We start from the raw sequence: 72,089 nt of genomic DNA on the forward strand, positions 1-72,089 counted from the left end.
GTGCCAACTTCATCATAAACGTACGTACAATTGGAAGAACCTGTGTTTGGCTATACGTTTCATAGGAAGATTTTATTGTTGAATTTAGAATAAAATCCAATAAAGACCAAGATCTCTTATCAAATTCATGTAAAAATATAATAAAGAGAGTATACATGTAGCCATTGTTGGATTTTCTACATCCAATATTCACTCTCTGGTAAAAAGATGGGATGCGTAGAGTAGAATGTGAATCTAGAGTGGGGACCATGCATGACCTTATATGACACCTGAATTTTAGTTTTGCCCATCATAAAACAATGGAATTACATAGGTTCTTAATAAGTCTCTACATATAAATTGGGCCCATACCACTAAATGTTCATGATCTGACCAAAATTATGGGCTTCTAGAGCTGTGTTGGCCTGGTTATGTCATTTTATTGATCACAATTATTGAGCTTTACAAACATTATCCAAACTTTATATTAGGCAATTATACAATATGAAATTTATAATCTATGTAGGTCCATTAATTTAAATAATGCCAACATTTATTACTAAGCCTAGCTAGCTAAAAACTAATGAGAGGTGACGAACTCGAGAATTGAAGCATGCTACATGCATTTTATAATAAAATACAGCTTTAAGATTTTGTACTTTTGGGACTCGATAATTAGTTTAAACAAGTGGTGAAACGAAATGTTGATATATTTGAAGTGAGATATATACATCTTTGGATTCTTTACCAGAAGATTTTGACATGAACTTATGCACTTCCAAGATCAGCATGTTAATTAAAGAGAAGCACAATTAATTAATGGGGCGTACTCCAAATCGTGAACGCATTAGGGGTGGGCAGCTGGGCCCCGGAACCCGTTGCCTCGCCCCATTCGCCCCGCCCCCGCATAGGGCGGGGCGGGGCGGGGCATCCGCACCGTTAGGGCGTGGGGCGGGGCCCCCCGGCCCGTATGGTGGATCCCAGCGGAGGCAGGGGACGGAAACGGCCTCCCCCCGGTCCCTTTTTCCCCTGCCCCGCCCCGGTTATTATATATATAATATATAATATATATTATATTATATATATATATATATTAATAAGTATGCTTATATGAAACGGCGCCGTTTTGTAGTTGACAAAACAGCGACGTTTCATCTTAGGGGGGTTTATTATTAACCCACTAAATGAAACGACACCGTTTTGTCCACCACAAAACAACGCCGTTTCATTTAGTGGGTTAACCCTAAGTCCCCATCCCCCCCCCCCCCCCCGGTCCCCTCCCCTCCCGAGTCCCTTCGCAGTTCGCACATCCGAAACCTAGAAACCCACTCCAGTCGCCCCCGTGTTCCCTCCTCCCTCTCGCAACCAGTCGGTCCGCCGCACGCCGTGTTCCCTCCTCCCTCTCTCTCGCACGACTCACGACGCCGGATGCACGCCGCACGGTACACGGTAAGTTAGCGTGTTCTCCTCCTCTTTTGATTTTCTCCGTTGATTTTTATTTTTTTATTTTTTTTGAGTTTTGATCAGAGATTGGAGGAAGGATGGGGTTGAATTGGAGATGGAGGATGGGATTTGTGAATTGTGTGCTGTGGATTCGTGACTTGTGTGATTGTTTCGGATTTCAATTTTTTTGGATTCATTGGATTGTTTTTTTTTTTTTTTCTTTTTGTAAATTTCATTGAAACCCTAACCCCTAAATTGATTTAGGGGTTTCATGATTTGAAACCCCTAAATCAATTTAGGGGTTAGGGTTTCGGATTGGGACCCTAAATTAAATTAGGGTTCCAATCTGAAACCCTAATTTTTTTTAGGGGAATTGGGGTTCCAATCCGAAACCCTAAATTGATTTAGGGGTTTCATTGATTGAAACCCCCAAATTGAATTAGGGGTTTCGAATTGGAACCCCAATTTGGGGTTCCAATCCGAAACCCTAATGATTTGTTAATTTAGGGGTTTCAATCAATGAAACCCCTAATTTGATTTAGGGTTTCGAATTGGAATTTGGGGTTCCAATCCAAAACCCAATTATTTTTTTGATGTATGCAGTTTCGTATGCAATTTTTGTTGATTGTGTTGGATTGCACTTTGATTGTTTTTTTTTTTTTTGTTGGAGAATCAGGAATGTCTTCTGATTTCAGTGATAGCTCGCATTCCCCAGCCAACACCCCTACCCCAGAAACTAACCCTACTCCTACCCCTATAACGAGTACACCTTGCCCTGCTCCGAAGCCCACACAGGGCAAGAAACCTGTATCTATAGTTTGGCAACACTTTACCAAACTAAAAGGTGGTGCCCCCAACAACCCACAAGCTAAATGTAATCACTGTGGGAAAATGTATGGATGTCACTATAGGAAACATGGTACATCCTAGGGGAAGGTCCATCTAGAGGAACAATGCAAGAAGAGTCCAATTTTAAAATCCTTAATTAAGAAGGGTCAATTTAGACTAGATTTTAAAATGGCGGATGGGAGTAGTGGGGCCGGGGGGCAACATTGAAGGGGTATACGAAGTATAACCCCGATGAGTGTAGAAGGAAGTTAGCTCGTATGATTGTCATAGACGAGCTGCCTTTTCAGTTTGTGGAGGGTAAAGGGTTCCAAGAATTTGTCCAAGAGTTGGAACCGAGATTTGTACTTCCTTCTCGTCACACTGTGGCAAAGGATATTAAGAAGATGTACCTCCGTGATAAAGATGTTTTGAGGGGCCAATTGGCGGGTTTGGTAGTTTGCCTCACTACCGATACTTAGACTTCTATCCAAAATATGAATTACATGTCGTTGACTGTGCATTTTGTTGATGCTGATTGGGTTCTGCACAAAAAGATTATTAAATTTTGTCAAATAACTGATCATAAGGGTGAGACGATTGGAAAGGCCTTGGAGGCCGCAATAAAGGAGTGGGGGTTGGAAAAGGTTTTGTCTGTGTCAGTTGATAATGCGTCGTCTAATGATGTCGCATTGGGATATATAAATAATTATCTTAAAGATGCAAATAAGACATTCTTGGGTGGTGAATACTTGCATGTTAGATGTGCTGCACATATTTTGAATTTAATTGTGACTGAGGGGTTGAAAGATGTTGATGACTCGGTTGCACGAGTTAGAATGGCTGTGAAATGGGTGAGGTCTTCTCCTTCTAGATTGGAGAAATTCAAAGTTGCTGCAAAGGCTGCGGGCATAACATCGAAGAAAGGTCTTTGTACTGATGTTCCTACCAGATGGAACTCAACCTTCTTGATGTTGGAGGTGGCCCAAGAATATAAGGCAGCCTTTCAATTATTGGGTGATGAAGACATCCAATATGTCAAATACTTTGATGAGCACGGGGGATCACGAAAGCCTAATGATGATGATTGGGTGGTAGTTTCTACTTTCGTTGATTTTCTTGGATTATTTTATGATGTCACATTGAATATATCTGGTTCTTTGTACCCTACATCCCATGGGTTTTGTCAACAAATATGTAGGGTAAAAGAAGAATTAGAAGATATGCGTAGGGGTTCCAATGAAAGGATGAGGGGGATGGCAGTGACCATGATGCTAAAATATGACAAGTATTGGGAAGATTTGACTAGAATGAATATTTTCTTATATGTGGCTGTTATTCTTGATCCCCGTCTAAAAGTTTCAGGCTTGTTATATGGGTTGAGACTTGTTCACGATCAGGTATGGACTGAACTTATTGGTGAATTGGCCCGAGATACCCTGAAAAAATTGTATGATGAGTTTAATGCAATTAAGGGTGGTACTACATCGAAGACATATACACCAACCCCAATGCCTTCTACAGACACCGTGACCGGGCCTCCTACAAAGAAGTGCAGAATGTCGTGGACTAAGACCCTCGCACAGAATCCCACACTAGTCCATCAATCTATGAAGGTCGTTTATGAGTTAGACAACTATTTGTCAGCGGATATGGTCCAAGATGATGACGATCATTTCGATATATTAGGATGGTGGAAGAATGCCTCAAAGAAATATCCCATCATTTCTGAGATTGCCCGCTGTATTTTGGCCATCCCTATTAGCACCGTTGCCTCAGAGTCAGCCTTTAATACCGGAGGTCGTATATTGGATCCTTTCCGTAGTTCATTGTCTCCTACAACTGTAGAGTCATTGATATGCACACAGAGTTGGACGATAGGAAATGATATTCATGTTCCGGATATTTTAGATTTTAAGGAGACCGATGAGGGTGGTGATCAGTCTGGATTTGGACCACCTGGTAATTGTTTTTTATTTTATTATTTTAATTTATTTACATTTATTTCCATTTCACCGTTATTAATTTTAATATTAATTTTTGTAGTAACACATGAGACGTCTAGCACCTCTGCAACATAAAAATGTGCTCAAGCCTGGGCCGCCCCAACTGTCACACCCCTTGACTCAAAGACAAGCCACAGCTGACAAGTCTCTTTAGAATATTCAATTTTTAATTATTTGTTCAAATTTTGTATTCAATGATTTGTAATGTTGATACAATATCCCTTGGATACTTATATGTTTGTAATTTTGTAATTATTTAGCCTTTCAATTTTGTAATAGCTTAGTTATTATTATTAGTTTATTACGTAATAGACTCTTAGACTAGTAACTTTTATTAGCCATAAAATCAATTACCATTCATAACACTCTTTTTTTTTTTTAATCTGGTTTTTTAAATTTTTTTTTCCTTTTTACTTATAATTTTATGGGCTGAAAAATGAAAATGGTCTACAAGCTTTTTTTGAGCCAAAAATACAACCTTGTGGTCCATTTTTAACCAATTACTGAGGTTTCTGGGCCCAAAATGGCCCAGAAATTGCTTCTGGGCCATAAGGGGGGTGCGGGGGGGCGGATGGATTGCCCCCCCCACACAGTACCCCGTCATGCGGGACGAGGTACCCCGCCCCCGCACACCGGGGGCGGGGGACGGGGAAACATTTCCCCATCCGCCCCATCCGCCCCATGCGGGCCGGGGGGGGGCGGGTAGCACCCCTAGAACGCATGCACTTCTGGGCCGAACCATCAGGGCTCAGTTAATCCTGATGATCATGATCATAAATCTAATAATCACGTCTTCCATTTAAAAAGTATATATATTTAAAGTTTTTGATATACGATAGATGTCAAAGTCAGCTCCATCATCTGATATAAAAATATATTTGTTTTTTTAATTATTTTTTATGATTGTTTTTGAGTTATAAGAAGTAGGGCTGTATTGGCCGCCAGAGTTCGGAATCAACCAAAACCGACTAGCAATCCAAAACATATAAAAAAAACGATGTCAGTCAATTCGGTCCCGCTCTAGACTGCCTGGTAAACGGCAAAGCGGCCAATAATATTTATATATATATATATATTATTTTTGTCTGAAACGACGCAGTTTAACTTAAACGAGTTAATTGTGTTGTTTTATAATTGAGATTTACCAAATAAAAAAAAAAAGTTGCGACCTCGTTTGGTTTCATGTAATAATGAAGTTGTTGAAAAAAAATAATAAGGAGATATTTAGAAATAATTTTCATTTCATCCCATTTCATTTCATTTCATCTCATCTTATTTTATCTCATTCTCTTCCCAAATATCACTCAAACACAAATACTTTTAAATTAATCATTACAATTTTTTAAAATTTTCAAAGAAAACACAAAAATCAGTTCCACTTTTTCAAATATCAAAATAAAAATAATATTACAAAATTATATCTTAACATTATTTTAATTTTATAATATTTTGTTGTCGAGCCCAATATTTCAAGCTTTGTGTAATTATATATCTACACATGGATTTTGATGATAACAAATGAATTCTTAGAATAAATGAGTCTCAAGCTCAAGTTGTCTACACAATGGAGTCAAGCACATCAAGGAAACAAACATGAGCAAGAAGGGAACAAGTTCACATTAAAGTTATAGAGTAATGTTATAAATCTCTTAAAAATTCGAAATTAGAATTAAGGCTCAAAATTAATATTTTATCATAAAACATTAAAATACATTTTCCACATGTGCATGAATATTTTGAAAATTAAATTTGAAAATTTTGAAAGATGATTGATTGTCATCTTTCACATGTGCATGCCTTGATTAAATGGTTGAATTTTGAAAATATTAAAGATGATTGCTTGTCATCTTTCACATGTGCATGTTTTATTTGAATATTTTCAAAAGTGATTGATGTTTTTTTTGACTTATGCAAAAGGTAGATGATTTTGTTTGAAAATTTTGAAAAGTAAAGTGTGCTCCTTTTGTTATATGCAAAAAGTAAAAGATTAGGTTTGAATTTTTTGAAAAGTAAAGTGTACTCCTTTTGTCATATGCCAAAAGTAAAAGATTAGGTTTGAAGTTTTTGAAAAATGAATGATGTTGTCTTTGACAATTGAAAAAGAAGAACCTTTTATTTGAATTTTTTGAAAAAAGTGAATGATATTATCTTTGACATGTGAATCTCTTTAACTTTGAATATGAAGTCTCATATGCCTATAAATAGATAATTTGAGAGTTTCACATTTACAACATCCAGAGCATACAACATTCATTCAAAGCTTTCATTCTCTCTTCTCTAAGCATTGAGTCTTAATCCTTGTTCATTTTGAGAGAAATATAGTTTGCGCTGTATTGTTCTTATTTCACTCATTGAGGAGTGTTTTCTGATAACCTACCTACTATCAGCTATTGTATCAGTAAAAGGGTGTGTATAACCCTTGTGAGTGTAGAAAGTATTCTACACAGGGAATAGTTGAATCACCACGTGTAAGGTGATTGCAAGTGTAGAGGGTGTTCTACATGGATCCTTTGTAGCGATGTTGTTCAAAGGTGTAATAGGTTTCTATCTCCACCTGAAAGAGGTTGAATAGTGAATTTGGGGATGCTCAAGGCGTAGCTTGAAGCGAGGACGTAGGCAGTAGGGCCGAACCTCGTTAACATACTGAGTTTGCTTCTCTCTTACCCTTACTCTTTATATTTATTACTGTTTCGTATTTTGTTTATATTTTATATTGTATATTTGATTTATAATTGTTATTTTTTTTAATACAACTCAATTCACCCCCCTCTTGTGTTAGTCATCTGGGCAACATTTGTATTCAACTTTTTCTCTCTCATTTCCTAAAATCTAATAAATACTTAACTTAAGGAAGTGGCTAGGGGCCAGACAGGTGAATTAGGGACTTTTACACCATCTAATAGAATTTTGACACATAAGATTTTCAAGTGAAAAATTAATAGAACTTCAAATAGGTAAGTAAATCCTACTTTTCATCTCCTCCCTATCTTTTTGTTGCTCTCTCTCTTCCCTCTCTCTCCTTGGTAGTTTTCTCTCTCTCCTTACTCTGCCAGAATCGAGTTTCTTTTTTTTTTCCTGTGACTAGAACACAACAATGCAATTTTGTTTTTTCTCTTCTTGCTTGGAGTAGAACATAGCAATGCGAGTTCTTGTTTTTTTTTTTTTTCCTTTCTCTTCTTGCTGGGAGTAGAACACAGCAGTACAAATCCTTAATTTTTTTTTTCCTCTTGTTGCTGGGTGTAGCAAATAATAGTGCGAATTCGTAATTTTTTTTTGTTCTCTTCTAGCTTGGAGTATAACACAGCAGCTTTATACATAGCTTCTTCGAGGAAGAAGAAGAAGATGGTTCAAGAGTTTGGGCTTTTGTTGGTGTTTATTGTCTGTCCATAAACATTTGGAAATTCATAAAGAAAAGCACAAGAATTTTGATGCATATGCCAAAAATCAATTGGCATGGGTAAAAACATAGAAAGAAAGAGAAGAAAGGTGGAGAAAGCGAGAGAGTGAAGGGGGAAGGGGAGAGGTGAGAGAGAAAGTGAAATTTGCTGTATGTGGTTCTATTGTTCTTCTTTTAAGATGCTTATGTGTAAAAACTTGATTGGAGGGTGTAAAACTCTCTTATTCACCTAGTCCTGTTTGAAGTTAATCTCTTAACTTAAACTATCTCACTATTATTTACAAATCATTTTACAACTTATTTACAAAATTCTCATCTCATCTCATTCTTCAAGCATTCCTAAAAAGAAATGATGTTGTTTGGTGTATTAAACCAAATGACGTCATATTGATTAAGATTTTTATCAGTCTTCCCCTCCCCTCTTCTTCATTTTGACATCGTCTCTCTCTCTCTCTCTCCTCTCTTTTCATATAGAGCCACCTATCTCTCATCACAACACGCTATCCTTCTCTTTCTCTCATCGTGACTTCTAACAGACCATAACTGACCGAAAACTGGCTGAAGCCAAGCTTGATGGTTTTCTCCCCCTTAATCGGCCAGTTTTTAACAGGTAAGGAAACAGTCATTTCAGTTTCGAGTTTGGACCAAAATCGAACTGACTATGTCAGTTTTCACCCCTAATAACAAGGGGTGTATTTATATATACCGACTTGTAGATAACAAAACTCCTGGTTTAATACATACATAAACAAACTCTAGGTTTTCCACCTTCATCTTCTTCACTCCCTGCATTTTTAATTTTATCAATCTGCTCATAGGATCATAACTTTTATGTAATGAAGATTTGGGTGACATGAAAAGAAAAATAAAAAATAAAAAAGGGAATACAATATGAAAGAATTTAAAATTCTAAAAAATAAAATAGAGTTTTTCAAAAACAAAAAGAACACAAAGATTGTTGAGATTTTATTTTTTCTAAAAAAAAAGAGAAGAAAATACATGAGTGGCTGCCATGCATGCAGTTAGGGTGCCCGTGTTGCACATAGGGGTGGGCTCCGACCAAAGTCAAAGGCCAAGTTGAGCTCCGACTTTGAATTGGAGTGGATTCCGACTCCGATCGGAGCTACTGAGTTTTTTTTTTTGTCCAATTTTCTTACCTTTTTCCTAGCATCCAAACAACATCCAAATATTTCAAACAACACAAAGCATACAAAAATAAATAAATAAATAAACAAATAAAAATATAACCAACATCAAGAGACGGATCGAAAAATAAATAACATCTCAAAACTACTAATTTTTTTTCATATTAAAGATGAGATCAAGGCGTGGATTGAAAATTCTTTCCTAGTATCCGAACAAAATCAAGGGACGGATCGAAAAGAAAGCTTTGTAGCAAAGACAAGATCAAGACTGGGCAGAGATAAAAAAAGGAAGCTTCGTGGAAGAGAGAAAATGAAGTTGCAGTCGAAATGAAAAAAATAAATTCATTTCTCTTGATCAAGGCTTTCCCTTGATCTTGTCTCTTGAAAGGCATTGTTGAAACAAATTTTTTATTGAGGGTGTCCTTGAAGACAGAAAAGGTTAGACTTAAACGATTGGTAGAAGAAGAAGAAAGAAGAAAAAGAGACAAAGTTACTATGAGTAGAACGAAACGAGGGGTTAGGATTAGTGAAAAGAAAAGGATTGATGAATATATATATGAAGAGAAAAACATTATCGTTTTAAAGACTTTCTTAGAAAACTGAAGAAGAGAATTTGGTCTTGTGGGTTTTGGTCGTGAGGGCTCACTCGCGTATATGGGGTTTAAAAATTTATACCCTAACTGTTACTCAGCCATCTATCACATATATTAGAATATACAATAGAAAAATTCTAGTCATCATCCTTACAACATACACCACACATGATTATTTTATTTTATTTATTAATTTTTTCCCTTACTAAATGTGTGGTGTATGGATGATGAATATAAGAATTTATTTAGTTTAGTAAGAATAAAAAAAAATAAAAAAATCAAGTGTAGAGTGTGGTACTATAGAGACAATGAGTAAAAGAGCTCTATAAAATATATTAACTATATTAATTAATTGGAGTCAGAAGTCAGTACTACGAAGTCTTGTCCAACTCTAAACTACGACTCCGACAAATAATTCCAAATTTTCTGACTCTGTCAAATTCAGAGTGGGTGTCGGCTGGAGTCAAAGTCACTGGAATTTTTGCTCACTCCTAGTTGCACAGCCTAGATGCCTAAGTTCAGATAACCCTAAATATTTTTCTTCCTTTTCTTTAAAAAAAAAAATCTTAATGGGAGCTCTTTAGTTTTTATAAAAAAAATCTTGGTTTTTAATTTTATTTTTTATAAAATTAACTTATTTTAGATAAATAATATTTGTAATTCTAGGATGTAAAAGCCCCACGAACCTCTTTAAAAAAAAAATAGATAAATTTAGACCCATATAATTTTTTTTTTTAATAATAGACCTTTTTTTTTTTTTAAAGGAGTACGCATGTCTTGTATATTTTATGACTGTATCTAACATTAATCTTTATTTTAGGGTTTTTTATGTTTGTGATTAATTTTTAATCTCGTAGCATACAGCCATTGTTAAGACGTTCATCACAATTTGACTTGGAATTAAAGGATATAAAAATTGAGATTCAAACTAGTAAGTTACAATATTGAGGAGCGAAAGAGTTTTGTTATATACAAGTAAAGTCGCGTATTAATTTGTGTATCAATACTGATTTCTTCATATTCAAAATTTTAATTAGCAGTACTGTTTTTAATAAAATCTACTTTTTAACTAATCATATTAGATTAGTATATATATTAATACACAATTATATTTATAACTAAATTTTTTCGGAGCGAAATGATAAACGGGCAAAGTTCAAAGACTATTTTAGCTTCATTTAACTTTTGCTTTGGATACATTTGCGTGTAACAAAAGAAAAGGCTTCGCTGAAGAGTAAAGTGCCTAATGCCCTTTTTTTAAAGAGTACTTAACGCTTTTAATGGGTAAGGTATTGTCACAAGATCGCATAATCTTTGAACATAAAGTATTCGGGATTATTGGTTTTATGTGGAGTCCACGATATACCAAAGCTTTAAAGCAAAATTTATATTATATATATATATATATATACATGATTTTTGAAATAGGGTCCTTCCACTTAGCCGCCCAGCTCTTACAGATGGTCGTGCCTAGTGTGCAATCCTGCTTTTTTCTAAAAATTATTTTAAAAAAATTATATAAATTTACTAATAATTATTTTTTTAAATATTAAAAAAATTAAAATACATTAACAGTAAAATTCTAAGAGCAAACTCAGGAACAAACTAGTATTTTTCTTAAAATAGTTTGACAGACCACGTCAATCCATAATAGACATATATACAATTTGAATATCTTATTTTCTCTATAAGGCAACATCTTTATTTTATTTTATTTTTTATGGCTAGAAATCAACAAAATATTACTATATTTGGAAATTAAATCCATTGAGATTTCAGATTGGAATTTTTATTTTTATGTCCTTTTGTTCATATTTCTGAAACCAAAGTAATGACTGGAGATTGTTTGGAAGAATTGAAATTTGTATGATCGATCGGTATTTTTAGATTTAGGATATGTTTGGATAATGAGATAAGAAGAGAATTCTATTAATAGTAGTGAAATAGTTTATGAATAGTAATAATTACATATTTTGAATTAAGATGTTTAATTATATCTTGGGAAATGAAAGAGAAAAACTTAAATAAAAATATTATAAAATTAAAAAATTTTGTTTGAATATAATTTTTGTTTTGAAATTTGAAAAAGTTATATTATTTTTTTGTTTTATTCGAAAATTTTATAATAATTTAGGCTCCGTTTGGATACACAGTTCAGATGAGATGACATGAGATATTTTGAATAATAATGAGATGAAATGAGTTAAGATAAGATAAGATAGTTTGTAAAAAAATTTATGTTTGAATAGTGAGATGAGATGAGATAATTTTGACTTTTTGAGATTTGATAAAGTGGTGGGTCCCTCCAATGATTTGAGATAATTTAATAGTTATTGATTATATAATAATGAATATATTAATGAAAAATTAATATTGATGAGTAATTAAAAGATTTACCATAAATAAATTTAAATCTTAAAATATAATTTTTTGTTATTGGCCGAAATTACTTATATTCCTAAAAGTTAAAATTTCTTTGTTAAAAAATTATTGTTGACCTATTTATTTTTCTATATAAAGGAAATTCGAAATTTTTTATTTTAATTAAAAATTAAAATAATTTTATTATTATAATAGATATTATATTTATTAAAAATGTGATAGATATTTTTGAGAAATGGGAAGGAAAAAATAAATAAAGAAAAGAGAATTAGAAATGACAAGTGGTTCACTGGCGTGTACTGGAAGGCAAAAAAAAAATATATATGTATTAAAATGATTTTGGGAAATGGCAAGTACCAGCACCGCAGCACGTTTCCCTCCCCAAAATATAGGACTACTGTGTGTGTTATTGAATTTTGAGTTTTGTTATATATAAGTAAAGTCACGTATTAATTTGTGTATTAATATTGATTTTTTTATATTTAAAATTTAAATTAGCACTGTTTTAAATAAAATTTAGTTTTTAACTAATCACAATAGATTGGTGCACATATTAGTACACAATTATACTTGCAACTAGATTTTTCAAACAAAATTGTATCTTATTTTACCGGTTTTAAATAAATACAATTACTGACAATATACAATAAAATTCAGGAGTTTTGCTACGTACAAGTAAAGTTGCGTACTAATATGCGTACCAATACTGATTTCTTTATATTTAAAATTTAAATTAGCACCGTTTTTAATAAAATTTACTTTTTAACCAATCACATTAGATTGATGTACATATTAATTCATAATTATACTTGCAATTAGATTTTTTCTTTTCCAAATATGGCCTTAATTACTATTTTTGCAAGTGCATTGAACAGTAAGGAAGAATTGCCATATCCCCGCCCGTGGGTTAAATCCCGTATTTAGTCTGGTAGATCCCACTAAATCTTTTACAACAAAAATAATTGTTTCGGTGGTGGAGTGTTCTATGAAAATTTAACTATTATTTATTATTTTATTATTATTTTGTATTATTATTTATTATTATTTAATATTTTATGATTACTTTTTTATTACTATTCAGATAATATTTGAGATCGCTTTACTATCAAACACAACTGTGCTTGTTTTCTCCCTATGATGTACAAATAGAAAAATCTACGTAACAGCGTGAAAAACGTGGGATCGATTGATACACACGCCAAGCATATATGTATGGAACACATATTCTTGGCTTGATCGATCAGCTACTCCCGAGTCTTATATATGGCAGGAGTTAATAATTAGTAATCCCACAAGCTATCACTTTGACAAACACACACAAGCTGCTAACCATTAATATTTCTTTCTATTGTACGTGCATGCTTCTTCTTCAATCGGAACGTACGTAGTAGCTGGGAGGATCTCATCAGAATATAAATGGCTGACAAAGTAGACCAAATGAGTCCGAGATCAACATCCATGGAGATGAAGAAGAGAGATTTGTTGAAAAATGCGATGAAGGGCCAATGGAGTGAAGTTGTGGAGATATACAAAAAAGAGCCATGGATTCACACGGAAAAGATCACAAGGTCAGGAGAAACGGCATTACACATTGCTGTCTCCGATGGCCAAAAAAGGATTGTCATACAACTTATAACAGCAATAAAGTCTCAAATAGATCAGAATGCCAAGAAAGCTGTTCGTGTTAAAAACAAGCAAGGGAATACGGCTCTCCACTTTGCTGCATCAAAGGAGAAGGAACGTCCCATCATGTGCATGTCCATAGCAGACGTTGATCCATCATTGGTGGGTTGTCCTAATCGTGAAGGAGAGACTCCTTTTTTCTTGGCAGCGTTCCACGGTAAAAAGAGAGCATTTCTTTGTCTTCACCGAATCTGTGCTAAAACCAATCAGGATGGCTACGGTTATTCCACCAGGAAGGATGGTAACACCACTCTTCACTGTGCCATTAACGGACAACATTTTGGTGAGTATTATATATATATATATATATATATAATTATATGCTTGAAATTAATTAGCGATCAATTACTACTTTGAAAGCATATCATGTTTCATTAATGCTTATATAATTATGTAAGTGCATGCAGGCAGACTTATTTATAGTGGATCAGCAGTTAATATGAAAGCTGCATGAATGCTAAAACGTACTACATGTTTCATTTTGCACTTTTTGACAGATTTGGCATTTCAGATAATTCAATTGTATCCGAAACTAGCAAACAGTGTCAATAACAAAGGATTATACCCTCTCCACATACTTGCGGCCAAGCCTTCCGCTTTCAGAAGTGGCAAACCCCATGGATCAATATGGCGTAGAGCCATCTATAACCGTAAGTATCTGTAACGAGTAAATAATTGAATATATATATATATATATATATAGATAATAAGGCAACTATGGATTCTGCTACTGATATGGCTCTTGCACCGGACCAGCCCCCATAATTGCTGCTCAATATCTCTCTGCTATTACTTTCCTTGAATACACCATCTCTGTTATTACTTTCCTTGTATACATTTTAAGCTATAGCTGTATAGTCAACTCTTGTAATTCTATATATACATGAATACACTTACTCCACTTGAGATTGAGGGGAGATTACAACATTTGAAATACTGTCAATATTTTATTATGGAATCATAGAGCCAAAAAGACCAACGTCTAAGAAGATCCTACTCCCACGGCCTCCACTACCATTTCGGCTAGTCCCTCACTTGAAATTCTCCATTTTCTTCCCTTTCTTTCTTCCTAGACAATGTCTCTTTCTGCCCCACTTAGCCTACAAAACCTTAGAGCATAAAAGACCAACGTCTAAGAAGATCCTACTCCCACGGCCTCCACTACCATTTCGGCTAGTCCCTCATTTGAAATTCTCCATTTTCTTCCCTTTCTTTCTTCCTAGACAATGTCTCTTTCTGCCCCACTTAGCCTACAAAACCTTAGAGCCAAAAAGACCAACGTCTAAGAAGATCCTACTCCCACGGCCTCCACTACCATTTTGGCTAGTCCCTCACTTGAAATTCTCCATTTTCTTCCCTTTCTTTCTTCCTAGACAATGTCTCTTTCTGCCCCACTTAGCCTACGAAACCTTAGAGCCAAAAAGACCAACGTCTAAGAAGATCCTACTCCCACGGCCTCCACTACCATTTCGGCTAGTCCCTCACTTGAAATTCTCCATTTTCTTCCCTTTCTTTCTTCCTAGACAATGTCTCTTTCTGCCCCACTTAGCCTACAAAACCTTGTCACCATAAAACTCACTAAGGATAACTTTCTTCTATGGCGAGCACAGATTCTGCCATATCGCAGAGGCCAACAATTGATTAGCTATGTTGATGGAACACTCCCATGTCCTCCACCAACAATTCATCTTACTTCCAAAGATGATGACACAATCCAAACAATTCCCAATCTAGAATTTTCTAAATGGTAAATCTAGGATTAGTTAACCCTTGGTGCCCTCATGTCTTCTTTTTCGAAATCAATTATAACCCACACGGTGGGTCTTCCAACATCCAAGGATGTTTGGTGTGCTCTTGAGCGCATGTTCTCCAACCATGCACGAGCACGAGTGGTAGGCATACGCCTTGAATTATCCACTCTCAAGAAGGGCAATATGTCCATGTCCGAATATTACCAGCGAGCAAAGACCTCTGCTGATACATTGGCAGCTGTTGGTGAACCACTTCTTGATTCTGAATTCCTCACATATATCCTTGTTGGCCTTGACTCATCCTATAACTCCATTGTCACTTCTATTTCTACTAGAGTTGATCAATTTTCTCTTGAAGATGCATATGCTCATCAGTTAAGGTTTGAAATTAGACTTGAGCAACAAAATTCTGCTCTTGATATAGCCATAGGCTCAGCAAATGTAGCCACACAGAATGATTATTCACGTGGCCGTGGTGGAAGGGCCAACCGTGGCCGGGGTCACGGGACACAAGGCAATTTTTCTGGAGGAGGATCGTGCCTTGTTTGTCAATTGTGTGGAAAAAATGGCCATAATGCAATGCAGTGTCATCATCGGCTTGACTTATCTTATCAGGGTACCCCGCCACCTATGCAAGCTTTTGTGGCTTATCCACAAACATCCAATGATCCAAACTGGTACACCGACACTGGCACCACGTATCACCTAACCAATGTGAAAAAGCAGTGGTTCTACACAACACTACACCTAGAGGGGGGGTGAATAGGTGTAATCTAATTTTTATGGCCTTTTGAAAATTAATCAAACAAGCAGTTAATAAATAAATCAAATAACACAAATAATCAACACATGATTTTGTTCACGGAGTGGAAACTCATTTGAAGAACATCTTCAAAATCTAAAACCACTCCGGGTGTAAGACACCACCTCAAATCCACTATAGAAACTTTAGTTTGTTACAACCAATTTAGAGACACTCACAAAACCTTTGTAGTAGCTAAACTTGGCTTGCAACACCACGAGTGACCCACTCGATCTCTACACGCATGTAGTGTCGGAACTCCGACCTTCCTATAGCTTCCCACGAGAACCTCTCGATCTCTGCATCAACGGCAGCTCCGGACTCTTCCGGCCAACAAAAATGTCCACTTCAATGGACTCAAGTAAGAGTTGATTTTGTGTATGTTGTGGTGGAGACGTGTTTATCCAAGAGAGAATCAACCAAATGGGGGAGAGTTTGCTCTAAGAAGTTCTTGGAGGCCCTTAGGGTTTTTGCTCTGATTCTCCACACTAGAAAAGAAGCTAAGCTGTTCTATTTATAGTTCCCATCAAATGAGGCGCTTCAAAACCCTACATTGTAAGAAATCTGGAACATTGGATCGAGCGAAGTGTCGAGCGAAGGTCGAGCGCCACAATCTGCCAAAGTTTGCTTGAGCGACCTGTCGAGCGAGTCTTGAGCGGTCGACTCTGCTTGAGTTCACTCGAGCTCAGTGTCGAGCGAGGGTCGAGCGACACACTCTGCCTGGGTTCGCTCGAGCTCAGTGTCGAGCGAGGGTCGAGCGGTTGAATCTGCCTGAGTTCGCTCGAGTTGCATGTCGAGCGAGGGTCGAGCGGTGCACTCTGCACAAGTTCGCTCGAGCGAGGGTCGAGCGAAGTCGCCTTCTTTGACCAATCTTCAAGCCTTTCCGCAACAACACTTGTTACAACACTATTTTACACAGGTTTTCACAAGAATATGTCAATACGCTCATTTTTCCCTCAACAATCTCCCCCTTTGGCATTTTTGTGACAAAACCTCTATCCTATACATATGACTTAATCCTAGCACACCCAACTAGATCCATATTCTTGAACATGTTGAAATATTTCTGCACACGCTTAGCAAACGGTTAAACATACCCATTCACATATGCACAAAAAAACGTATTTGCAATTCTCAAATCACAATTCATGAACTGTCATGTCAAGTACAGGTTTTGGAAAAGAAATATTTCATTAAGCAACAAATCATAGATTGAGTTCAAGAAACATTAGTCAAACAATCAGCAGCTAACAAGAAATATAAATCAACAGAAATAACCAAAAGCTACTGTTCCCCCAAAACAAAGAAAAAGTGTTTGTACAAGTAACACTCCCCCTGAGTTAATACTATTGTACTACTCCCCCTTAATAATATCTCCCCCTTTTTGTCACAAGAGGCCAAGGGTCTCAATCATCACCATCGGCATCCTCATCATCTTCATTGAGCTGCCTCTCAATGTCATTGAAGCGTTGAGTCATAAGTTGTTGCAGGTTATCAACTTTCACATCAAGGTTGTCGAACCGGGCGTCAAGGCGAGCTAGATACTCAAGAACCTGCTGAAAACTAGGCTCCGACGAACCGGGGGCTGAAGAGGATGGCTAAGAGCTAGATGGGGCCGAGGTAGACGGCTAAGAACTGGATGGTCGGGAGCTCAAAGGCTGAGAGGAGGGAGCGGGAGGGTGCTCAATGATAACCCGACATAAAAGACTTCCTAGATCAATGGAGACACCATTGATCAAGGCATACAGCAGAAGGGCACGGTCAAGACCTACATCACTATTATGGCCTGTAGGATCTAAGTTCGTAAGAACAATCCTACTGAGAATGAGGTGATCAGGGGTAAAACGAGCAGTTGAAATAGGGGTTGTCCCTTCCCAACTACTAGGCCGACCACAAAGACAACTAGCAATGACTTGTGGACTGGGAGGAGATGTCCGTGAGTAAGGAAACTCGGGATAGGACACACGAGGGGCATTTAGCAGAGTCGCTATCATGCCCGGAGTGACTCGGAAAACAACGTTCCGAAGACTGACTTCAAACGAGTCATCAACAGACACGTCATGTATGTTGGAGTAAAACTCCCTAACCAACTCCACAGAAGGAGTGGGATGACCAGTGGTCAATGCCTGCCACTGACGAGACTCAAAGATGCGGGGAATGATAGTCTTGGTAAGCTCACCTAAGGTCACTTCAGGCTCGACTATGGGAGTACGATGCGAGAAGTTCTGATAATATAACTCCTGAGCTCGGGCACTATGGAAGTGAGCTTGAACGGGTGCAGGGGGGTTTTGGCGAGGACGAACACGTCGAGACATGGTTTTGGCTGTAGACAGAGTCAAAGACGTTAGACAAGGCTAAGGCAATGCAAAGACGTGATGAATGCATGCATGCTGACGCAACAATGCCAACCAACAATGCAAGACTCGGTGCATGCCCTATGTCACTCTTCATTTTTCAAAACAATGATAAATGCCTAGTTCAAAGTGTCCCATTGCCAATGTCAACTCATGTGAATGACCAACATGCATGCTAATGCCAACCCATGTGCATGACTCTTATGCAATGACCATGCCAAGCCATTTGCAAGCCAATGTCAACCTAAGTGCAAACCAATGCCAAGCCATTTGCAAGCCAATGCCACTTCTAAACTAAAACACCTTCAAACTAAATGCAATCTTAGTTTAGACGATGTCTCAAACCTAGGATAGACATGAAATAGGTATGGGAACAACGCTATGCCAATGCATGATGAAAAAGAAAATACAAACTTCATTTAGGCATTTTATCGAACACTTGGAGTGCATCCAAGTGGGAAACTCGGGCATAAGCCCATGGGAGTTCCAAAAACTACCTAAATACACTCAAAAACCAACAATGACTCCATACGAGCCTCAATAAACCAAAAGAAATGGAAAACAATTGAAGAAAACACTCAAAGACCGAATCCGAAACCCATATGCGCACAACACACGGAAAAACCCAAAATGAAAGCAACAAATCATGAAAATACAAAAGAGAAAGGTCTTTACCTTGATTTGGAGATGATTTTGGAAGGAAAACACTCGATTAAATGAAGAAATTTGAGAAAGGAGGAAGAAAATCGCACGGAATGGGAGAAAAACTGGAAAAAGGCCACTGTGCTCGAGCGGCTCGAGCGGCGCTCGAGTTTTATACCTGGCGTTCGCTCGAGCGAACTTAAAACCCTCGAGCGGCTGTCGAGCGGGTTTCACTCGAGCGGGGTCGAGCGAGACCACCAGAAAATCACATTTTGCCCAGTTTTGAAGCACACAACACTCACATGACTTGGACAAATACTAGGAATGTCAATTTTCACACCAAGAGTACATATCAAATGTAGAAGAGCATCATATTCCCATAAAACGCGCAGTTAAAAACAAAGTATCACAAGTAATATAGACGTGCGTGTTTAAAGCGGTCCTTGCTCAATCAAGAAATTTCAATCGTAAGGCGTGAGCGGGGTTGGGCTGAACATGAAACCATAAGTGCTTGGGAAGCTCATTCAAGACACAGAAAGTCAAACCCAATGCTGCTAGGACCTGAATCTTTCTGTTTAAATACTTGTCTCAGTATGTTCAAGAAAACAGAAAACTTATTCTGTTTTTCACCCTTTTTTTTTTTTTTTTTTATTTCAACTTCACTTTTTCTTTTCCTTTTGAGATACATATTTTTGCACAAACGAACCATGATGAGGTCATCTAGCCCGTGGTCAATTCTGTATGAAGATAGAGCTTCCTACCACTTTTGATTGCCTCCCCAATAAACTCACAAGTGGTGAAATGTCAATTGACCGAGTTTAGAGTGAAGGGTGTGATGCCAGTCACAGATTACACGAGATACTCATGTTCCAAACCTTTGTAAAACATAGGTATATGATACAAATCTCAAAAGATACAGACACCTAGATTTTAGAATTAACAACCCCACTATTATATAGTGCAATTATGGAGTGCATGTACGAGCAGCAAACAACGACAAAGAAACAAGACAACAACAAAAGAACAAACAACAACAAAATAAAACAAAAATGCATGTAATGTATGTAATGCATGTAATGCATACCTGTCAGTCTACAGCACCAAAACCATGTGGGGCTCGCGTCTTTCCCTTTTGGATGATCCACCTTGGTATCCATTTTCTTGAGAAGGGCTTTTCAATTTTCTTGGTGTGCCTCTTAAGCTCAAAACAGTTTGGTCGGATGTGACCAATCTTACCACAATGATGACACACGGGGCTTGCTTTGTGAGCTCTTTGTCTCAAGAAGGTTGAGACATTCTTGGAGTCATTCATGTAATTCTTACCCCTTCCAGAAGGATAAGCAATTCTACTGTTAACGAATGTAGGAGCATGCACAAAGTGACTCATTAATTTAAAACAGTTTGGTCTAATATGGCCTAGCTTCCCACAGTGATGACATATGGGGCTCATGTTGCGAGCGCCTTGTCTTTTGGGAGGAGGAACAGACTTTTGCACTTGCATAGGCTTCTTACCCTTTTCAGATGGATGAGCCTTCCTTTTCTCAGTTATTTCAAGAACAAACACTGCGGTTCTCACATTTTTACAAAAGGCTTTTGAGCTTGAAGGAGCATCAGGATTCTCTTCAAAATAGCCTAAACCACTTTTATCGCTAGAGGACTTTCCTAAACTTAGGAGTTTGTCAAGCTGGTTTGTCCCAATGGAGAATTTCTGCAACTTAGTATTTAACAAAGTTAGCTCATTTTCATGAGTTGTCACTTTATCTTCCAAAGTCACATTCCTCTTTTGCAACTCATCTGTTAGACCAATGGCTTCTCTTAGTTTGCCCTGAAGTCCTTCATTTTCTCTTTTGCATAAATCTATTTCCTCAATATGTGTTTTATTGAGTTTCCTCAATTTCACACATTCCTTATACAACTTCTCATAGATTTCCTGCAAGTCATCTTCATCCTCGGATTCATTTTCAGAAACACTCTCAATTTCAACCACAGATTCACTGCTATGACTTTTTCCTGCAACAGAGGAAGTGAAAGCCATGTAGTTGTGATTTTTCTTCCTGGGAGAACTCTCTTGTGAGTCACTTGACTCAGACTCACTATCAGTCAAGGAAGCAGCATTAGCTTTCTCTTTGGCCTTTTTGTAATTCGCACACTCAAGTCGAATGTGACCAAAACCATGACATTCATGGCACTGAATATTGTCATTGACAGCTCTAGTTTCTCGCTTATACCTCCCTTCTCGGTTTTCTGAACTAGAACCTCCATTGAAACCCTTGAACCTTCTCTTCTCCTGTCTTGGGTTTTTCTGGGCAAACATCTTCCTGAATTTTTTAGCATAAAATGCTATCTTCTTGTCACTCATGGCAAGTTCGTCAGAAGATTCACCAGACTCCTCTCTAATAGCATTGAGGGCTATGGACTTGTTTTTCTTATCCATAGGAAGAGTATGTTCATAGGTTGTAAGGAACCCACCAACTCTTCAATTCTCATGTTGTCCAAGTCTTTGCTTTCTTTTATAGCAGTGACTTTAGGACGAAACCTCTCAGGAAGAGATCTAAGAACTTTTCTCACAATTCTGTCCTCAGGAATTCTATCCCCTAAATTAAAACGAGAATTGACAATATCATTAAGTTTGCTATAGAAGCCATCAAAATTTTTATCATCCTTCATCCTAAGTTCTTCAAAGTTGGTGGTCAACATTTGAAGTTTAGAATTCTTTACAGCCTTAGTACCTTCATGGGTAACCTCAAGAATGTCCCATGCCTCTTTGCAATTTTCACACATGGAGATTCTCTTGAACTCCTCCTGGGACACGACCATGAATATCGCATTCAGGCCTCTGCTATTCCAACTACACTAGTTGACTTCATCCCTAGAGTAATTTTCCACACCCTTGGGGGTTTCGACTCCCTCAATGAATACAACCGGTTGTTTCCATCCCTTTGTTACGGAAGCCCACACTCGTTCATCCACAGATTTAAGGAAAGCTCTCATTCGAACCTTCCAATACGCATAGTTACTTCCATCAAAAAATGATGGAGATATGAGTGATTGAGACCTATCCATTTAAACCACTACAGCCGGATCACACTCAGGAACTAAATCCTAGCGGAGTGAACCCGCTCTGATACCAATTGAAAAAGCAGTGGTTCTACACAACACTACACCTAGAGGGGGGTGAATAGGTGTAATCTAATTTTTATGGCCTTTTGAAAATTAATCAAACAAGCAGTTAATAAATAAATCAAATAACACAAATAATCAACACATGATTTTGTTCACGGAGTGGAAACTCATTTGAAGAACATCTTCAAAATCTAAAACCACTCCGGGTGTAAGACACCACCTCAAATCCACTATAGAAACTTTAGTTTGTTACAACCAATTTAGAGACACTCACAAAACCTTTATAGTAGCTAAACTTGGCTTGCAACACCACGAGTGACCCACTCGATCTCTACACGCATGTAGTGTCGGAACTCCGACCTTCCTGCAGCTTCCCACGAGAACCTCTCGATCTCTGCATCAACGGCAGCTCCGGACTCTTCCGGCCAACAAAAATGTCCACTTCAATGGACTCAAGTAAGAGTTGATTTTGTGTATTTTGTGGTGGAGACGTGTTTATCCAAGAGAGAATCAACCAAATGGGGGAGAGTTTGCTCTAAGAAGTTCTTGGAGGCCCTTAGGGTTTTTGCTCTGATTCTCCACACTAGAACAGAAGCTAAGCTGTTCTATTTATAGTTCCCATCAAATGAGGCGCTTCAAAACCCTACATTGTAAGAAATCTGGAACATTGGCTCGAGCGAAGTGTCGAGCGCCACAATCTGCCAAAGTTCGCTCGAGCGACCTGTCGAGCGAGTATCGAGCAGTCGACTCTGCCTGAGTTCGCTCGAGCTCAGTGTCGAGCGAGGGTCGAGCGACACACTCTGCCTGGGTTCGCTCGAGCTCAGTGTCGAGCGAGGGTCGAGCGGTTGAATCTGCCTGAGTTCGCTCGAGCTGCATGTCGAGCGAGGGTCGAGCGGTGCACTCTGCACAAGTTCGCTCGAGCGCCCTGTCGAGCGAGGGTTGAGCGAAGTCGCCTTCTTTGACCAATCTTCAAGCCTTTCCGCAACAACACTTGTTACAACACTATTTTACACAGGTTTTCACAAGAATATGCCAATACGCTCATTTTTCCCTCAACACAATGATTTTCAAAATTTAAATCTTGGTGCTGAACCATTCCATAGAATAGATACCATCCAAGTTGGGGATGGTGCAAGTTTGCCTATTACTCATATTGGTCCTCTCAACTTTCTCTTGACAACTCTACTTTTAAGTTGAAGTCCATTTTACATGTGCCTCACATTAAAAGGAATCTCGTGTCTGTGAGTCAGTTTACGGCAGATAATCATGTGTTTATTGAATTTCATGCCGGGTATTTTTCTGTGAAGGATGAATGCACGAAGAAGCTCCTGTTCGCGGCAAAGCTGAGGGTGGTCTCTATCCGTTCTTTCCACCTCGTACACCACAAGCTTTCTCTTGTCAGTGTGTTATGTTACAAGTGTGGCACTCTCATCTTCGCCATGCTTCATTCAAGACTATCAAGGCACTCACTTCTAATGCATCCCTTCTAGTTCTTCAAATAAAGTTCCAGGGGTTTGCAACTCTTGCCAACAGGGCAAGAATCATCGTCTTCCTTTTTCGCACTTGAGTCATGTGTCAAATGGTCCTCTAGATTTAATTTTTTTGGATGCATGGGGTCCTTCTTTTGTAATGTCTAAATGTGGTAATAAATACTACGTTTCCTTTGTTGATCATTTCAGCAAATATACGTGGATTTTTCCAATTCCTACAAAATCATCCATTTTTCTAGTTTTTATCTCTTTCCAAAAACACATTGAACATTTATTAAATCACAAAATCAAATATGTTCAAACCGGTTGGGTGGCAAATTTTGCACACTCCACACCTTCTTTGGCCAACACGGCATCACCCATCGTATCTCTTGCCCACATACTTCCCAACAAAATGGGATGGTTGAACGCAAGCATCGACGTATAGTTAAGAGTAGTCTTTCCCTCTTATCTAATTCTTCCGTTCCATCTCATATTGGGATGATGCATTCTTCATGGCAACTTTTATTCTAAGACATCTCTCCACCTCACCATTGCATAACATGTCACCTTTTGAAAAATTGTTCAAAAAAAAAAAAAAGACCTGACTACTCTATCTTACGTGTGTTCGGCTGTGCATGTTGGTTGTATCTCCACCCATATAACCACCACAAAATTGAATTTCACTCCAAAAAATGTGTCTTTCTTGGCGTTAGTAAAAATCACAGTGGTTACCAGTGCTTGGATGTGTCCACTGGCAAAATATATGTCTCACGGCATGTCGTTTTCGATGAAACGCACTTCCCTTTTTCAACTCTTCCAGTTGATTAATCTCACTCATCCCTCTCAGTTCTCCCTCATGCACGCCGTCATCCGCATAGGACACCACCTGTCTCTCCCTCACCTTAAATATCTCCTCAGTCGATGCCCACTTTGGTCCCCATGTCTCTAGTGCCTTCAAATCCCTGTGTCACTCTGCCTAACGTAAATTCCTCATCCTCGTCCTCAACATCTTCTCCCATTAATTCCGCTCAATCTTCTCTCTCCCTATCCACTCCTACAATTTCGACATTACCTACTTCCTTCAATATACTCATACCAACGTCCCCTATCATCTCTAGTTTTGACACCTCTACTTCCTTTGATCATGTCGAGACCTCTCTGTCTGCTAGCCACCCATTAATCACGCTGATAATTCTCAATTTGCCAGTCCATCTTCAAATCACCCTCCCGTAGCAGGTGCTCCTCTCACCCCATTCATCCTATGCATACACGCAGCTAGAATGATATTGTCAAATCGAAAAGATTTTTTGATGAATCTCCTGCATCGTCGCAGTCCTTTATGGCCAACTTAAGTCCTGTTCTTGATGATCCTAGCTATTATTCACAGGCTATTACTCATGAACCTTGGAGGAAGGCAATGGACGCTGAATATTCGGCACTTATACAGAATGATACCTGGTAGCATGTACCTTATCAAAAGGGTATGAATTTAGTTGGCAACAAGTGGGTCTACTATGTTAAACGAGATTCCAATGGCAAGCCAATTTGTCACAAGGCACGGCTTGTGGCTAAGGGCTATCATCAACAATTGGGGATTGACTATAGGGATACGTTCAATCCAGTGATCAAGCGAACCACCATTCGTTTGGTTCTTACGTTTGCTATTTCTCAGTAATGGCCCATCCAACAGATTGATATATCAAATGCGTTCCTACATGGCTTCTCACATGAGAAGGTTTTTATGACTCGGTCTATAGGGTATGTGGATAAACAATTCCCTCACCATGTTTGTCGTCTCAAAAAGGCGTTGTATGGTTTAAAACAAGTGCCCGACACATGGTATGCTCGCTTAAGTTCCAAGTTATTTGATTATGGGTTTCTTAACTCCAAATCAGACACTTCCCTCTTTATTTTTAATTCTCGTGGCATGCAGTTGTTTGTTCTTGTGTATGTGGATGACATACTTATCACAGGGTCCTCTCAAGCTACAGTTACTTCTCTGATTCAATTTCTCAGTGTTGAGTTTGTTGTCAAGGTTCTTAGCCCCATTCACTTCTTCCTTGGTATTGAAGTTGTTCCTACATCTAATGGCCTCTTGTTGCGTCAAAAACGCTATGTTCTTGATTTATTATCTTGAACCAACAAGTCAAATGCTAAGGCCATGCCATCTCCTATGTCGAACAACTCCTACCTCTCTTTATTTGATGGTGCAAATTTTTATGACCCTAGTCTTTATAGGAGTGTGGTTGGTGCCCTTCAATACCTTTCTCTTACATGTCCCGACATAGCATTCTCGGTCAACAAGGTGTGCCAATTCATGCACAAGCCCACAGATAAACATTGGGCTGTTGTAAAACGCATCTTGCGTTATCTTTGGGATACTACTGATTTTGGCTTATTGCTAAGCCCAAGTCCCTTATTCCAACTCTCAGTTTTTCCTATGCTGATTGGGCCGGGGGCCTTGATAATAGAAAATCCATAGGGGGTTATTTTGTCTTCCTTGGTCAGTCCCTAATTTCCTGAAGTTCAAAGAAACAACCAACCATGACAAGGTCAAGTACGGAGTTTGAGTATAAGGCACTCGCGAATGCTACATCAAAATTACTATGGATTAAATATCTTTTACATGAACTGGGAATTTTTTCTACTAAATGTCCACGCCTCTAGTGTGATAATCTTGGGACAACATTTTTATCAGCCAATCCAATTCTCCATGCACGTACTAAGCATGTGGGCTTTCGATGGGCTTTCGATGAACAAGTTCAGAAATGGGCTTTCGATGTTCGTCCTACCTAGCGAGTTCCAACTTGCCGATGCTCTGACGAAACTGTTGCCTACTACCGTATTTCAGGCTCTTCGTGCCAAGTTGTGCGTCCAATCTCTCCCACTCAGCTTGAGGGGGGATAATAAGGCAACTATGGATTCGGCTATTGATATGGATCTTGCACCAGACCAGCTCCCATGATTGCTACTCAATATCTCTCTGTTATTACTTTCCTTGTAGACAACTTAAGCTACAGCTATGTAGTCAACTCTTATAATTCTATATATACATGAATACACTTACTCCACTTGAGATTGAGGGGAGATTAGTACAACATTTGCAATACTATCAATATTTTATTAATAGATCATAGCTGGAGAGAATTGTTAAGTGATCTACAAACAAATCTTGCACCAAGAACTTCACACATGATTGATTTGGTTTATAGTCTAATACGTTAGATTGATTTTATAATAAATAAAAAAGACTTTATAATCTAATAGATTGCATTTAACTCTGTTATATATCGTGTAAATCTTTATGTGTAAGATTTTTATATAGACCAAAAATTTATAATATTATTTGCATTATTCACAATGATTTGATAATAATTAATAAATATTAGCGTGATTCACATCCAGTACTATAATCCTGATTGTCTGTCATGCAGGAGTAATTATCTTATATATGCACGTTATTTTTATTTTGAAGGCATATTTGTTGATGAGCTCAAGCTGGACATGATGGACGAAGATGATATTATTTCAAATAATCTCCCGAAGAGGGCATTGATCAGACTAGGCCTCGTTCGATCATCATTGAAGAATAAGTTTGGTCGTCTTGGTATATAAATTAATATGAACAATTCTAGATATACATGAGATTTAATTTAGGCCAGACATTTCAGTGTTTAATTTGAAAAAATGTAAGACGGTCTTCAGGTATTTTTGTTGGCCCAACTTTTTTCAAAAGGTTTAAGTAAGTCTTGCAAACCTTAATTAATATGCACATGAAATAATCTTCTGTAAAATGTAATTTAATTTATATTAAAATACTGCATGCACGTGCAATATATATACTAGTTATTGAAGTAAAAAACCGCCCCCAGGCCAGAAATATACATCTCTCTCTCTCTCTCTCTCTCTCTCTCTCTCTCTCTCTCTCTCACACACACACACACACACATATGTATATATATGTATATGTGTGTGTGTACTTACAACATCGGGGCTTAATTCACTAGTTGCTTATAATTACTTTCACTTTCAAGATGCATTAATACATATAGTTTCGTTTAGTACTGCACGCTAAATGGTACTAATTATTAAAAAGAATGGGCCGGATACACATGAAAGGCACAGATCACTGAATACAGAATTTTTGTTGTTTGTGATTCATTTGATTTTGCTATATATACATGATGATCATGTGCAAGTGAACGAATTACAGGATCATTTATATATACGTACAGTTATTTAATTTGGTTTTTTTTCCTTAACTAGCATCTGCTCGTGGAACAAATGACGAATTAGATGATCATACAGAACAGACCCAAGATATAGAGAATATTATAAATATATCAGACGAATATTCAGGAAGACATCATGATCATGGAGGTAAACAAAATTACATGCTCTCAAGGGTAACCGAGAGGAGCTAGGAGACAAGTGTGTGTGTGTTCTAATTACGTACTATTATTAATATTGATGCATGAGGTACGCATTCATCTAATTTACGTTTTTCAATATTGCAGGCATCTTTTCTCCATTTTTCAAGCTCGCATATTCCAAGGCAATGTGGATCATTTCATTGTTTCTCTACATTTTCACCAGTGAATTCAAGGGAATGTTGCTGTTACCATTTGGAATAAAAGGTACGTATATTAATGGCTATATCTTTATCTTTATATATATAAAGTGGCTATCTAACGGAATTTTATTGGTTTAACGGTTTTTGTTGTTTTACCGTTAAAATTAACGCCGTTAGTTACATGAATAAATTAAAGTGGCTCTCTCTTCTTAAAAGTTCTTAATTTTTTAATCTCTCTCCCCAATCACTTATGAATAAATTCATAATTATTAAAATTCATGCAGCATGCATGATCCTGTAACCTATGCATTGATGATCATTTATTTATGAGGTATACTAGATATCTATATATATATATATATATATTCTATTATATATATCTATATAAATTATATAAATATATATTCTATATTCTATTATATATATATATGATCTTTTATATAAATTATAATTTATATATCAATTTATTTATGTGATTTAAAATTTTTATTCATTCCTTATATAAACAAAGAGAAATGTAAAATAATTAAGTTTAAATATATTTACCAACTACATTTACGAATACAATTATCCTAATAAAATATTATTTATTTATCAATTTAAATTCATTATGAAACATTAAAATCAAATAATAATATCTTATAAAAACCTTAGTATTTTATTTCTTTATAAAAATTATGTTACTTTTTAAAAATAATCGCTTTATTAAATTAAGAAAACGTGCTATGCACGTTCCTTTACTGTTAACAGTTTATCTCCTGTGCTGCACATGTTTGTTTCAAGATTTTTTTTTTTTTTTTTTTTTTTTTTTTTTTTTTTATAAATTCTAAATGCTTTAAAACTTATTTAAGTCTATCTTACTATTTGATGTTAGAATTTATATATTTTTTTTCTAAAAATATTACATTATTATTCAAAATTTTTTTCTTAATAAAAATAATATTTCTATACACTGGACGAACGTCCCTTGGACGTTGCCCAACTACTAGTATTATAACAAATGTGCGTATGTATTGGGCCGTTACTCCAACACTAAAAACTGGCACCACAAATTCTTGTGTCTGGCGAAGGGTGGGAATTCCCTAGTAGTGAAGTCACCAAGCAAGAGTTCCTTCTCTGGGCTGTGTGGGGGTTTTTTCCTAATGACAAGGTGAAAACTGTGACTCTTTCTGAGTGAGAGCAAGCTCACATACAAATGGTTTACTCCTGGGTTGAGCAACATCAGAAGGAGGTATGGAGCGACAATCTCTTGACTAGAGAGAACATTGACAAGCTTTTTATGATGCCGAATTGATCTCTTGCGGTTGGTCACCTCTTTATGAGGGACCCTGTTGTTTCTCAAGAAAATGAGAGAAAGAGACCTCGCTGTGAGGGCGAGGGGAGGCTTGAACACCAAAGGAAACTCGTGGCTGCTTAAAGTTCGAACATGGGGCTCCTCGCCCATCAATAGGCCTATTGCGATAGGCCCCGCCACCACTAGTCGTCCTAGCCCCTGCTATAGGGAATTCTCTCGACTCGAATGGTTTCAATGCTATTATGGATCAAGCAGGCACAGATCTGGCAGTGTTGTTGGACTTCGAGTTTCCATTGCCAAAAGCTCAGCCCGTTTTACCATCCCCAAATCTCCCTTCCATCCTGCTTGGCGACCATGGGCAGACGAAAGTTCTCGACCAAGACCAGGCAGGTTTATAGATGGCATTCTTTGAAGCCCTACTCAATCTGATTCCTGGTGTTTCCAAAGGCCCAACTCCCTTAGAGAGTCTTGAGAAGGCTGGTAGCACCCTTGTTGCTTTGTAAAATATCGCCCAGTTGTGCATTTTCAATTTCTGAGGTGTCTTCCGGTGTCTTTGATGGTGAGGTGCCCGCCATGCTTTTTGGTTATAAAGGTCTCTTTTTTGATGATTATGTGGCCCTTAGCAAGAGTAAGGTTTGGATTCCCTCTTCACCCTTCAGGAGGTTTCTTCTTTGGTTCCTCCATAAGGTGGGGAGGAGACAGACAAGCAGGTCCTGTTGATCCCACAAGCGATGGACCTTTGATGCAGCCAAGTGGCGAAATGGCCAATGATCTCGAACCTGTGGGAGCTTCGGCGCGCATCGCCACTGCCTCCTTTTTGACCACTTTCCCTTGGGCCACTTTGTGGCTCAAGGTCGGCTTGTTGAGGAGAGGAGCGCAATTCCTTGGGACGCTCTAGTCGCAATAGATCTCATCTCTCCTAGTTCGATACCGACAAGGCTAGGACTGAGTCCGTATGTGGGATGGCCAACCAACTCAAGGATTTCCTCTCTTCGGTAACTTTCTCGCTAACTCTCTATAGGTTCTCTTACTCTTTTCCATTGCTAATTATTAACATAAGCAGCACATCACACAAGAAATGTGACTCAGCAAGTGACTTGGACAATGATCTGGCAGAACCTTCAAGAAGAAAAATACCTTGATTCTATGACATATTGTAACGGAATTATATTCCTTCCTTTTGTCTTTTATTTCTTTCTTCAGCCTCTATATAAGAGAGGGTCTCGCACACTGTAATCATCGTAGCAGAAATACAAATGGTTTCCTGCATGTTCTTCTTTCGCACTCTGTTCTGTTATGGTATCAGAGCTGCTGACTAGTAGTCTCATGATCCATCTTCTTCATCATGGCCAGTGAAGTAACAGATCCTTCTTCCACCACCACCGATCCTTCTCCGCCCATTCCTTCTCCCTCTTTTTCTCACATAGTTACCATTAAACTTAATTCCGAAAATTATCTAGTATGGAAAGTTCAAATTTCGGCCTATCTTAGAGGTCAAGATTTGTTCTCTTATGTTGATGGCACTGTGGTTGCACCTCCCGCCACTCTCCCTGCATCCTCCTGTTCTATTCCCAAACCAAACCCAGCATATATCTCATGGCGTCGCACAGACCAGCTAATTTTTAGCATTCTTTTTTCTTCTTTGTCTGAGTCGGTCATCGGGCATGTTGTGTCTGCAACCACTTCTCGTCAACTATGGGAATTACTTAACTCCATGTTCAGCTCCCTTTCTCAGGCAAAAGAATTTCAGATAAGATTCCAACTCACAAATCTCTACCGTGGTGATCAATCTATCTCAGAATATTTCAACAAGGCCCGTTTGCTATCTGATACTTTAACCACCACTGGTACTCCTCTTTCCAACAAAGAGTTCGTCACATATCTCTTAAATGGCCTCGGTCCAGCCTATGAAAACTTCATAACTTCAATCACAACTAGCATAGATCCCATAACCTCCACTGAGTTATATCATCTTCTGCTCATACAAGAAAATAGCATGTTCCATAACTCAAAACATCTCTCAAACTCCTTTGAACCCTCTACACATCTTACCTCTGGACCTCGTGATCCCAGAGGAAGATCTTCCTACAGGGGAAATCGGTTTCAACGAGGTTGCTCTCGTGGTTCCCAAAATCGTGGCCGTTTTCCTCAAACTTCATCCTCCAGCTTGCAGTTTTACGCCCGAACAGACCCACATGCCAAGTTTGTAGCAAACCAAGTCACGTAGCACTTCAATGTCACTACCGTTTTGATCATGCCTACCAATATGAGCCTCCCCGTTCCTTCTCAGCCAATTACACCACTCCTTCTGCTATACTCGATTCTTCCTGGTATCCCGATTCTGCAGCAACACACCATATAACTCATGATCTCTCTCATCTCAATATTTCATCCGAACCATATGATGGACCTGAGCAGATACGTGTGGGAAACGGAACTGGCTTGCCTATCAGCAACATTGGTAAATCTTCCATCCAATCACACTCCTCTTCTTTTACTCTATCTAATCTTCTTCATGTTCCTGAAATCACTAAAAACCTTGTTACCGTTTCTCAATTCTGTACTGACAATCAATGCTTTTTTGAATTTCATTCTACCCATTTTTTGGTCAAGGACAACTTGACAGGAATGCTCCTCATCAGCGGACCTCTTCGTGATGGCCTCTACCAATTTCCACCGCCATCACCTTCCTTCCGTCCATCTACACATATCAATGTTAAAGTTCCCTTTGGATAGTGGCACAAGCGATTGGGCCACCCTTCACTCGATCTTGTTTCTCGCATCCTCAACACCAACTGTTTGCCTTATTTTCCCAGAGATTCGAACTTCACTTGTTATGATTGTCTAGTTGCAAAAGCATGTCAATTACCTTTCTATCCTAGTAATATCCGGACTTCAAAGCCCCTTGAACTCTTATGGGCTGATGTATGGGGCCCTGCCTCTTTAATCTCACGAAATGGTTTCCATTATTATCTATCCATTGTTGATCATTACACAAGATTCACGTGGCTTTTTCCTCTTAAATTGAAGTCCGATGTGCTACATGAATTTAATTCATTCATTATCTTTGTTGAAAGATTTTTTAACACCAAAATCATAACTATCCAAACTGATGCCGGTGGGGAATTTCGCCCTTTAACTGACCTATGCAAAACTCTTGGAATTTCCCATCGCTTTTCTTGTCCTCACACTCATCAACAAAATGGACTCGTCGAACGGAAACATCGTCACATAGTGGAAACTGGATTCACCTTACTCTCACAAGCCTCACTCCCTCTCTCCTTTCGGGATGATGCCTTTCAAACCGCCACATATTTAATCAACTTACTCCCCACCCCAACTCTCAAAAACAAATCTCCATATCATATGGTCCATCATAAGCCTCCCGATTATACTTTTCTTAAAATTTTTGGTTGTTTATGTTGGCCAAATTTGAGACCCTACAATCGTCATAAATTACATTACTGCTCCACTCCTTGTCTTTTCCTTGGATACAACCTTTCTCATAAAGGTTACAAGTGCCTTGATCTCAAAACCAAACGTCTTTATATTTCAAGAGACGTCACTTTTGCTGAAACCATTTTTCCTTATTCTTCTTCCCCTACAACCAAAATCTCTACACCCACCACCACCCTTCCTATCTTAACTCCTTCAATCCTTGGCCCAAGACCATCCATTCCTCCTAATCCTATCTCTTCCAATTTAGTTCCTACGCCTACCCCAAATTCAATTCCTGCAGCCCACTCCAACACCGAAGCCCACTCTAATCCTAAAACCAATACCGAAACCCACTCAAACTCTCCAGCTCACTCAAATCACTCACCTTCCGTAACTTTACCTTCTTCCCTCATTCCTGAACTGTCTTCCTCCTTTCCTCCCGATTCCATAGCTCAAACCTCGCCTCCCTTAATTCCACCATGCACCCAAATGATCACCCGGTCTCAAACGAATTCCTTGCAACCACGCCAATACACTGACGGCACAGTTCCGTATCCCACTCGTCGCTGTCTCCTCTCCACCACAACAGTGCCGAATGAACCCAGCTCTTTTACTGTTGCCTCCCGATACTCTGAATGGAAGCAGGCCATGGCTCGTGAATATGAAGCCTTGATTAAAACTAACACGTGGACTTTAGTTCCATCTCTCTGTGCTCCAAATCTTGTTGGTTGCAGGTGGGTCTTTCGGACCAAACTACGTGCCGACGGTACCATCGAACGGAGAAAGGCACGGCTCGTTGTAAAGGGTTTTCACCAGCAACTCGGAATCGACTACACGGAGACATTCAGCCCAGTTGTCAAGCCCTCCACCATCCGGCTGGTCCTCTCCATTGCTATTTCACATCACTGGTCTTTGAGGCAAATAGACATCCAGAACGCTTTTCTACATGGTGAATTAACGGAAATGGTCTCCATGCAACAGCCCCCTGGTTTTGTTGATCCCACCAAGCCTGATCATGTTTGCAAACTCAACAAAGCCATTTATGGACTCAAGCAATCCCCACGTGCATGGTTTGCACAACTGAGCTCGTGGCTCCTCAGTTACGGCTTCACAGCCTCTCAAGGTGATCCCTCTCTTTTCATCTATCACAAGAATGCTCTCTGTATTTTCGTTCTCATCTATGTTAACGACATGGTAATTACCTCATCATCATCTAAAGTTGTTGATACATTACTTGTTGATCTGGCCGAAACCTTCCTTGTTACTGATTTAGGCACTTTGTCATATTTTCTTGGGTTGGAGCTCAATTATTTACCTGATGGAATCATCATGTCCCAAAGAAAATATATTCATGACATTTTACGTAAAACAAATATGTTGGAAGCCAATCCCATTTCATCTCCCATGTCAGCTTCCTCAAAACTCTCTAAATTCGATTCTCCATCATTTGAAAATGTCACACTTTTTCGAAGTGTTGTAGGCAGCCTACAATATCTCTCTTTGACCAGACCCGATATTTCCTTCTCAGTAAATAAGGTTTGTCAATTCATGCATGAGCCTAAACTTAGTCACTGGACTGCAGTAAAACGAATCCTTTGATATCTCAAACAGTCCATCAATCATGGCCTCTTCTTTTCATATAAATCCAATTTTACTCTGCATGCCTATTCGGATTCAGACTGGGCTGGATGTCCAGACGATAGGCGTTCCACAGGAGGCTTTTGTATCTTCTTGGGCTGTCACCTCATTTCATGGAGCTCACGAAAATAGCACACAGTGGCCAGATCAAGTACTGAGGCCGAATACAAATCATTGGCAAACACCACTGCTGAATTAATATGGTTGCAAACTCTCATTAAAGAACTCGGTTTCTCACTGTCTCAACCACCTGTTCTATGGTGTGACAATCTTGGTGCAACGTATCTAACTGCCAATCCAGTATATCACTCTCGTACCAAACATTTGGATGTGGACTTTCATTTTGTGAGGGACTGAGTTGCTGCCAAAACCCTCCGGGTCTCTTTCTGCAGCAGTAAAGACCAACTAGCCGATATTTTCACCAAACCAATAGTGGCTGACAGATTCAACATGTTGAAAACGAGTCTCACTGTGAAGCATATCGCAATGGACTCGAGGGGGAATATTAACATAAGCAGCACATCACACAAGAAATGTGACTCAGCAAGTGACTTGGACAATGATCTGGCAGAACCTTCAAGAAGAAAAATACCTTGATTCTCTGACATATTGTAACGGAATTATATTCCTTCCTTTTGTCTTTTATTTCTTTCTTCAGCCTCTATATAAGAGAGGGTCTCGCACACTGTAATCATTGTAGCAAAAATACAAATGGTTTCCTGCATGTTCTTCTTTCGCACTCTGTTCTGTTACTAATTAACTCCCTTTGTCTAATTGGGGATTGATGATTTGTCAGCTGACTTTGAGAAGGAGACCTGCATACTGCAGACCTATGCTAAGCAAACTTATTGCAAGATAGTTAGGCTTAGGGTCGAGAGAGACCAGGCCAAGCAGGCTTTTGCCATGGTCAACAATTACAACTAGTCTCTGGAAGGATACATTGCCCGCACTTTGCGAAAAGGTGCTTGCCTAGGTGCCCTGTGGAAGGACTTAGGCCAATCAAGGGAGGAGTGTCCCAAAAATAGTTAGAGGTTGAAGCCTAACGGGGGAGAGGAATCTAGAGCAGATTTGGCTGCCCACCCCTACTCTTGATGGCTGATGCCTTTCCTCGCCCTGCTGCAAAAAATCAATTTTCTGAAGCTATTGTTGTATTGTTTTGGACAATGTATACATTGTAAATATATTTTTGGCTCCCATCATTTCGAGTGACATTCGTCTTTTTTATTTAGACTCTTATTGGTGTCTGTGAAGATGTACATTTTCTACTTCCTTCCTTTTTTTTGTGCACATGTTATGCCCTTTGATTTGAACCAAAGGACTATTAACCATTATTTGGGCATGGAAATACTTAGTCTTAAATGACTAGGCAGGAGATGGACTCAACCGCATTGGGTGGAGAGAAGAGATGAGACATTTAGGATAAGTGTTCCCTTCTTTGTTCACTGATGCTAGCGCGAAGCATCAGCTTAGATGACCAGGTGGGAAATGGATTCAACTGCGCTGGGTGGCGAGTAGAGATGTGACACTTAGGAAAGTATTCCCTCCTTTGTTCACCGGTGCAAGTGTAGAGCATTGGCTTAGATGACCAAGCGGGAGATGGACTCGACTGCGTTGGGTGGCTCCTAAGATGGGACACTTAAGAGAGGTGTTCCCTCTTTTGTTAATCGGTCTGAGCACGGAACATCGGCTTTGATGACCATGCGAGAAATGGACTCGACTGCACTAGGTGGAAATGAGAGATGAGACACTTAGGATAGGTGTTGCCTCCTTTGCTTGCCAGTGCGAGTGGGGAGCATCAACTTAGATTACCAAGTTGGAGATGGACTCGACTGCGCTAGGTGGCTCCCAAGATTTTTTTTGTAGTGGTAAACATTTGATTGTAATAAATGAAACATAAAGGGGTATCATGAAATATATAGCAATTCTATTGAATTTACGAGGTGTGCTTACACAAGAGTGTCATATTGCTTGGGGTGTTGCATCTTCTTCCCTTCGTCATCCTTTAGTCAATGAGCTCTAGGTAGCGGGCTTCCCTGATAGTCCCGAAGCAAGTAATCCTTCCTCACCTTCTATTTAGGGCAATCTTCACTCAGTGAAATTAGTTCCAGAGGCTCCTTGGCCTATCCTTGCTTTTAGGCTTCCCCCTCCTTAGCGTCTGCCACTAGTTTGATGAACTCGAGCTGCAGGGGAGGAACTTGCTTCTTGATCCCTACCATGTGCACGTGCTTTTCTCCAACCTTCAGTTTCTGTATGTAAAATTCTCTCGCCACCACATGCTGGCCACACACTTTACCTACACTCATTTCTATTGAAAATTCCAGTTTCAGGTGGTATGTAGAGGTTATGGCCTTCATACATTCATAGTCGACCACCTTATTATGGCATTGTATGAGGAAGGAATCTTGACCACAAGGAAGCTTGTCATCGTGGTGGTAGTGTATATTCCTGACCTGACCGTCACAAGTAGGGTTATGCAACCCATGGATTGTATCGTTTCTCCTGAAAATCCCTTCAATGGTTCTGGTCGATTCCCATTTTGGTGAATGCTTTCAAAAAAAGAATGTTGGCCGAGCTCCCATCATCTATCGGTATCCTCCTAAAGGTGAAGCTGGCGACCAACATCATCACTACCAGGGCATTGTCATGCAGGTAGATCACCCATTAACAGTCGCTTTCATCGAAGGAGTCGGTTGTCATCTTCCCAGTCTAGGCTTGTTTCGTTGGTCTGTGGGCTATAATTGAACCAGTCTGTTCGATACCTTGTTCTATACTCGCCCAGTTAAACTTGAATTGAACTCAACTGTGAAAAAAAAGCTCGCGTGTGAAAGCATATACCCGCTCGATTAGTAAATGACACATACCCGACTAAACTTGACTCGACTTGGCTAAAGCTCATTAACGTCTACTCATTTATGCCCGAGTCGACTCTTTATCTTGAATCGATTAAAACTCTTTTCTCTATTTGTGCGTGTCATCCTTGCGTAGGGGCCATGCTAATCTTCTCTATATCGTTCCAATTTTATTGGATGTACCCGAATGGTCGATTAAAACTCATTCATATATCGATAAATATATATACACCTATGTATATATACATATATGTGTGTATTAGCTAATAATATAAGTATAGAACTTTTATAATTAAGTATATAATATGTATTCTAATTACTTATGCCTATATATAATATGTTTCATAGCTATATTTTATAATTTGTACAATAATTAGTCAATAAGATTTAATAATTTCATATACTAGTATGTGTGAACCATATATGAAATAGATATATACTATCATATTATGTGAATGTATTAAAAATTTATATAGGCATATAATATATTGTTAATATAGATAAAGATCAACTAGTTACATACTAATTATTTATAAATTTTTAAAATCTTATAATTCAATAGAGGTTCTACTTATTAATTTTATATAGTCAATATTAGATTTTTTATTTATCTAATTTATTAATTATTAAATATTTTTTAAAAAATAAATACCAAATAAACTACTCGAGTTGAGCTTGAGATCAATTTTTAGACAAGCTCGAATTGGAAGATTAGCTTACTGAGTCGAGCTTGAACAAAAATTAAATAAAAATCTTGAACTCGAAAAAAGATTAAATAAAAGTCTCGAGCTGGGTAAGCCAAAGACAGGTTCGGCTCGGCTCAATTACAGCCTTACTCATACCTTCCTCTGTGGGCGTATGCCTTTCTATTGGATGCAGGCACTTCTCCCTTGGAAAATCTCCTAGCAATAGTCCAGATTTCTCCTAAAGGGACATTGTTCTGATTTCGGCGTGGGGGGTTCTCCATGCCTCTCCCTGTAGTCCTCCTCGACATCGGGCTCTCTCTCCTGCGGTCTCTCCTCCTTCACTTGTTCCCTTAGCAGTCTACTCACCTAGGCAATGACAAATGCTGCTTGATCAGCTGCCTCAGCTCCCCATCTTCTTGCATCTCTTCTATCCTTCGTTTCAAATGATGGCAATCCTCAGTTCTATGGCCTTCTACGTTATGAGAAGTGCAAAACCTGTGAGTTCTTTAACCGCGATCGTCATTCCCTAGGGGTTGTTTCTCGTCATTTGTTGGTACACTCATACTCGAGTGTGTTTTCCTGGAAGAAGAACCATCGTCTTTCCTTTTCTTATACTGCCCCTTCTTGGTTTTTGACTCTTTTTCACATGCTCCTTTACTTGTACCTCTTTTGTTCCTCGTTCTCTGATCGCCCCCCCTCCCCCCGGCCGCATGGGGACCTTTTTGGGGTGGTCAAAGCTCGGAGTGTGTCCTTGGCATTGACAAAATCGTCTGCTTAGTCAATGAATTCTTGCAGCATTGTAGGGGTCCTTCTTGCCAATTCTACCATTAACCGACACTTTGGAGCACTGTTGTAAGGCAATCCTTATTGAACCGGGAGAGATAAGCCTTCAAACTTCCATCCTCTAGCTGCTTCACGGCCAAGAGATAGGCTTCAGATGCCTCCTCCTTCTACTGGCCATGAACTGGGTAATAAATTGCCTACACAGCTCCTCAAAACTATCAATGGTGCTTGGTTGCAAGGCCCCGAACCATCCCCTCCCCCTACCTCTGAACTTCAGGGGGGAAAGCTTGACATGCAATCTTCTTAAGAAAGTCGTGGAGCATCATGTGAGCCTTGAACGACTCGAGATGTTTGACTAGATCCTTGGATCCGTCGTACATCTCGATCTGCAGGACCTCGAATTTCAATGAGAGCGAGACTGCCATAACCTCCATAATGTAAGGGAGATCTATGCTACTTAGCAACTGTCAACCGAGGATAATGCTCCAAATTTCTTGGCCATCTCCTCAGACTTGCCCATGAAGTTATGTAACTCAAGGTGCATCTTTTTCTTTTCCTTGTCGTCAACGGCAGCCCCTCTTGCACTTTGTAACTCTACCTAGATTTGCTCATTTTGGCTCGTGCCAGGGCCTTTCCCAGATCCTGCATTCTTTTGCTTAAGGATCTTGTTTTCTCACTGGAGATTTTCCATTTCCGACACCACCTTTTCCATTTGCTCCTCCATTTATGCAAATCTTCCCTCCATGTTGGTTGAGGTAGCTTCCTATTCACTGGTTGCCTAGACCGTGTTGCAGCAAGCATATGAAATGCACATTAATTCTACTTAATAGATGTCACAAACGGTGTCAACTATTAAGGATGTATTTCGCACCCTGCCTATCTCCACGTTCGACCTGAGACAAGGAAGTTTGGTGCCCAGGAGTGCCAGAAAATACCTCTGATTCCTAAGTTAATTTTTGCTTCAAAGAGAGAGAGTGTGTGATAACATATCATCGAGTTGTATCTGAATCAAGATTTTTATACTTCTCTCTTCTAGTGGGGTCACTGTTCTTTCTATACTTAGGGTGTTCACCCTTGCTCTGGTCAGCATGTCGTCGCATTTAGTGCGACAGCCTCTGTCAAGGACAAGGTCTCGACTCATGTTGAGTCATTGTGCCTAGGGGTGGCATCATGTCACATTTAATGGGGTAACCTTTGTCAGAAATGAGATCTCAACCCATATCGGGTCATTTAATGTGGCGTGGCTAGAGGCGTGTCCATGTGGGTGCTATCCTGTCTTTCCTGTGGGTCTGAGCCTTCTTCTCGCCATATGCCGAGTTTTTAATACCTAGGCTTTTAGCCTTGGTAAATTGGGCTAGGTCCAAGTCAGTGAGGGACGGATATATCCTTCCACCGTTCGTTGAATGGGGATGAGATGCGGATGAATGTGTAAGTAGCACAGCTACTTTTCACCACAAATTGGATTCTAAAGATGTGGTATTTGGAGCTGAAAAAACAATTACATCTAGGGCTGTAAATGAATCAATCTATTCGATAGCCCGTTCGGTACTCGCTCGGTTAAACTCGAATCGAACTCAACTCGTGAAAAAAAAAAGAAGCTCGTTTGTAAAAACAGATACCCGCTCGATTTGCAAATGACACATACCCTACAAAACTCAACTCGACTCGACTCGGTTAATGCTCGTTTAGGCTCGCTCGTTTATGCTCGAGTCGACTTGTTAGCTTGACTCGATTAAAACTCATTCATATATTGATAAATATATACATACACCTATTCATATATATATATATATATGTATTAGCTAATAATATAAGCATACCACTTTTATAATTAAATATATAATATGTATTCTAATTACTTATGTCTATATAGTGAATATACTTCATAGATATATTTTATAATTAGTCGATAAAATTTAATAATTTCATATACTAGTATGTGGGAACCATATATGAAATAGATATATGCTATCATATTAAGTGTATGTATTAATAATATATGTAGGCATATAAAATATTGTTATTATGGATAAATATAAACTAATTAAATATTAATTATTTATAAATTTTTTAAAATTTTATAATTAGTAGAGGTTCTATTTGTTAGTTGTATAAATTCAATATTAATTCTTTATTTATTTGTTTAATTTATTAATTATTAAATCTTATTGAAAAAAAAAACAATTCAAGCTCGGCTCGACTCAAACTCGTTTGTGGGACGAGCTCGAGCTCGAGCTCGAGTTGAGAATTTAGTTTATCAAGCCGAGCTCGAACAAAGAATAAAAAAAAAATCTCAAGCTCGAGCCCGAGCTCGAGTATTTTGAGTCGAGCCGAGCTCAACAAGCCAAAAACCGGCTCGGCTCGGCTCGATTACAGCCCTAATTACATCACTAACGGTAGACTTTTTATATGGAGGAGAATATATCTTTTATCTCCAAAAAATTGTCCCAAAATGCATTTTTTTTTTAATTTAGTGAATTTAGGTGTAATTAATTGTATATCCATTGTAGACCAAATTATCAATGCGACATTGCCACATGCATATATAAGCTGCCACCAACATATAACATATCAATATATATACACATGATATATGTACATGCGCCTATATTTATTATTAATATGTTTAATTCTTATACATCTATGTACATATTAGAATAACCTTAAGAGAAATTATAGTTACAGCCATGAGTGCACAAATGCACTGTAATTACTTTGAAAAAAGTCATGTAAATAAGTAATCCGTATGAAAATAATAATAATTTTTTAACAGTAGATCCTACTTTTTTTTCAAAACGATTACATTGCGCTTGCACACTTACAATTGTATATAATATTACTCTAATCTTAATTATTATGTTGATTAGGATATAGCAGGAGAAGAAGGATGGAGCATATAATCAGAAGTTCTTATCATGTCAAACAGAAGCACACATGGGCAGTTCAAATTATGAACAAGCTTTTAGAGCATACAGAATTATACCAAGGTTCTGAAACATGGGCGGGTGAAGACGAACCAGAAGATTCAGAAGATCGGGACTCAACTTTGACAATTAATCAAGAATCTAAACCTCACTCGTGTCATGAAGGTATATATTATAACAATAATTCTATTTGAAAGTCTTATATTATACATTATTTATGTAGTATAATTTAATTTAAAAGATAAATCTTGAATCCAATAAATCAAATTATGTCATATTAAATGGTGTGACTACCCATATTATAATTGCAACCAAAAAACTCACCCCCCCCCCCCCCCCCCCCCCCCCCCCCCCAAAAAAAAAAGGGTTCGGGCCATTGAAATACTGACCCCTTGTTTATACTTAAGCAGGCCAAAAAGAATTTACATTTTAAGTGCAGTGCAGCTTATATAATAATTGTGAATGCATGCATGCGTGTCATTGGCAGAGGACAGGGAGACGCCCATACTAACTGCAGCTAAATATGGTGTCATTGAAATGGTAGAGAGAATCTTAGAACTATATCCCATTGCCATATACGACGAGACTTCGGTTACAAAGAAGAATATAGTGCTTTTGGCTGTGGAGAAGAGGCAAATACATGTTTATCAACTCTTGCTACAAAGAACCATCCCTAGAGACAGCGTGTTTGGGCATGTGGATAAGGATGGGAATGGTGCCTTGCATCTCGCCGCAAGGCTTGCACGCCATACGCCTGGTATGATTCCTGGTCTGCAAATGCTATGGGAGATCAGGTGGTATCAGGTACGACATTCAATTTGGCATGCATCTCGATATTTGTAATTTTGTACTAGTTATGTTCTACTCGCTACTTTTTAAACGGAAAACTCGTTTTGTACCTCAAACAACAACTCAATTTTTGCTGCTTGGTTATATATTAAAAATTAAAAAAAAAAAAAAAAAAAAACTATTTTATCTCATCTTATTTTATTTAATCATCATTATAATTTTCGTTTTAATTTTTCATATAAAATATAATAAATAATTTAATTTTTTCAAATCTCAAAATAAAACCAATATTAAAAAATTATATTACGATAATATTTTATTTAATTTTTAATAAACATCTCATCTTATCTTATCTGAACTGTGTAACCATTGGCCAACGTCTAATATAACTATTTTTAAGTACTTTTAGATTTTCTTATATATTTCTTTCTTAACTATAATTAAATTTAATTATTATCTAATTATTACAAATTTTTCATATTTTCAAACAAAACACAAAAATAATACTATTCTTTTAAATTTCAAAACAAAAAATATATTAAAAAATTATATTCAAACATTTTTAAATTTATAATATTTTTGTTAAACTTTTTTTTCTCTCATTTTCTAAAATTTAATAAAATATTTTAACTCAAATAATTTCACTATTATTCATATATATATATATATATATATATATATATATATATATATATACGGAAATATTATAAATATCCAAATGGAGTTTTAGGACTAGTCTGGTTATTGGAATGCACTGAAATTAACTTAGTTCAGTCTAATTTTAAACTAAGTTTAACATCCAAACACACAACTTTCAAATTACTAAACTCATCTCAATTCGAAACCTCCTTAAACGTAGAACCTACAACATTCTTTAACTCAATACTTCTTTAAACTTGAGATCCATAACTTTTTTTAATTTTTTCTAAATAATATTAAAATTATCTTAATATTCAAATACATATTAAATAAGTTTCACATAACTTATTCTACTATGTTAATATATTATTATTAATAAAGAACTAAATTTAACTAATCTCAATTCAACATCCCCAGCTCTTGCGTTCTTCATCATGTGGACCCGGCCCCGTCTCCCACGACCTGTTTGTTTTTAGAGGCTTTAGACTATTTGTGGGCCAGAACCTGTTTTAAAGGTCTTTTCGGCTATTTGTGGGTCCAAGATATGATTTTCAGCCGAAATCTAGCAAAATATATAACTACAAATTTTGAAAATCTAAAATATATAAAAATAAACTTTATATCTAAATATAAATTAATCTAAAACTAGTTTCAAATTTTAAATAAACATAATAAAGTTGGGAATAATTTGAAACTATTGAAAATTAATCTAAAATTATTACAAATATTTTGAATAATTTAAGAATAACAAATCTACATCACAAAAAAATAAAAATAAATAATAAAAATGAAATAAAGGTGACGAATCCAACTTAGGCCCTCAAATCCCAAGTGTTCATTAAAATCTGAAAAAAAAAAAAGAAGAAAAAAAAAGGATGAAAATGAGAATATGATGTCAAAAAAGAAAAGAACTTCAATTAAGAAAGAAGAATAACATAAGTGCAAACTACAAAGAAAATCAACAAACTATTAGTGTATCAAACTTTCAATGTGTGGTCGAAGTAGATTGGGATTGAACCTCTTTTCCCTAATCTGTCTCTACGGCAATTGAATTCAAAAGTGCTTTTTATTATTAAATATAAAACAATGTGAACAAAGAATGAATTAAGATTAATTACTACTTTTTGTGTAATCAACGTCTTCCTCTTCGTAGATCTCTGCAAAGTCCACCAACTCCTAAACCTGAATGTGTTTTCCTTTTATCCAATTGTGTTCAAATCAAAGCCCCCACAGTACTAGGAGACAATGAACTCCTAATTAAATTCAATATGTGCCCCTCGATGCTAAATGTAGACTCTAAGGTTACGGTCAAAATAGGATGACCAAAATACTATAAGCTATCTCTTCCCGGACACGATAGTTGACGGTATTAACCTTCTACTAACCTAAAATATCAAATTCCTCCACATATAGGTGTAACTCTGCCAACAAATGTATTTCCAAGTTTGAATGGACGTCTAAACTCATCTTTAGCTCGTGGGTATCGCCAAACTTTATACCCCACATACATTTTCTTGGCTTACAAGCTTTGGTAAGAGGTGATGTGGTAGATGGAGGAAGTTCGGTATTAATCTCCTTGCATGCAGGGAACTCATCATACAAACTATTGAGGGTATCCTTAACCAACACAAGTTGATCCGCCCATCATTCTAGCTAATGTTTTCCAACCCATACACCATTCTATTTTTTTGGTACCTCTAGTCAAGAACAATTGAAACATATAACAAAACGTTGATCCTACTCGAATCTCCATAATATTTCTTAGACTTGAGTCTCATGTTCAATGCCATAATATGTAAACTAGGCTCAACACTTTAACAAATTTCATCCACTTGCTCATTTTACTGACAGATTTGTGATAATATTCATTTGATGCGACATCCAAAGCATTAGAAATGGTGCATGCGATGTCATAAAAAACCTCAAGAATTCAATAAAGACTAGGACATTTTCCCAATCCACATCTCTAGGTTACCTTGACCTCCCTTCTTCCTCATCAATGTGACGGACATATATATTGCATATCCTCATCTCCCTTGGCATCAAAGACCTTTCTATGCGGCCGCTTCTACCATAAAAAAGATTGAGTTTCATTTTATAGGAATATCAAGGCACAACATCTTCTTACATTCAAGACTCACAACATAAACAAAAGTCTTGAAGTTCTCAAGTCTAGTTGATAAAGATTTTACAAACCTCATTGCATTTCTTACTCTTGCAGCTGACTGGTGAACATCTTTAAGACCGTTGGTCATAATAAGATTAAGGACATGTCTACAATTTTAAATATGCAAAAACTCACCATCCAAGATGGACATATTTCCCTCTCTAACCTTATTGTTTGAATACTCAAATGAGGTACTATTAGAAGAGACATTATTCACCATAATTGTCACCAGTCACTCTAAACATCACTCCTTTATTCCGGACATCGCCGCTTTCCCAATGTTGCTATCTTTGTAATTGATAATTAAATAAAATGCGGGTAGGCAAGTGTATTCTGGGTGGGTGTGGATCCTCATGTGGCACCCATCAGCATTTGTTTTTCTTCAAAGAACCATTTGCCTACTTGCCAATTCTATTTAAGTCTCGGGCTGGGGTGTTAAGTAGGCCTAATACGAGTACCTGCCCAGCACCCCTAGCTACCTGCAGTGGGTGGCCCGTCTATTTTTTCTGTTTTTATTTTCAAATAGATTTTAATTAAAGCATTTTAGATAACTGGGTTAAAAGTCTAAAGGACATTTGCATGATATATATGTAACTAAGTCGATCGAAGGGAATGTAAAAATTGAAAGATAATTTGGTTGTTCTAAGGTATCATATTTCTAGTTTTGATAACTAAATTGTATGGTAAAATGAGATTATAAATTGATGGCTTAACTAATTGACATGCTTGGTGCAGTTCGTAGAGGACTCCATGCCACCCTACTTCTTCCCCCTCCACAATAAGAACAACAAGACACCAATAGAAATGTTCACCAAAAACCATAGGAAACTTGTAAGAAGTGGTGGAAAGTGGCTAAGCAGCACCTCCAATTCGTCGTCTGTTGTTGCTACACTTATCGCCAGTGTGGCCTTCGCCACTGCTGCCACTATACCAGGAGGCTTGAAGCAGGATGATCATGGCACTCTAGTGTACGGAAACCAACCCGCGTTCTACATCTTCGCCATCTCATCGCTATTTGCACTCTTTTTCTCTGTCGCTTCAGTGGTCATGTTTTTCGCTCTTATGTCATCACCATATGAAGCTAGAGATTTCAGCAGCGATTTGCCAGAGAAACTGTTGATGAGTTTATTGACGCTTTTTCTTGGCATAGCTTCGATGTTGATATCCTTCTGCGCTGCACATTTCTTTCTGTTACAGGATAAACTGAAAACTGTGGCATTGGTTCTGTATGCAGTGCTGGTTGCGTTGGTAATTTACTTGACTATAAAGAATTCTTCACTGTTTTTAAATCTTCTGAGGGTTACTTTCAGCAATGTACCGGAGCGCCTCTACGAGGATGATTTTTAATGTATTTGTTTATATTTATTTCATTTGTTTCTCTTTTAAGCTTTCCTTTATTTAATCCATCAAGTTTGTACTACACATTTATAAGTTCTGATCATCTGATCTTGTGCGTCTATAATTATATGTTTGACAATAATGCTATTTCTCCATATGAAATAAAAACCATGGAATATTATTAAGCTTGCGTCTATTGGAGTTATGACATTGCTTTCTTGTCTGTTTTGTACTACTCGATCATTTCTATTACCAGACTTAATTTTTCTTCAATTTATGAGTTAGGGGTGGAATTAATAGTAATGATGGTTATTATAATTTGAATTGGTGGGTTTTAGTGGGAACCACCTGCCTTATATGGATGGGTAGCACTCATCCATGTACCCTGTAACCCAGGCACCACCTCCATCTCTTCCTAGACTTTGCCCACCCATTGAACAGGCAGGTTTCCCATCCTACCATCTGGCCTCCCATATTAACAACAACACTACACAAAGCACATCAATGGATGTACCACGCAGTGACAAACTCATGGCAAAATACACAACATATCTGCCAAATGATTGCAAAATACAAAACAGATATACCAATAGAAGGCATAATACACAATATATCTACCAAAAGATAGGCAAAATACACAATAGATCTACCACTACACGACAAACCCAAAGTCAGCTCGTGACATAGGCAGGGACCAGTCACGAATTGGTGGGAGTATTTGCTCATGCCTGTGCAGTGTGCACAACACTACGTACACATGATAAATGAGCATAAAGATTCAAATAGAAACCGAATAAGAGAAGAAGGAAAAGGAAAGGACAAGGAGGAGAAGAGAAGGAAGGTGAAGAGGAGGGTGTGGGGACTTCAAATGTGGGAGAGAAGTGAAGATTTTTAGGATTATATATCTCTGTGTTTGTGTAACGAAGCAGGCAGAAGGGTAGGATAAGAGTGAAGTTACTAAGCCAGATGTTCCACATGTTACCCTTGTGTGTGGGGAAAATTGGATGAACGGCCGGATTGTGAGGGTCCACTGCCCAACCCTAGGATAGGTCATAAGAGTACTAGCATTAGTTTAATTAAATGCCAGTGCATTTTTAAAGTACAAAGAAATATAGATGAAATCATATGTATTGGAGTAGTCAAATGGTAGAGACTTGAGATACGAGTTACGGTAAATGAAACTCTACTGTTCATCTTCAAAGGTAATAATTTATTCAAAACACTTAGTTGAAAAACAATAATTTAAGTATCAAAACAATTAGTTGAGGAAAGAAATTAGTTAGGAAACAATAATTTAAGTATCAAATTAAATTATTAATTAACATATGGTTAGTGTAATTGTCAAATATGAAAAAAAATAAAAATATTATTATTAAAAAAATAATATTATATTATTCTTTTGACTTATCCAATGTGGGGTTATGGCTAGAGAAGTTTTGGATTTATAAAAAATATGTATTTTTCATCAAATTTTGAAAATGACTTTGATGAAACTATTGTCAATCCTCTAAGAGTACTAATAGTGAATTCAACAAAGTTAAAATTTAGCCATAGTTTAGTTAAGGTGCATAGTAAATTATTGTAATAGACTCAACAAATAAACAATAATTATAGTGTAAGGCTATTTTGCTAGCCAAATCTGACCAGTCCTTGGGCTAGCTAAATATTATTCTCAGACTAAAATAATAATCTTTTTTCCACTACTTTGGTCTGAGTGCAAGAAGAAAATGCATGGCTGATTCTAATATCCTGTATTCAAAGTTGCAACCTTGCAATAAATATAATTGATAGATTTGGAAAGAATAATGAATAAATATTTAAATTATAATTAAAATTAAAATAAATCAAGAATACCCGAATAGAATAGTTGAATATCAAAATATTTATTCTTGTTTCTTAAATGGTTGTATTAATGAATAAACTTTAATATACCCATAAACTTTAATACAACAATAATACAACCATAATATTTAATACAACCATATATCAGTTAAAAAAATACGACTATTGTAAAAAAAATACCGTTAGAAAATTTTATCTGTTAGAATAATATGATTGTTAGAAAATTAATATGTAATTTGTTAATAACAAATTAATATTCAAATTACAATTATAATTAAAATAATGAAACGTTCAAAATCAATATTTTAATAGAATAGTGATAGATTTGTTAAGTCTATTATTTGGTGTTATGAAAAGTGGCAAGTTAAAATTTGTAAAGATAAATTTTCTAATCAAATTTTAGTCAAAATTTGTTGATGCCAATACTAGTGCTCTTGTAGTAGGCTTAACAAAGTTAAAATTTGGCCAACATTTGACTAGGAAGCATAAAAAAAAAGGCTACAGTGGACTTAATAAAATTACAGTAATTTTAGTTTTCATCAATTCCACTAATCAAATTTATTGAACCCTTGACATAAAAAAATACCATTTCCTGCATTTACTTGTTTCGCACCCACTTGAAGCACGATTTCATTTATTTCTCAACTCCAAAAGCACGATTTCATCTTTTCGTAGGCACAGCTTTTTAACTCTTAACAGTATGCTTGAAACATCTTACTTGATTGTCTTGGATTGTATATGTGAGACTTAAATTATAATTGAAATTAAATTTCAATTTTTTAAAACTATAATCTATTCGATATTGAGTGGCAAGATAATTGTAAATTAATCATTTTCGCGCTTGAGTGCGTGTTAGTGTTACTGCCCGAGAAATTATTTTAACCAACCAACATATAACCATTCTTTTTTTTTTCCCCTAAAAGTATTTTCCATCAAACAAAGAGGTTTTTACATAAATAAAAAAAATGTATCTATCTAAATATTCAGGTAAAATTAAACTTATAGAATAATTTACTAAAGACCAACAATTAGTATTTGCCGGTAAGAATAAAAAATAGTGATGAATAAGGATGTTTATTTTTTAATTTTGTTTTTATTTCTTCTTGGTATTGAGTACCCTAATAACTAATTAGGAAAGCTCAATAATCGCGCAAACAATAAAAAAGAAAACGAGCTATTACTAATCAAGTTCCTGAAAAAGAGCTGCCTCAATTATTATAAGATTGGATTTGTTGTAAAATTGAGATTATTTTGTTTCATTCCTTATGGACCCCTTAGGAAGCAGGGCTTATTTATTGGAGAATGGGGAGGGAGAGGGAATAGAGGTGGCAATATGTGACATGATCTGTGAACTCAACATGAACACGACACGAAATTAGCGAGTTTGAGTTTGATCTTAATCAATTCGGGTAAAAACAGATTGACCCATTAAGGTGATTTAAACGGGTCAATAACAGGTCAACCTACTTAACACAAAATCAATCATTTTTGAGTCGTTTATAATTTATTTTAAAATTAAAGTTATTATTATTAAGTTGTAATATTGATATTTCTCAATATGCTTATATTTTTATTATTTTTATTGTTAGAATTATAATTTTAGACCTATATTTATATTTGTTATTCTATTTATTAACGTCACATTGCACGCTCTTAGCCGAGCTCCCACACCAGTAGCGTTCATGATCAGCATACTTATTGTGTATAAATTGAAGAGAAACACTAGTATGCCTCCCACTTTGTACCGCTCAACTTGACCGCTGATCAAAAACCTTTTATTTATTTATTTTTTTATTATTATTATTTTTTTTTTTGAAAAGAACCTCAATTCCTCGTTTCATTTACTATAACCATTTGTTACATGCTTGTCAAAGAGTACATGAGAAAACACTTCTTCTAGACAATCTTCCATCCAAACTATTTTCTCATCTAAACCAATTGCTTTCTTGGCTAGGCTATGTGCCACCTTATTTCCTTCTCTATATATGTGTTGCAACTTCCACCTACTTACACCAGAAAATATACTCCTCAATCATCTACTATTTGTCCATACTAAGCCCAGTTTTCATTTCTATTGTTTACATCATTAACTATGGTCAGGGCATCACCCTCAAATTCAACATTTAAAAACCTCAGTTCTGTACATACCTCGACAGCTCGCCATAATGCTTGTAATTCAGCAACTATTGGACTGCAGATATTAGTTCTAGGCATACACAAACATGTAAGGACTCCACCTTCCTCATCCCTTATCACCACACCAGCTCCCATCTTTAGAGATTTCTGATCATAAGCTGCATCCCAGTTGATTTTTACTATATTTTCTCCAGGCCTCTTCCATTTCACTTCTCTGCCACCTGCTATAACTGACTGCCTATTCACCTCTCCCACCCTTTGAGCTTCTCTGTATTCCTCCATGTCTTCAATAGCCTGACTAATCAAACACTTTGGCCCTGTAAATTGTTCTTCAAAAATCAGTTTGTTCCTTCTCAGCCAGATTTTTCGCATGGACACAACTACCATTTCAACTTCCATTTTAGGCAACTTCTGAATTATTCTTTCCCATACTTCACTTAAGCTCTCATCACTGCAGGACCACTTCCTGAGAGGACTGGCATTTTCTGCCCATACATCCCTTGCAGCTTCACAACTCCATATAGCATGGCCCACAATTTCAACTTCTCTCTTGCAAAATAGGACATGAGTCATCTTCCACCATCTTTCGTTTGACTAAATTATGTTTAGTAGGAAGACAGTCATCCAAAGCTCTCCACATGAAGTTTTTAACCATTGTAGGAACTTCCATTTTCCATAAAGCCTTCCATCTACCACTTCCATAATTCCTACTAGAGGATTCCCCTTTGTTTCTGTTTTGCAGTTCAATATATAAATTATATGCACTCCTTACTGAGAAGATCTCATTTCTTGTATAGCCCCAAATTTGCTTGTCATTGGCACCCTTTCTGCTTACAGGAATCATTTTCACAATATTGGCTTCTTCACTTCCCAACACAGTTTCCACTGCCTCCATCTTCCATTTACCATCCTCCATTAACTCAGCAACCTTTGCTTCCCTACTAAGAACCTGTACAGGAACTTGATATGGTCTCCAAGAGGTCCATGAGGGTATCCATTTGTCTTTCCATATGCCTATCTATTTACTATTCCCCACCCTCCAAACTACTCCCTCTTTGAGTAATCTCAAAGCACCCCATAAGCTTCTCCATATAACTGAAGGGCTCCAACCAAGCTTTGATGACATCAAATCCCTTCTTCTAAAGTATTTCTCTTTAAGAATTGTGGCTGACAAGGATCCCGGATCAGTTAAAACTCTCCAGCATTGCTTGGCCAGCATTGCTGAGTTGAAGCTGTCCATATCCCTAAAGCCTAAACCACCTGAGTATTTTGCAGCCCCCATTCTTTCCCAACTTCTCCAATGTGTTTTCCTGTCATTTTGTTTGTGGCCCCACCAAAACCTTGACATTAATGAAGATACTTCAGAACACAACCTCTTAGGAAGATGAAACACACTCATGTGGTATGTAGGGATAGCTTGAATTACAGCTTTTAGAAGCACCTCTTTTCCAGCCTGAGATAGAAACTGATTTTTTCAGTTATTTAGTCTCTGCCAAATCCTATCCTTAATACCTCTGAAAGCATTGTATTTCGACCTTCCAACCATTGTAGGTAGGCCTAGATACTTTTCACTGTCACTATATAGCCTTGCACCAATTATTGCCCTTAATTGCCTCCTCTCCTCCCTTCTTGTATTACCACTGAAAATGATTGAGGTTTTCTGATCATTAAGGCATTGACCTGAGGCTGCCTCATATATTTTCAGCAACTCCTTCAGTCTTCTCCATTCTCCCAAGTTGGCTTTACAAAATAAAATGTAGTCATCTGCAAACATTAGATGGGTTACAGCTGTTCCCCCTCTAGTTACAGTAGCCCCTTTCACCTCCCCCTTCTTCTTAGCTTCATTGATCAGACTACTCAGCCCCTCAGCACAAAGTACAAACAGAAATGGAGACAATGGATCTCCTTGCCTGATCCCCCTTGAAGGCTCAAAATACTCACCAACTCTGCCCTTAACTAGTGTAGAATATGATACTGTTGAGACAGTTCTCATGATTAATTGCACCCACTGATCACAGAAGCCTAGCTTGTTCATCACTTCCTCCAAGTACCTTCACTCTACACGGTCATAGGCTTTGGACATGTCCAATTTGACTGCCATGCCCCCCTCATTCCCCCTTTGCCTGTTTCTCATGGAATGCAACAGCTCATAAGCTATTAAAATATTATCTGAGATCAATCTTCCCCTAATAAATGCACTTTGTTGGTACGAAATCACCTCAGGCAATACCACTTTCAACCTATTTGCTAGTGTCTTAGCCATTATCTTATATAAGACATTACACAAGCTTATAGGTCTGAATTCTCCAAGTGTAACATGCTTTTTAACCTTGGGAATCAATGCTATAAGAGTCTGATTTATACTTTTCAGATCCCCTTTTCCTTTCATGAACTCCATCACAGCCAAACACACATCCTCCCCTACTACATGCCAATATTTCTGGTAGAAGCAAGTACTAAAACCATCACTTCCCGGGGACTTATAAGGGCTCATCTGAAACACTGCAGTTTTTATCTCCTCTCTAGTAACTTCCTTAGTTAGGAAATCATTCATACCCTTACTCACCTTAGCTTTAATAAATTTTGTACCAGCTTGGATCATCTCTAAAGTTGGTTCTCCTGATGACAAGACTTCAGCAAAATGCTTCTTAAATGCCCCTTCAATCCCTACCTGGTCCTTCATCACTCTACCATATGAATCAAAAACTTGAAGGATTCTGTTTTTTTTTTTTTTTTCCTTCTTTGACTTGCACATTCATGAAAATACCTTGTGTTTCTGTCCCCATGCTAAAACCAGTTTCTTTTGGCCCTCTGTTTCCACTTCACATCCTCTTTTTCCAACAGCAAGCCAACTTCCCCTTTTAACCTTTTTATTTCCCCACTTATACTTCCATCCTCTACCTCCTGTAACTCCATTAATTTCTGAGTTTTTCTCTCAACTCCTCTCCCTCTTTTTTATTTTTTACTCTGCCCCAATTCTGCAGGACAGCACCACATTTTTTTAAAGCTCTCTTCATTTTTTCAACATAAGAATCTCCCCCTTCATTCATCCTCCACTCCCCTTTTATTACCTCCTCACACTCCACATCCTTAGTCCAGCAAGCTTCAAACCGAAATATTCTTTTCCTTGGTCCATTTATCCTATTCATAGATAAATGCAACACAATTGGTTTGTGGTCTGAGCATCTAGCAGGTAACACCTCTACCATCACCTCCTTATACAGCTCATTCCACTTGCCACTTGCCAAGCATCTGTCCAATCTTTCTTTTACAAAAGTACCATCCATATGGCCATTGCTCCAAGTGTATCTACCTCCACTATAGCCCAAATCAAACAGCTCATTCTCTTCCATAGCCTCCTTGAACATCCTCATCTGACTCTCTTCCCTTTGTCCACCTCCCCATTTCTCGGATTGGCAAATGATCTCATTGAAATCACCTGCCACACACCAAGGAACTTCTGCTTCTGGTTTCAACATGTTCAGCAAATCCCAAGATAACTTCCTCTTAGCTGATTCAGGATGGCCATAGAAGCCAGTGAATAACCACCTCTTTCTCAATTCCACATCAAGAATCCATGCACTTATATGCCATCTAGAATAGCTAATAATCTCTACTTCCATCTCATCAAACCATAGTAGAGCCAACCCTCCTGCCTTTCCTACAGGATCCACAACAAAACTCTGATCATACCCCACTCTTCTTCTAATTCCTTCAATCTTTTTTGTAATAATCATTGTTTCAATTAGAAACATGATCTTGGGCCTCTTATCCTTTGCTAGGGAGCAAAGATCCTGAACTGTCCGAGGGTTCCCAAGCCCTCGGCAGTTCCAACATAGGATATTCATTGTAATAGGTGGGGCTGCTTCACAGCCACCACCTCTACATTATAAGTGTCAATCTTCACTAGCTCTTCTCCATTCTTTACTCTTTTAGCTTCTGTTTCCTTTACCTCCCCCCCTTCTCTTTTTTTCTTGACAGTTTGGTCCCCCTCAATCCCTCCCTCTTTCTGTTTACCCCTTGCCCTTCTTTTCCACCTCCTCTCCCTTTCCAGCATATTTCCTCTTCCCTCATCCTCACTAATCATTTGTGCATCCCCCAAAGTGTTCCTCTCCCCTCGGTCCCTTTCATCCCTCCCTTCATTCCCCTCCACAATTACTCCAACTTCCCTCATAATAATCTTCTCACTCTCCTCTCTGATTACAGAATCCTTTTTCACCTTCACTCCCTCTCCCTCACTCCTCTCCTTCTCCACTTCTTTCTCCTTTTTTTCCCTCTCTACACCCTTCACCTTCTGTATTCCCCTTCCACCCCTTAAAGTTCCCCCGAGAGCCTCCACTAGCTCTAAGCCAAGGGCCAAATTGAGTTTTCCTCTCCCCCTCTATAGCCTGTGACAATTTACCCCCTGTACATCCCTCTTCCCCATGGACAATACAACCACACTTGAAACACAACTTAGGAAGTTTTTCATAAGTGAAAGGAACCCATAGCTTCTTCCCTTCCACCTCTATAGTTCTCCCTCTCGCCACAGCCTTTCTTAAATCCATCTCCACCTTTACTCTCAGATAACTCCCCCACCCTACATCATCCTTTGGTGCATCCACCTCTTCCACTTTCCCTATGGATTCACCAATTTCTTTCCCAACACTATACTCCATACACGACAGAGGCAAGTTATGCATATGCACCTAAAGCGATACCAGATCAAAGTTAATCTGAGATGGCTGAGTCATTCCATCAAACAGCTTCAGTGCAAACATCAGATTATCAAATAACCAAGGGCGACCTTCCAACACACATCTCTTATCATCCTCAGTTGCAAAGGTAACTATAAAAATATTCGTACGAATCTCAGTAAACACAGGAGGTCGACTTACCTTCCAAATCTTGGACATCGTAGCACTCACCACCTCCTTCCCCTTGGTGCGATTTGAACACACCTTCCCTATCAAGCTGCACTCTCCTCTGTTCTTCAGTTTCATCGAGCCTCCAATCCGCACGCTGATGGCCTCATTTTCCTCTTCATTCAGATTCAGCCTCTTCCAAATGCTTTCCAAATCCTCCATCAAACCCCGTTGTACCACGATCGTGAACAGCACTCGGAACCTCACCTTCTACGGTGAAGACTTTGAACTTCTCCTCCTTTCGCACCCTCAGGCCGTTATAGAGAGAGAATAATTTTTTTCCCTATGAAACAAGACTCTTGAATATAAACTCATTTATTTATTTATTTATTTATTTAATGATTAAAGAAGTGATTTTTAGTGTATTGATATAATTTTTTTAATTTTTTAAAAATATTGAAATATGATTAAAAATATGAAAAGAAAAATAAAAATAAAAATTCTTTTTTGGCCTCGGCGACACAGCAGTAGGACTCTAGATAGAAAGGCAGAGCAGCACATCCCCCAACCAAGGGAGTGGTTATGTCCAATATGTTCTCCTTTATTCCCAAAAGGGCAGTGCTACTCCCACTGCTGGGAGCTCTGGCTAGTGGTTTTGGATTTTATTTTATTTTTTTGTATTTTTTTACATGTATTTTTTTAACATATTTAAATATTTTTCAAAAAAATAAAAAATTCACGATATTATTAAAAAATACTTACTTAATCATTAAGTTAAAAAAAATAAATAAAAAAGCTATAGCAGTAAAAACAAGAGGTAAGAGTAGCATTTTCCTTCCCAAAATGCAATGGTGCATCGTGGTGCGAAGGAGCAGGTCGAGTCCGTATCACCATGATGTAAGAGTCATGCCCGAATTTGAGCTATCTACCCAGTAATTCATCCAGTGACTTCACAGTCGCCAAAGAAGTCCCAAGAAGCACCTAACATTTCCTTACACCCTTTTTCGAAGAAGGAAAAACAAATTAAGAGCAATATTTAATATGAGAATGAGGATTTGGTTGATGATGGGCCACCTATAGCTTCCTTTTTTTTTTGTTTTTTGTTTTTTTTTTTCATGTTTTGTTGTTCCAAGAGATCGCTTGGTCAACTAAAATGATGTGTTGGTCGTACCGTGTACACTTGGCGAGCTTCATTGAAGCTTCCTTAGAGCATTGCCGAATGCAAGTCCAAAATTTAGACTCATGTGATTATTTTCCTCTGCATCGGACTAGCCATACAACAAAAGTTTAAGACTTCAACTATAATAAGTCTTAGCCCTCACCATACCTGGCGAGCTACTATTTGCCTTGGATAATTATGTTTTATTATTTCATCAATCGGTGACCGCTATTTCTTTCCCTCGCTCTTCTCTTTCTTCAACCTGCAAGCAACCTTGCGCTCTTCTCTCCCTCACTTTTCTCCAACCCGCAAGCTTCCTCATTTGTCTCTCTTCTCTCCATTGGTCGTCTTCTTCCCCATCTTCTTCCAAGCCAACCGATAAGTCTCTTCAACATCTTCTCTGTGCATTTTGCTTTGAGTCTCTCATCTCCCTCTTCTCTCATTTTTTGATCCAATTATGATGTACTCCCACTTCTCTCATTTTTCTCTTCAATAAGTGATTAAACGGAGTCATCTTGGTGGTTTTGTGACTTCGTAGTGGCATCTCCCAGAAAACCCTAGCAACACGACTGAGCTCTGCCAAATCCATGATTCCTCTCTCGGTACGTAGTTGCTCTTCCATTTTCCCTTCTTGAATATGCACTTTAAAATTCAAACTGATCAAGATCCTCTATATTTCATTGCAAATTAGCACCTATGATTTCTTGAGTTATGATGATTAATTTTAATTTAGATTATTGGAGATTTATCAAATTAAGGTTTCTCAGGTTTAAGATTTTGCATGATACAATAAATTAGTTGGAGGTTTTTCTAAATGCTTTTTTGTTTCTGCAATCTCTTTAAACGAAACTACAAGTACAGAGTAGCAAGCTAGACTTTTCATTCAATATTACAAATATTACAAGCTAGACTTCATTCAACTAGAAGTACATAGCACCAATACAAACATGAATGCCAGTTGTTCAATGTGGGTCACTATCTTCATTATTTATATTGGGGTCTCTCGCTAATGTAAGTCTACCTGTGTGTGAGCCTTATTTAGCTGATAAGGCTTGTAGGAGGCCTTTTAGAAAGGCTTATAGGGCATCTTATCCTTTAGAGCTAGTCTATTCTGACATTTGTGGACCTATGAATGTGAAGGCACGCCATGGCGCCTCTTATTGTCTCACCTTTATAGATTACTACTCGTGTTTCAGTTAAGTACATCTGATCTCCCATCGCTTAGAAGCATTAGACTACTTCAAGCGTTTTGTAGTTGTGGTTGAGAATTAGAAAGAAATGAATTTAAAAATTTTACGAACTGATCGGGGTCGAGAGTACTTGTCTAAAGAGTTTCAAGGACCATGTGAGTAAAAGAGGATACACAGGCAATTAATGATTCTTGGCACACCACAACAAAATAGTGTTGCGGAAAGGAGAAATCGTACCTTATTGGAAATGGTTCGATCAATGATGGCGCAAGCTAATCTATCAATATCTTTTTGGGGGATGCTCTTTTAGCTACAGCCTACATTTTGAACCATATGCCTTCTAAGTCAGTTCCTTTAACCCCATATGAACTATGGAATAACGCAAAACCAAATCTAGAACATTTGCGTCCTTGGGGTTCTGCAAGTTATGTTCACACCATTTCCCATAAGTATGGGAAACTTGGCCCCAGAGTAGACAAGCATATCTCTATAAGATATTCAGAGAGCTCAAAGGGTTATGTAATGTTTGGTGAACATCCTAGTGGAGAGATGACATAAATACAGTCATGTGATGTTACATTTATCGAGAGTGATTTTCCCAATATTGGTGAAGCAAAGAATGATTTTGAACTTTTTGAATTGCAAGAAATTGAGGGAGTTACACCATTTTTTGACGATGGTGAAGTATTATCACATCCTAGAATCGCAAAAGATAGTGGGAGTATACCACTAGAAAATAACTCACAAGAGTCTCAGTTACATAAAAGCGAATGTGGAACCATTCATCATCGTCGTTTTTTAGATTGAAGGGGAATCTTTCATGTGTGCTCCGTGTGACTTTGATAAACCTTCTTCTTATAAGGAAGCACTAAGTTCACCTACTTTAAATAAATAGCTGGATGCTATGAGAGATGAGATGAGTTCTATGGCAAAGAATCAAGTTTGGAAGTTAGTTGATCTTCCAACTGGGTGCAAATCTATTGGAAAAAAATAAGTTTTAAAAATTAATCATCAGGTAGATGGATCAATTGACAAGTATAAGACTCGACTCATGGCGAAGGACTATACTCAAAAAGAGGGTATAGATTATGAAGAAGCATTCTCCCCTGTGGTGAGATTTGCTTCTATTCACCTCATTCTATTTATAGTTGCACATCTAGATTTGGAACTTTTTCAAATGGATGTGAAAACTGCATTTCTTAATAAAGAACTAGACGAAGAGCTCTATATGGATCAACCTATTGGTTTTGAGGCTGAGGGACAAGAGTGCAAAGTATGCCAGCTAAAACAATCGTCTAAACAATGGTACTTCAGATGTCATGGGGCCATTATTTCATGGGGCTAGTGACAAAGATAAGCAAAAATCCATGACAGGTTACGCATTTATGCTTAGTGGAGGAGCTATTTCTTGGTGTAGCAAGAAACAATTATGCATTACTTTGTCCACTCCACGATGGAGTCAAAGTATGTTGCTTGTTCTGCAGCTGTACAAGAAGTTGTTTGGTTGATGAGATATTTCCAGCGCCTAGAGGTTACGGCTTTTGCAGATAAAATAGTTAAGATATATGGTGATAGTATGGCAGCTTTGGCATATGCCAAGGATCCCAAATACCATGGTGGAACCAAACACATAGATATTCGGTTTCACTACATTCAAGAGTGATCCTGCAACATGTCTCTACTAGCAAAATGGTAGCTGATTCTCTTACTAAGGCTACTAGTACAAGTGTTTTCCAAACTCATGTTAAGAGTTTGGAACTTCATTGAATTTGATATATGTTGTATTGAGGATACCTTAACTTTATTATATATTTAACACTGTTAGTATTTATTACAGTGAACTTATTGTATTTATCTCAAATTAATAATTAATTGATACTAAGTGAAAGGCACCATAATAAAGATGTCACCAGGCAGAGATCAATCTACTCACATGGATAATCACCTTGGCACTTGAATTGCGAGCAAAATGAGACAAATTGATTACTTTGGTGCTTGGAAAGCAAGCCAGTAAATATCTTAATGTTTTTGTAGCATTAAGATAAATTTAAAGAATATCACCTTAGCTTGGCTAAGATGAAACTTACAAGAGTCATATATGAAGCATTTGCACAACTTCATAAAGCCTGATTAAAGCGGAATATGAGATCTTAGGCAGGCGTTAGATGAGTAACTGTGCTAAGAAACTCAAGTTAGACCGCCTTTGTGACAACTAAACTAAGATTCCTACGGCGTTTGAATGTGACAAGCCCAATTAAGTGGGAGTTTCATCGTAACATATATTTCATAATATATGTGTTGTAGATGACCATGTAAGGGAGTGATTGGATGAATCCCTACTCCATCACTATGTGAGCCCTAACAGATCAATAAATGATCTATTCACATGCCTTTGAACTTGGAACTATGTCATGAAATGAAAACTTGATGTTGCTACTTTAGCATTTTTTTTAGAGCCACGAATGATACGGTCTAGCGGAACATGTCTAGGAAAGTAGTCAATTCTAATTGAATTGACTTGAGAGTCTAGGAAAAATTGTTTGGATTCTTACTTGTTATTTTATATCTTATAGCCCGGGTGATTGTGTCATTTTGACTCGATATAATCATGAGCATATTATATAATATGAGGTCAAGAATTGCTCTGAGTTATAAGCTCGTGAGGGATTAAGGACACTTGATCTAGTGAGATCAAATAATCTGGGCCATAGATGAGATATAATGAGCGATGTACTATTTATATTTTTTTTTAAATAAAACTCATTCATTCATATAACTTTGTGATCAATACATTGTTTATCAAAATGTAAACTATCTAAAACAAAAGTTGGAGCCTCTTCTATCCACACCTTCTCCTCCTCAGCCAATATGGCGGCCTTTGCCAATTTGTGGGCTACAACATTAGTAATTCGATGAGAGTATTGAACCCTCCATCCATTACATCCTTTGAGACTCTTCCTCTACTCTTCAACAATGCTACCAATATATGATAAATCTTCTACTGGAGCATTAACTGCTTTTATGATAACATGAGCGTCACCCTCAAACATGACTTTTTCAAAATGGAGATCCTTGCACAAATCCATAGCTTTTCTAAATGCATAGCATTCAGCTGTAACTGGTGTTGCAACATTTTGTTTCTATTCATGACAAGCTACCATAACCTCTCCCCTTTCATTTCTAATTATCACTCCCACACCCACCTTCCTTGCTTTAACATCCAATGATGCATCCCAATTGGCCTTCATCATGTTCTGCTATGGTGGATTCCATTTTTTCTCCCCCCTTCTGTATTTTCAGTCCCTCTGGCATAGGCTGAACTAAATGATACTCATTTAAGTCTTCCTTTGCTAGTCTGATAACATAGCTTGGACTAACAAACTTCTGTTTGAAAATAAACTTGTTTCTTCTGACCCATAAGCTTCTCATAATAACAGCCACCTCTTCTATTTCAAATTTATTAAGCTTATATGATAGCTTTTCCCACAAACCCAATAAGTCTTCTTGTTTAGTTCTTCATTTCTGCAGGATCTTCGAATACTCAACCCATACATCATTTGTAGCAGGACAAAGCCATAGCACATACATAACATTCTCATCTTCTTTGAGACAAACTGGACACCTTGAATTATCACATACTTTTCGAGCAAATGAGTTGTTTTTTGTAGCCAATAGATTATTACCTGTTTTCCACAGAAACAATTTCATCTTACCAGGCAAGTTCAGGCTCCAAATGTGTTTCCATCGAGCATCTGGCTCAGTGCCTCTAGAAGACTCCCCTTGACACCTCCTTGATCTATCTTGCTCTAAATAATAGGCACTTTTCACACTAGAGGGACCCCAAATCAATTTATCCTCATCCTTTTTTCTGCTCAATGGGATATGGCATATCTGATTAGCTTCCTCTTCCCTGAAAATGGATCTAATTAAGTTTTCATTTCACTCATTCTTACCCTCCAGCATAAGCTCACTGACTTTTGCTTCTCCATTTAACTTAGAATTTGGAAACTGTACCTTATAAGGAGTAGATAACCATCCATGACCCCAAATTCGTATCATATTACCATTTCCCACCCTCCACCTTAACCCTTCCTTCAACAGACCCATAGCACTCTAAAGACTTCTCCAAATCAGTGAAGGTGAGGAGCCCAATTTTGCCTCCATTATTGAGGACTGTTTGAAATATTTGTATATACAAATTATGGTAGTTAAAGAAGAAGGATTTTGCAATATTCTCCAGCCTTTGTTTGCCAACAAAACAAGGCTGACTTTTGATAGCCCCATCTTCTTCCAGCTTCTCCAATGGATACAACTTTATTTATGCTGACTTCCCCACTAAAACTTAGCTAGCATTCCATTGAGTTCATTACACAACTTCTTTGGTAACCTAAAAACACTCATGATATAAGAAGGAGCAGCTTGTAAAACAGCATTAATCAACACTTCTTTACCAACGCTCGACAAAAAAGAGTTCTTTCAATTGTTAATCTTCTGCCAAACTCTCTCCTTTAAGCATCTAAAAGTGTTGTACTTTGAACTACCCACAAGTGTTGGGAGACCCAAGTATTTCTCATAACTCCCTTGCACCAAATCCCCTCATTCCCTTAAAATTGTCCTCCTGGTTTTTGAGGCAGTATTTGAGCTGAAGAACATTGCTGCATTTCCCTTATTTAGAAACTATCCAAATGCCTTCTCGTATTTAGTAAAAACTTCCTTCAATTTTCTCCATTCTTCCACATTGGCCTTCCAAAGAGGACACAATCATCTGCAAATAACAGATGATTAATTCTCAGTCCTTCTCTTGAAGTTGAAACACCTCTTGTGACCCCTTGCTAATTAGAATGATTAAGTAGAGCACTAAGACCCTCAACACACATTATAAAAAGGTAAGGGGATAAAGGATCCCCTTGCCTTAAACCTCTCGAGGGATGGATCCTATCTCCTGGCTCTGTATTGACTAATACTGAATATGAGACAGATGAGACACAACTCATAATCAGCTATGTCCACTCTCCACAAAATCCCAGCTTCTACATGATAGCTTTCAAATACACATATTCAATCCTGTCATGGGCCTTTGACATATCAAGTTTTATGGCCATGCTTCCCTTCTTTCTCACCTTCATAGTGTGCAGAACCTCGTAAGTAGCCATATTATTATCAGTGATGATCATTCTAGGGATGAATGCACTTTGGATTGGTGAAATAATCTCTGTAAGAATTCCTTTAAGCCTATTTACAAGCACTTTTGACATAATTTTGTAAATGACATTACAAAAGCTAATAGGCCTAAACTCAATAACAAATAAAGGGCTTTTTGTTTTGGGGATTAGAGCTATATAAGTAAAATTAATCACAGAGATCATAGACTTACCATTTAGGAAACTTAGGACTGCATTGCTTACCTCCTCACCTATTGTGTCCCAGTGGTTTTGGTAAAAACAAGCACCAAAACCATCGTGACTTCAGAGGGCCCATTTGTTTAATAGCATCCTCAACTTCCATTCTATAGAAAAGGCCTCATCAATTTTCCATTCATCTCAATTGTTACTCAAGGCTCCACCTGCTGCACACACACTGCAATATCTTTTGGACTTAGCCTTGTCGAAGCAAACAAAGACTTAAAGTATCTGTTGAAAGCCCCCTCTATGTCTTCTTGATTATTAAACAGTTGCTTATGCTCATCCATAATTTGCTTCATCACGTTTTTCCTTTTTCTCTGTGTTGCACAGGCATGAAAAAACTTAGTATTTTTATCCCCCATAGCATACCAATTTCTCTTGGCCCTTTGTTTCCATTTAAGATCTTCCTTTTCAAGTAAAACCCTTATCTCCCTTTGTAATCTCTTGATCTCTTCAACATTAACTCTGCTCTCCTCATCTTGAAGCTTTTGTAGTGACTCAGATCTCTTTTTTAATTCTTTGGCTCTATCTGAATTAATAAGTTTACTCCAACTTAGAAGAGCTGCCTTGCAATCTTCCAACTTTACCAGAATCTTTCGATCATTTATATCCCTTTGCCTCTTGTGCCAAGCTTCCTTCAACACTTCGACACAACCCTCCTCTTTGTCCCAGCATGCCTCATATCTGAAGACTTTCCTTCTCTTCCACCTCATTTCACCCCTCATCTTCGTTGTCAGTAGAATAGGCCTATGATCAGAACTTCTTCCTGTCAGCTCCTTCACCCAATGATCTTTAAACTTTTGTGACTATATTGGATTAGCCACAACCCTATCTTCCAAACGTAGAAGCTGTCAAAGTAATACAAGGGTAAATCCCAAGATCGAATTCACAGGGACAATGAAAATTAAGCAAACCTGTTATAGTGACAAGATAAACTATTGACGTTTATGGTGATAAGAAATTTTGAAAAGAAGAAAGTCTTGAACTAAAATGTGGATTATTTACTAAGGAAGTGTGGACTAAGTTAAGAGTATGATTAGTGGTTGTTTTGAAAGTTCAAGCTCGAATTAAACTGAAAATAAAAATAAATCTATGATTCTAAAATTACCAAAACTAAAAGGCTTAGAGAAAGTGTGTAGCAAATGAATTAAACTTGTAAGAAACAATAAAACAAACACTTGGGATGAAATTTTCACCCACTGATTTGGAAATGGATTTACTTCTCTTTTCACCTTCTCTCAACCATGATCCTATTCCTAGAAAGCATGGTCAGATAATATAGCAATGAACCACAATTCTTAGCCTAATAAAACTACTTGACATATTATATAATAATTGTAAAATAGTGAAAGAAAGCCATAAAAGTCTTGTTACTTGTTCAAGTATCAATTGTGCCTTTACGTCTACAACTAATCTAAACCAAGAACAAAGAACTTCAATCCTTTCTAGATGTAAACTAAAATATCATCCAACAAGTTAATCATTCAAATCACATAATATCAAAGAAAATCCATCCCAAAACAGTTATAGGTTACTCATTGTATCCCAAGCTCAAAATCTAGCCTATCATTTCTAAATTAGCAAAATGTCCAAAAATGATGAATCCTAACATTTCAAATTATTGTATGAAGATAAATATAAAAGAATAAAAATATCAAACTGAACGACAATCAAAATAATTTAAAGAAAATGAGTGCCAAAAGAAAAATACTGTAGGAAAAATAAACTATGAAAAAAAAAACTCTATTCTGAAATCCCTCTTAGAACGAACACCAGTAGCTGCCGAAAAGTAAAACTGCTGAACAACACGAAAATGCCGAATAGCCAATGTTGACTGAAAGTTCTAGCAGACGAAAATGTAAAGCAAAAAAAATGTAAAGAAGCAAGAAAATAAAAACCCCGGCCGATTGAGGCCACCGACTTCCCCTTATGAACTAAGAACAAGTATAAGATTAAAAAAAATAACCGACTGAAAGCTGTCCGTAAAACTTGAAAATGTAAAGAAGCAAAAAATGTAAAATATTCCCCCACCGCGTCATGGTCTGGAGCCGAAGGAAATACTGGAAAATAAAACTAACTGCTAAAAACAAAAGAAAAAAAAAGAATAATATGCCCTTTGCCGCCCATGTCTGAAACGAAAAGAAAATTGCCCCACTCATGTCGTTTCCTCTGCAGGTCTGTTATGTGTGCTCCTGCATCCAGCGTGACCTCTTCGGCGTGCCCTTGCAGTAATCTGCTGTGTCCAGAGTTGAAGTGCTATTGATTCCCATTAGATTAGTTTCCACAAAACCATAATCGACACCTCTATTTCCTCACAGATCCCACTCTTTCTTTCTTCCCATAAATGCCCTACAATATATAAATGAAATGATATAGTTTAATTATTTCAAGGGCAAATATGAGACTTTGATGTGCAAAATATTAGCATCAATAAATTTTTCAATAAGTGTTAAAATTTGATGCATAATTAAGTGTTCAACCCTTTTTTGATGTAATAAATCACTCACTAAAACAACTTAATTATGCATTTCTAACACTTCATCATCTAACCTTTGTTCCCTGTCCAACCAAGATAAAAAAAAAGTTTCCCTCTTCTAGTGCTACTCAAAGTCCTTCCATCTGTTTCTCAGGTTTTGGCCTCCCACCCACTTTTTCCTCATTTGAAATAATCTCATTAAAATCTCTAAATACACACCACCCTTTTTGAGTCCCTGGCTTTAGGGATTTTAACAAACTCCAAGCCTCATCTCTTCTACTTCTCTCGGGCTAGCCATAAAAGCCAGTCATTAACCACCTTTCCTCTTCACCTTCATCTATCATCCAGGCACTAATATGCCTATGTGAATAGTTTAGTAACTCTACTGTAACTTTGCTATTCCACAAAAGTGCTAGGCCTCCCTTTCTCCCCAAAGGCTCCACCACAAAACGCTCCTCACATCTACGCCTTCTTCAATCTATTGCATTGTTCACTCCTCAGCTTGGTTTCCATTAAAAGCAACACATTTGGGTCATTTTCCTTCACCATAAGGCAAAGATATTGAACTGTCCGAGGGTTCCCAAGCCCTTGGCAGTTCCAATTAAGAATTTTTATTGAGATTGGTGGGGCTGTTGACAACCTCCACCAATTTGTTAAATGAACTATTTTCTTCCTCCACACCACTTTTTTTATCCTTTTTTTCTTTTAGTCTTTTTAGTTCTCTTCCCTCCACACTTTCATTCCTTATTTGTTGACACACCCTCACCACTGCTTATTACTTTCCTCCTTCCTTCTCTCACCCTCCTCTTCTATTCACCCTTTCGTAGAGCCTTTTTAATAATCAAACTCTGTATGGTCTCATTTAAATTCTCTCTCTGCTCCCCCTCCAAAACTGTGCAAGCCTCACCAAGACCTTCCCCCTCATTCTCAACTTCCCCTTCAACTATTACTCCCCTTTCTTCCTCTTCTAACACCTTATTCATCTCTTTCTCATTTAAACTCTCTCCATTTTCTTTACTCCTTACAAAAACTCATTCAGAAACTGACACACTAATCTCCTTCCCTGGTTCAAAATTTTTTGCCCCATTAACCACCTTTTCTGCTCTCTTTCCCTGGTCTGCTTCACTCTCTTCACCCTGTAAATACCAACCCTTCCTACTATAATCATGCGTTTTCACATTAGTTGTCTCCCATTCTTTTTTTGTTTTCACTTCTTTTCTTAAATATGCTCTTAGACAAACGCCATATTGGTCAACCCCCCACCCTTCTTAACACGGCCTCCCTTACCATGTGCTATACAACCACAGGAAAAGTAAAATCTAGGCAACTTTTTGTACCTTATAGGAATCCAAAGCTTATCGCCTCCCACATTGATAGTTCTACCTCTAGCAAGAGGTTTATAGAGATCTACATCAATCAGAACCCTCAGATATCCTCCCCATCTGCTTCCATCATCCCTCACATCCACCTCCTCCACTACTCCAATTGTATTACCAATCTATTTTCCTCTATTCTCATTCATATAAGACAAATGCAGGTTATGAAGTTGGACCCAGAACCCCTCCTGCATAAACCTCAACTTCTGTGATGGTGTATTTTCATCAAAAGGTTTCAGCACAAACATGTGGTGGTTAAACAACCAAGGTCTTCCACTCCATACACCTTGTTTGTCCGCTAGATTAGCAAAGGAAACTGTGAATACATTCGTATATACTTCTTAGAACTTTGCAAGCCTACTTATCCTCCAAATTTTCTTCATCGTGTTCTCCATTACCTCCTTACTTACACTTCTATCCATGCATACTTTTCCCACCAGACTACATTCACTTTTGTACAAAAGCTCCTCTCCAATATCTTCATCAAAATTGATAGCATCTTCTTCTTCCTCCATCAAATGCAAGTGTTGCCATCTCTCTTTTAGCTCCTCCATTTTTTTATCCATTTGCACCTGAACTTTCTAAATTTTCTTTACTGTTTCCTGGCGGCAGGAACATTCCTCCACCGTACACACACACACACACACTCTCTCTCTCTCTCTCTCTCTCTCTCTCTCTCTCTCTCTCTCTCTCTCTCTCTCTCTCACACACACACACACACACACACCACCCAAATTCTATTAGAATCTAGTAGACCCCACCACTCTACCTCAGTCTCCCATTCCGTGGGAGAGAGAATAGACTTTTTTTTTAGTGATGTACTATGTTAGTATGATGGTGACTTAATATAGTACTCTTACCATTTGTCTTCTCGTCAGGTTGCATGCTTCATTTTCTGTATGAGAGATAATTGATTTAGAAATATGAGATGATTGTTAATGGACATAGCACCCATGGTGGACAAGTGGGAGATGTTGGTAATGGGTAAACCCCATGACCTATGTTATGTCCACATGGGTGGGAAGTTATTAATTAACTCCCCACCACTACCACATCTTCAAGGGAAGTTAATTAACATCCTATATGAAAACTCTTTAAATAAAGGGTTTACGTATATTATTTGGTGTGTGGAAAAGTCTAAGAAAAACTGTCCTCTCTCTCTATATTTTCCTAGATAAACTATCTAGATCTCTTGATCTTGAAGCGTGAAATTTTCTAAGAGACTCTAGTAGCCTCCTAAGTGACGTAGAAGTGCAAACAACAAAGTGACGTGGGCCGTAAGACGAGCAAAGATCCGACCTTGTGGAAATTTTACTCCTTGAGGTAATTCGATTTAACCTTATTTATCAATTTAAATATTTGTTTCACATATACACGATGACTACATAAGGTGGAAAGGATTCTAAACTACACAATTACTTCAATTCATTTATAATGCTGATTGCTGGGTACAATGAAATGGAAGTATTTTATAGTGCATACATCTACTAAGTACTAATTTCATTAAGAACGTGTGAAATTTATCCAAATCGAAGTGCTAGTATCCCTGGTTGTTTCTTTTTGGCACAGAGAGTCATCGTCCATATCTGAAAGTCACTCTAAGCTTTAAGCAGCAATGGTGTTATTGAATGATATTCGACCTTGTTCAATGATATTCTGCTTTCCATTCCTAAGTGCGATATTTGTGGCTATGGCTTTCCATCTGAATATTTGGAAACGTATTCTCATGAGTATCCACTATAGATTGTGGAGTGAGAGAACGAGTTGGAGTTTGATTATCCTTTCCATGGAGATGCTTGGAGCCGCTTCTTTTGATTGAAGGTCTCTGAGGAGGTAGAGAGGATGTGCTCTCTGCCATGATGCGAGTGGGCTTTCTTCCTAGCTTGGGTGACTATGGATGTGCCAATGGAATCTGCACATAAGAAAGGATGGATCATCATAGCTTTTGCAGACTAAAATAACATCGATGAGGATGGCCATTTAAGTTTTACATAGCCGAAGAAATCGAAAGACAAATGAATTTCAGTTTTTAATTGATGTTTTCTTTTATGCTATTTGAAATTGATGTCCCTGATTCTACTTTATGGTCTGTTGTGAGACTTTATTATAGGTCTTTTCCAGTCTCCACAAATGACAAACAATATATTTGGTGTAGCAAATCTATTTAACAATACCAAACAGCTTAGGAAGGTCACAAAGATACTCGATATATTCATCTCATTCTGTTGCTCTTTTCTTTCCTTGTAAAAACTAGGCAATGGCTTGGCTTTGAAGCAAAGACTTTGGTGCAGTTTTCTAATTTTTGTTTCTGCTTTCTCATGCACAAATGGTCAATGAATTGATATTGACTGAAAAAATATTTCAAGATTCAAATTTAGCTTGGTGATGAGATAACAACCTTGATTTTTGTTTGCAGCTGCACTTTTTGTGCATCATTAGCATTGAATTTGTCTTCCAGTTTTTGGAAGCAATAGGGGAGAAATGGCAAAGATATACAAATATGTGAGCTACATATTTATCGTCCATGAAAGAGTTTCTTATATAAAATTATGAAAAGACCCAGACCAAGCCTTGCCTTCTTTCTTCTTGAAACTCTTTCCCCTGTCCTGAAGCTTAAAGAAGTGGATAAAATTGGGGACTGCATTTTGTTTCTGCTTGCACTCAAATATTTGGAACAACTGGCATTAAAATAAAAATAATTATCATGTTTGTGTGGAGTGTATTTGTAAAATATTAAAAAAAATATTAATTAATATATAGAGTGTATTTGCAAAATATTAAAAAAAATATTATTTAAATATATAATATTATATTATTATTTAGACTTTAGAATGGTTAGTCCAATGTGGATTGCTATCTTCATTATTTTAGACTTTAGCTAAAAGCTCAAACTTTAGTCAAAAAATAGACTTGGCAATGGCTAGTCCAATGCTCTTAGAGCATTCGCAATGGCCAAGTCTAAATTTTAATTAAAGTTAGAGTTTTTAGCTAAAGTCTAGATCTATAGAGATAGTGACTTATGTTGGACTAGCTATTCTAAAGTCTAAATAATAATATTATTATGCAATAGGAAGGCTTGGTCAGTACAATATACAAAGAGAGACAACAATAAAGTAGGTCATACTTTGGCAAAAATGGGTTTAGAGGTCGATGATGAGGTTATATGGATGGAAGGGGCCTGAGGGCATACTCCCCTTTGTATTACAAGATAAACTTTGTAGCGATACAGTATGAGGAAATACATAATTGATGTTTTTTTTCAAAAATATATATATTTATATAATATTATATATTTAAATGATATTTTTTTAATATCTTACAAATACACTTTATATATTAATTAATAATTTAATTTTTACTTAAAATTATTATTTTCCAACTATAGAATTTATTTTAAAATTTTTGTTATTTGGACATGGAAGTTTTACATAGTTTCCCGGAATAACATTTCCTCTTGGAGAAAAAAATCTCAAGGTTTGTGGAGCATAAATCCATGGTGCTTGGAGAGTTACAGAAAGAGTTATTTGCCACCGATGCTTTGGATATGGGTGTATCTTCCCTTTCCTTGCGAAACTGTGGGGAGACTTGCCATTCCATGTCAACGACTCCAAGGACATGATCATATACAACTCTCTCTACGATGCTGTCAGTTTTGGATGGTCTCCCTTACATTTAGGCAAAGGCGATGAACATTAATGTCCGGATTGGTTACACAAAATCAAAAATCTCATCTCAACTCATAATTACAACTTTTTGAAATCTCTTTATAAAATATAATAAACAATTTAACTTTTTCAAATCTCAATACAAAATTAATATTAAAAAATTATATTATAAAAATATTTTATTTATTATTATTTAAAATATCTCATCTCATCTGTCTAACCAAACGAGGCTAAGCATTTTGGTCCTTGCCCATGTCCCAACCCACCCCTTCTCCTGGTGTCAAGACACACTGTTTTATTAGACACCTGCCATACCATGTCAATTAGAGGTGAGCCAAATTGACTGAATTTAGAGTTTTTCTTGGGTAAAAAAATAAAAAGTGATCAAATACATGCAGACCATTAATCACTTTGTTAAAACTCATACGTGGTAGTATGTCATTTACTGGTGTAAAAAGGGCCATCACACCCAACTGGTCCTTATCGTCCATCTATTTAATATGAGAACGAGGATTTGGCTGACGATGCGCCTGCTATAGCTTCCTTTTGTTTGTTTTTTCTATTTTTGTTGTTCCAAGAGACCAGTGCCTGGTCAACTAAAATGATGTGTTGGTCTCATGCTTGGTGAGCTTCATTGAAGCTTCCTACCTCCTTCCACTCCACTTCCTTTTCTAAGCTAAAAAAAATACGAAACCCAAAACGACCACAAAAGAGATTGTTTGTCTATTCCTTAATTTTTTTTCCTTCTATTAGAGACACATTAATATAGTTGGTGTGTTCAATTAAAATTATCACCTTTCTTGTTTATTTCGAGTACTTGACTTTGGGCCTATCTGAAGGACGCACTGAAATATGGTTGGAATCCTTCCTGGATTGGAATGTGCCCGAAGGAGACGGATGATCCCTGGCAGCACCAGATGTTCATCATCTCTCTGTTTATACACAATCAGCCATGAAAACCATCACACCTCTTCCTCTTCTTTGGTGGGTACTCTTCTGATCTCTCTTTTAGTCTTCCACTGATGTTCATTTTTGATATGTGTCCTCCTTTTTTAAGTCAATAATATTGTTTAGATCTGCCCAAAATAGCAGAAAAGAAGTCTATCATACAAGTCATACAATGATGAGGAACTGGGTGGAGTAGCTAGAGAAGCCAAGGAGAGATTAGATGAGAGGTTAACAGCACATAAAAATCTGAAACCAAAAGGTTAGGACATATTTCTCTACTTTGTGGTTTCAAGCTCCATCAACCTACCTGTTCTGATTCTAATTTTCATCATTATT

The 72,089-nt window shown here is 37.5% G+C and overlaps 3 protein-coding genes and 2 non-coding genes across 5 annotated transcripts; 2 read left to right on the plus strand and 3 right to left on the minus strand.

Moving 5' to 3' along the window:
• The first annotated feature begins 13,078 nt into the window (after positions 1-13,078).
• LOC122298578 (ankyrin repeat-containing protein At5g02620-like) lies at positions 13,079-46,925 on the plus strand. Its single transcript, XM_043108395.1, has 8 exons — positions 13,079-13,736; positions 13,951-14,103; positions 27,073-27,204; positions 27,864-27,977; positions 28,115-28,234; positions 41,726-41,947; positions 42,270-42,586; positions 46,113-46,925. Exons 1-8 carry the CDS (start codon positions 13,187-13,189, stop codon positions 46,722-46,724), a joined length of 2,220 nt encoding a protein of 739 aa, XP_042964329.1. The 5' UTR covers positions 13,079-13,186; the 3' UTR covers positions 46,725-46,925.
• On the plus strand, positions 15,457-15,592 carry LOC122299999. Its single transcript, XR_006239850.1, has one exon. It is a non-coding gene; the product is annotated as a small nucleolar RNA Z247 (small nucleolar RNA).
• On the minus strand, positions 37,486-37,583 carry LOC122300008. Its single transcript, XR_006239854.1, has one exon. It is a non-coding gene; the product is annotated as a U6 spliceosomal RNA (small nuclear RNA).
• A 3,684-nt stretch (positions 46,926-50,609) lies between the features above and the next one.
• On the minus strand, positions 50,610-51,975 carry LOC122299034. Its single transcript, XM_043108871.1, has 3 exons — positions 51,742-51,975; positions 51,346-51,642; positions 50,610-51,242 (listed from the first exon to the last, which is right to left on the minus strand). The coding sequence occupies exons 1-3, from the start codon at positions 51,973-51,975 to the stop codon at positions 50,610-50,612; spliced, it is 1,164 nt and encodes a 387-aa protein (XP_042964805.1).
• Positions 51,976-63,437: 11,462 nt separating this feature from the next.
• LOC122299035 lies at positions 63,438-64,013 on the minus strand. The gene has a single exon (XM_043108872.1). The coding sequence runs from the start codon at positions 64,011-64,013 to the stop codon at positions 63,438-63,440; it is 576 nt and encodes a 191-aa protein (XP_042964806.1).
• Between the last annotated feature and the right edge of the window lie 8,076 nt (positions 64,014-72,089).

This window comes from Carya illinoinensis, chromosome 16, assembly GCF_018687715.1.
Source record: "Carya illinoinensis cultivar Pawnee chromosome 16, C.illinoinensisPawnee_v1, whole genome shotgun sequence".
Lineage (NCBI taxonomy): Eukaryota > Viridiplantae > Streptophyta > Magnoliopsida > Fagales > Juglandaceae > Carya > Carya illinoinensis.

What these genes read in the sequence shown, in the direction of transcription:
- LOC122299035 (XM_043108872.1), bottom strand. Translation starts at nt 64,013, where the DNA reads ATGAGGGGTGAAATGAGGTGGAAGAGAAGGAAAGTCTTCAGATATGAG.
- LOC122299034 (XM_043108871.1), bottom strand. Translation starts at nt 51,975, where the DNA reads ATGGGGGCTGCAAAATACTCAGGTGGTTTAGGCTTTAGGGATATGGAC. An exon ending in TGAGATTACTCAAAGAGGGA is followed by an intron (nt 51,643 to 51,741) that starts GTAGTTTGGAGG and finishes GTTCCTGTACAG; the next exon opens with GTTCTTAGTAGGGAAGCAAA. An exon ending in AAATGGAAGTTCCTACAATG is followed by an intron (nt 51,243 to 51,345) that starts GTTAAAAACTTC and finishes CTATTTTGCAAG; the next exon opens with AGAGAAGTTGAAATTGTGGG.
- LOC122298578 (XM_043108395.1), top strand. Translation starts at nt 13,187, where the DNA reads ATGGCTGACAAAGTAGACCAAATGAGTCCGAGATCAACATCCATGGAG. An exon ending in CATTAACGGACAACATTTTG is followed by an intron (nt 13,737 to 13,950) that starts GTGAGTATTATA and finishes ACTTTTTGACAG; the next exon opens with ATTTGGCATTTCAGATAATT. An exon ending in GCGTAGAGCCATCTATAACC is followed by an intron (nt 14,104 to 27,072) that starts GTAAGTATCTGT and finishes TTTATTTTGAAG; the next exon opens with GCATATTTGTTGATGAGCTC.